Consider the following 72,089-nt stretch of genomic DNA (forward strand, 5'->3'; position numbering starts at 1 on the left):
CTTGTACCTCATTTGATGTGTGGATTATGTTTTGGGTATTCCAATTTGCTAGGTTAATAACAACTTATTAGTGAGTGCATACCATGATTCATCTTTTGAGACTGGGTTACCTCACTTAGTATGATGTTCTCCAGCTCCATCCATTTGCCTAAGAATTTCATGAATTCATTGTTTCTAATGGCTGAATAGCACTCCATTGTGTATATATACCACATTTTTTTTGCATCCATTCTTCTGTTGAGGGATACCTGAATTCTTTCCAGCTTCTGGATATTATAAATAGGGCTGCTATGAACATAGTGGAGCATGTATCCTTTTTTTTTTTTTGGTATTCTTTTTTTTTTATTCGATATAATTTATTTACATTTCAAATGATTTCCCTATTCTTGCCCCCCCCCACTCCCCGAAAGTCCCGTAAGCCCCCTTCTCTTCCCCTGTCCTCCCACCCACCCCTTCCCACTTCCCCGTTCTGGTTTTGCCGAATACTGTTTCACTGAGTCTTTCCAGAACCAGGGGCCACTCCTCCTTTCTTCTTGTACCTCATTTGATGTGTGGATTATGTTTTGGGTATTCCAGTTTTCTAGGTTAATATCCACTTATTAGTGAGTGCATACCATGATTCACCTTTTGAGTCTGGGTTACCTCACTTAGTATGATATTCTCTAGCTCTATCCATTTGCCTAAGAATTTCATGAATTCATTGTTTCTAATGGCTGAATAGTACTCCATTGTGTAGATATACCACATTTTTTGCATCCACTCTTCTGTTGAGGGATACCTGGGTTCTTTCCAGCATCTGGCAATTATAAATAGGGCTGCTATGAACATAGTAGAACATGTATCCTTATTACATGGTGGGGAGTCTTCTGGGTATATGCCCAGGAGTGGTATAGCGGGATCTTCTGGAAGTGAGGTGCCCAGTTTTCGGAGGAACCGCCAGACTGATTTCCAGAGTCGTTGTACCAATTTGCAACCCCACCAGCAGTGGAGGAGTGTTCCTCTTTCTCCACACCCTCTCCAACACCTGCTGTCTCCTGAATTTTTAATCTTAGCCATTCTGACTGGTGTAAGATGAAATCTTAGGGAGAAACCCACAAACTTAATTTGTCTGACACAACAGTCAAAATAGACTCCACCGCACTTTGGGTTTTGGACAATTGTAGGCTGAACCCAAGTATCTATGAAGATTCCCAGGAATTCCATTGTGTGTGTAAGAAATACTTCGGATCTTAATGGTCCTTGAGGCTAATTCCAGAAGAGCTGTATGGTCATGTTATATCTCTAACAAAACAACCAACCAATGGGTTTCCTCATAAACTCAACATTTCCAGGGAATAAGATTACGGATCTCTCGAGGCAGGTATGTCACCAAGTTATGAAAACTGAGGATCGAAGCGAATGCAACTGTGATTGCTGAGTAGGCACACTTTGGATCTTGTCACGCAGCACCTTGTAACTCAGAGAAGGCAGATTTGCTAATTCTTCTGGTGGGATTTCTTCAATGACGTTTACTCCAAGGTATAAACTCTGCAAGTTCTCCATCTCTGCCAGGATGCTCTGCAGCTAATTGCTACCCAGCCCAGGCTGAAGGTCTGAAGCACATGCAACTCCAGCATCAAGGCAGGCAGCTCCTGGAAGCTGTTGCCACTGAGGTTGAGCACCTGGAGGCTGCAGCAGAGCAGCGACTGGGCCAGGCAGGCCCTTGGGCTGCGAGCCTGGGCCTCCCAGCAGGTTGTTCCTGGCCAGCAGCTTGCATGGGCCTCTCAGTGTCAGCAGCTCAGGTCCCAGCGCTGCAAGCTCATTGCCACTCAGGTCCAGGAGCCAAAGGTGGAAGCCACAGCCCAGCGCGCCTGTGGCAGCGACCAGCAGCAGCCAAAGCAGCTCCTCCTGCAAGCCACGCCACTCCTCAGTCATGCATCCAGCTCAGACTCCAGGGCTTCCGCCCCACACGCTGTGGATGGACCAGTTGAGTTTGGCCTCCCTGAGCCCTGTCTCCTCCATCCAGCGGGATCCTAGGAAGCCTGATGAGGCAGTGCATCCCGGAACCTGAAGGGTTTGTTCCACCCCATCAGAAGTGGTACAGCACGGCCCTGCCCAGTCTCTCACCCCTGATGCCAGCCGAGTCAAGTCTCAACCTTCTTCTTTACTCTTTGTCTAATATCCACTTACAAGTAAGAATATACAGTTGTAGATTTGGTTTATTGCTAATATTATCTTAATGGGGTTCCCAAATTATAGGAGAATTTGCAGGTCTAAGTGTGAGGCACTGTCCTTCCTCCCAGATTGTGCTAAATGCTAAATAAATTTGCTGGTAGCAAATGACTGGGAAGGGAGACAGAGGTGGGACTTTAGATTTCTCAGACAGTAGATCACTGAAAGAAGGAAGTTTTAGAATTACCATGCTTGGGAAGCAGAGGATGGAAAGGTCTCCCATTCTCATGGATTGATAGGTTTAATACAATGAAATGGTTATCTTACTAAAAGAAATCTACTGAATCAATGCAATCCCCATCAAAATAGCAACACAATAATTTATTGACATGGACAGAGCAATTCTCAGTTTCACATGGAAAAACAAAAAACCAGGATGAACGAAACAATTCTGAACAAGACTTCTGGAAGAATCACCATCCCTGACCTCAAGCTGTACTACAGAGCAACAGTGATATAAATTGCGTGATAGTGGACACGGACAGTCAGGTTAATCAACCGAATAGAATCAAAGACCCAGAATTAAACCCACACACCTGTGGACACTTGTCTTTTGATAAAGAAGCCAAAACCATACAACCAAAATTATAGCATCTTCAAATCAGACTGGCACTTAGCACCTCATTTTAAAACAGCAGTGGATTAAGTAAGGGATTGCTTGCTAGAACCCTTCCCCTCATGTCCAGATGCCTCTTGCTTGTTTGGCTAGGGGGAGATTTGGAGCAATAAACGTCTATTGAACCAGAAGAAGAGAGGCAAATTTGCAGAAAATCTTTTTACATAAGTAAACATGGATAAACTCACATAAAATTATATATGGATTCATGCTTACACCTTCATATATCTCCATTAAAACCAGTTGGGCCAAACTACATCCTTATCTCATAATTACACACACACACACACACACACACACACACACACACACACACACATCTATACTTACAAATGCATTTAGAGCAAAAGATCAAACACCAGTGCAGAATGAATGAGTTCATTCTGGATGAAAAATGAGCTCCAATCTTTATTGCATAGGGAAAGAAAAGCTTCTTCAAGTTTGTTGCTAAATGAATTTAACCCAAGTTCATAGCAGAAAGCTTTGTCCTCTTTAGTAAGACTAAGCTTGCCTTGCTATTAAGAAAAGACCTGTTCTGTCCTGTGGTAAGGAGGGTCCTACCTGCTCCTTCCACTCTGTAGTTTCTTCTTTTGCCTCTTTCTCTCTGCATTGTGCATATTGCTGTTATTTTATAAAGTTGCCTTATATTTAAGATATTAAACTCTGCATTCTCCTTCTAATCTTGGTCCCTCCTCCTGCTCTGATGTAACAATGCTCTTACTTTCAATGTGTTTGTTACTTTTTATTTCACTCACTTTTTTATTAGATATTTTCTTTATTCACATTTCAAATGTTATCCCCTTTCCTCATTTCCCCTCCAAAAACCCCTATCCCATCCCTCCTCCACCTGCTTACTACCCCACCCACACCCGCTTCCCTATCCTGGCGTTCCCTGTCACTGGGACGTGGAGCCTTCACAGGACCCAGGGCCTCTCCTCTCATTGAGGTCTGACAGGGCCATCCCCTTCAACATATGTGGCTGGAGCCATGGGTTCCTCCATGTGTTCTCTTTGTTTGGTGGTTTAGTCCCTGGGAGTTCTGGGGGTGCTGGTTGGTTCATATTTTTGCTCCTCCTACGAGGCTGCAAGATCCTTCTGCTCCCTGGGTCCTTTCTCTAGCTCCTCCATTGGGGACCCTCTGCTTAGTTCATTAGTTGGCTGTGAGTATGCACTTCTGTATTTGTCAGGCACCAACAGAGCCTCTCAGGAGACAGCCATATCATCTTCCTCTCAGGAAGCACTTGCTGACATCCACAATAGTGTCTGGGTTTGGTGACTGTATGAGGGATGGATCCCCAGGGGGGGGCAGTATCTGGATGGCCTTCCCTTCAGGCTCTGCTCCACATTTTGTCTCTGTATCTGCTCCTGTGGGTATTTAGTTCCCTCTTCTAAGAAGTACTGAAGTCTTCCTTCTTCTTGAGCTTCATTTGCTCTATGAATTCTATCTTGGGTGTTCCAAGCTTCTGGGCTAATATCCACTTTTTAGTGAGTGCATGCCTTGTGTGCTCTTTTGTGACTGGGTTACCTCACTCAGGATGATATTTTCTAGTTCCACCCATTTGCATAAGAATTCAATGAATTTGTTGTTTTTAATAACTGAGTAGTACTCCCTTAAGCCAATATCATCTAAAAATAGTGATATTCTGATATCTTCCATTCCAATTTATTTGCCTTTACCTTCTTTTGTTGTCTAATTGCTTTTGCTAGGTCTTTGAGTACTATATTGAACAGGTAGGGAGAGAATGGACAGCCTTGTCTAGTTCTTGATTTTAGAGGGGTTGCTTCAAGTTTCTCTCCATTTAGTTTGATGTTGGCTACTGCTTTGCTGTGTATTTCTTTTCTATTATCAGGTATGGTCCTTGAATTTATGATCTTTGCAAGACTTTTATCATAAAGGGTATTGAATTTTGTCAAATACTTTCTCTGCATCTAATGAAATGGTCATGTGATTTTTTTCTTTGACTTTTTTTTATATAGTGGATTATGTGTATCATGAAGGGGTGATGGATTTTGTCAAATACTTTCTCAGTATCTAATGAAGTGATAATGTGTTTTTTTTTCCTTTGAGTTCCTTCATATAGTGGATTACATTGATAGATTTCTGTATATTGAACCATCCCTGTATCCCTGTGACGAAGCCTACTTGATCATGGTGGATGACTGCTTTGATGTTTACTTGGATTCTATAAGGAAAACTCCAACACAAGGAAGGTACCTTCACCAATAAGAAAAGAAGATAAGAGTTATCTCAGAACAAAATAATCAAAAGGAGAGAATCACATGCATATAATGCCATCTACAACAACAAACATAACAGGAACTAAAATATTCCATCATTAGTATTTCTCAACATCAACAGGCTCAATTCCCCAATAAACAGACATATGCTAACAGACTGGACATGCAAAAAGGATCTAGCATTTTGCTGCATATCAGAAACACACCCCCAATGACAAAGGTAAACATTACCTCAGAGTTAAAGGCTTGAAGCAAGTCTTCCAAGCAAACAGTCCCAAAAAACTAGCAGGAGTTGTCATTCTAATAGCTAATAGACTTTCAACCAAAAATTTTCAAGGGAGATGGCAAACGACACTTCATATTAATCAAAGGAAAAATCAACCAAGAGAAAGTCTCAATTCTGAACATCTGTGCCACAAATGTAAGGGTATCCACATTCATAAGGGGTGACGTTAATGAAGCTGAAAACACACCTTGAATCATACACAGTAATAGTGGAAGACCTCAACACCCCACTCTCACCAAAGAACAGGTCATTGAAACAGAAACTAAACAGAGACACAGTGATACTAATAGAGGTTATGACTCAAATGCATCTAACAAATATATAGAGAACATTTTACACTAAAACAAAAGAATATACCTTCTTCTCCATACCTTATATTATCTTTTCTAAAATTAGCCATATAATCGGTTGCATAACAAGCTTCAACAGGTACAAGAAGATTGAAATAATCCTGTGCATTTTATGAGATTATCACAGATTAAGGCTAGATTTCAAAAACAACACAAAACTCCCAGAAAACCCATGTACTTATGGAAATTGAACAACTCTCTATTAATGATAACTTCATCAGGGAAGAATTAAAGAAAGAAATGAATAACATTTTAGAATTCAATGAAAATGAAGGCACAACAACCAAAACTTATGAGACAGTGAAAGCAGGGCAAAGAGGAAAATTCATAGCACTTAGGGCCCTAGTAAAGAAACTGGAGAGATCTTACACTAACACACTAACACACTAACAGCACACCTGAAAGCCCCACAACATAAAGAAACAAACACACCCAAGAGGAGGAGAGGGTAAGAAATTGTCAAGCTCAGAACCAAAATCAAAAAAGTAGAAACAAAGAGAATAATACAAATAAAGAAACCAAAAGCTGTTCCTTTAAAAAAATCAACATTATAGATAAACCCCCTAGCCAAACTAACTAAAGGGCCCAGAGACAGAATCTAAATGAACAAAATCAGAAATTAAAAAGGGGACATAACGACAGAAGCCGAAAAATGAAAAACAAATTCATATCTTTGTACAAAAGCCTATACTCAACAAAACTGGAAAATCTAAATGAAATGGATGATTTCCTAGACAGATACCATGTACCAAAATAAAATTGGGATCAGGTACACCATCAAATGACATATCATCTAAGGAAATTGAAAAATTAAACTTCCCGAGTCTGGAGGCCTCTGGCAGTAGCCCTCAGATCTCTCCGCTTACAGATCCAGATCAGCCTGGGCGGCAACACCTCATCTCCAGGTCCTGTAAGAGGCAAGAGCGGCTTCCAGGCCCCCAGCAGGGAGAAGTCGGTGTGCTCCAGTGAATCCAGCATGCCCCAGCGGGAGCCTTCAGGTGTCTGCTTCAGGATCTGAACAGCCTGGGCATCAGCACCCTGTCTCCAGGCAGTGCAGGAGGTAAGCTGTTCACCAGAGGCCACCTGGGAAGGGGCAGCATGCACTGGTGAGTCCAGCATTGACAAGACCAACTAACACCAGTGAGAACTAGATGGCAAAAGGCAAACGCAGGAACGCCAATAACAGAAATCAAGGCAATATGGCAACATCTGAACCCAATTCTCCTTTACCAGCATGGCCTGGATACCCCATCACACCAGTAAAACAAGATTTGGATTTAAAATCACTGGTCATGATGCTGGTACAGGAACACATGAAGGACAAACTTAAAGAAATTCAGAAGAAAATGGATCAAAAGTTAGAAGCCTTTGTAAGGGAAACACAAAAATCATTGAAAGAAATCCAGGAGAATACAAAAGCCAATAATGAGGAAACACAAAAAAACACTTAAAGAAATACAGGAGAACTTTGGTCAAGAGGCTGAGGTCATGAAAGAGGAAACAAAAAAATCTCTTAAGGAATTACAGGAAAGCACAAACAAGCAACTGAAGGAGCTAAGCAAAACCATCCAGGATCTAAAATCAGAAGTAGAAACAACTAAGAAAACTCAAAGGGAGACAACTTTGGAGATACAAAACCTTGGGAAGAAATCAGTGGACATAGATGCAAATATCAACAACATAATACAAGAGATAGAAGAAAGAATCTAAGATGCTGAAGATACCATAGAAACCATGGACTCAACAGTTAAAGTAAATGCAAAAAGCAAAAAGCTTGTAACCCAAAATATCCAGGAAATCCAGGACACAATGAGAAGAACAAACCTAAGGATTATAGGCATAGATGAGAGTGAAGATTTACAACTTAAAGGGCCAGAAAATATCTTCAATAAAATTATGGAAGAAAACTTCCCTAACCTAAAGAGAGAGATGCCCATGAATATACAAGAAGCCTACAGAACTCCAAACAGACTGGACCATAACAGAAATACTTCCTGTCACATAATAATCAAAACATCATATGTACTAAACAAAGAAAGAGTATTAAAGGCAGTAAGAGAAAAATGCCAAGTAACATATAAAGGAAGACCTATCAGAATCACAGCAGACTTTTCATCTGAGACTATGAAGGCTAGAAGATCCTGGGCAGATCTCATGCAGACCCTAAGAGAACACAAATGCCAGCCAAAATTACTATATCCAGCAAAACTCTCAATCACCATAGATGGAGAAACTAAGATATTCCATGACAAAACCAAGCTTACCCAATATCTATCCACAAACCCAGCCCTACAAAGGATAATAGGAGGAAAACACCAATACAAGGAGGGAAACTTCACCCTGGAAAAAGCAAGATAGTAACCTTTCATCAAACCCAAAAGAGGTTAATCAATCAAATTTAAAAAAAAAAAACGTCAAAAATGACAAGAAGTAACAATCACTATTCCTTAATGTCTCCTAACATCAATGGACTCAATGCCCCCAATAAAAAGACATAGACTAACTGACTGGATACGTAAACAGGACCCTACATTTTGCTGCTTATAGGAAACACACCTAAGGGTCAAAGACAAGCACTACCTTAGAGTAAAAGGCTGAAAGACAATTTTACAAGCAAATGGTCTCAGGAAACAAGCTGGAGTAGCCATTTTAATATCAGATAAAATTGACTTTCAACCCAAAGTCATCAAAAGAGACTCTGAGGAACTCTTCTTGCTGATCAAAGGAAAAATACAACAAGAAAAACCCTCAATCCTGAACATCTATGCTCCAAATGCAAGGACACCCTCTTTCCTAAAAGAAACTTTATTAAAGCTCAAAGCACACATTGCACCTAACACAGTAATTGTGGGCGACTTCAACACTGCACTTTCCTCAATGGACCGATCAGGAAAACAGAAACTAAACAGGGACACAATGAAACTAATTGAAGCTTTGGACCAACTAGATTTAACAGATATAAATAGAACATTCTATCCTATTCTAAAAGCAAAAGAATATTCCTTTTTCTCAGCACCTCATGGTACCTTCTCCAAAATTGACCGTATAATTGGTCACAAGACAGACCTCAACAAATATAAGAAGATAGAACTAATCCCATGCCTCCTATCAGATCACTATGGAGTAAAAGTGGCCTTCAATAGGAACAAAAACAACAGAAAACCCACATACACATGGAAACTGAACAATATTCTACTCAATGATACCTTGGTCAAGGAAGAAATAAAGAAAGAAATTAAAGACTTTTTAGAACTCAATGAAAATGAAAACACAACATACCCAAATCTATGGGACACAATGAAAGCAGTGCTAAGAGGAAAACTCATAGCCCTGAGTGCCTCCAAAAAGAAAATGGAGAGAGCATACATTACCAGCTTAATGACACACCTGAAAGCCCAGGAACAAAAAGTAGCTATTTCACCCAGGAGGAGTAGAAGGCAGGAAATCATCAAACTCAGGGCCGAAATCAATCAAGTAGAAACAAAGAGAACCATACAAAGAATCAACAAAACCAGGAGCTGGTTCTTTGAGAAAATCAACAAGATAGATAAACCCTTAGCCAGAATGACCAAAGGGCACAGAGAAAGTATCCAAATTAACAAACTTAGAAATAAAAAGGGAGATATAACAACGGAAACTGAGGAAATCCAAAAAAATCATCAGATCCTACTACAAGAGCCTGTACTCAACACAACTGGAGAATCTGGAGGAAATGGACAATTTCCTTGACAGATACCAAATACCAAAATTAAATCAGGACCAAATAGATCATCTAAACAGTCCCATAATGCCTAAAGAAATAGAAGGAATCATAGAAAGACTTCCAACCAAAAAAAGCACAGGACCAGATGGTTTCAGTGTAGAATTCTATCAGACCTTCAAAGAAGACTTAAAACCAATACTCTTCAAACTATTCCAAAAAATAGAAACAGAAGGAAAACTACCCAATTCCTTCTACGAAGCCACAATTACGCTGATACCAAAACCACACAATGATCCAACAAAGAAAGAAAACTTCAGACCAATTTCCCTTATGAACATCGATGCAAAAATAGTCAATAAAATTCTTGCCAACCGAATCCAAGAACACATCAAACCGATCATCCACCATGATCAAGTAGGCTTTATCCTGGGAATGCAGGATTGGTTCAATATACGGAAATCCATCAATGCAATCCACTACATAAACAAACTCAAAGAAAAAAACACATGGGGCGGCGGCGGCGGCGGCGGTAGCAGTGGCTGCTCCAGCTGAAGGGCCATCAGCGGTGGAACCAAGGCGACACAGGGTCCAGTTAGGCCCTGCGCCCACGACCACTGACCTTCGCTGACCAGCCAGGCGGCAAGCAACTGCGGTTCTGCGGAGCCTTTCGCTGCACGGAAGCCACTTCAGAACTCGGCTTCCCGCCAGTCAGGAGAGACTCACCTCCATCTTGATCCCGGGCTCCAGAGATCGGTCAGACTGAGGTACACAAACATAATCCTAGGCCCAACACCGCAGGGGTCTGAGCCAGACGGGCGTTGGCCTGCACCCAGGCCCTGGGCTGTTCGAGTGGCCATTGGGGCGCCAACCCAGCCAGGAGTATTTTTTGCCCCGGCCGGCACACGCGCCGCCATTTTGCCTACAGGAGCCAAAGTGCTCGGGAGGGCAGAGACTGCTAACAAGCGTAGCCTGAGGCTAAGAAAACGGGGGTCTAGGCCCCAAAAGGCACAGGACTGACCCCAAGAACTGGGCGGCTTGGTGGGCCATCTGTGTGTCAACCCGCCCAGGAGGTTATTAGCACAACAGACTCTCCCGGTGCTTTCGGGGAGCGCGGACGCGCACGCCCGCCATCCGGGTCACCTGGCGGACCCAAATAACAGTCATAGCCCTAGGGGAACTTTGCTCGGACCTTGGCCTCCCAGGCGTTTGCCTGGACTCAGGGCCCGGGCGACAAGGCTAACCTAGTGTGCGCCAGCACGGTTGGGGAAATTGGCTGCCCAGCGGAGTGAGCGGAGCACAGGGGAGGTCACAGCAACATTCACCTTCGGAGCTCCCTGGGGGTGCACACGGGTTCCACCTGGTCCACAGACACAATCTGGGGCAAGACCTCAGGCAGAAGCCCCCAGCTCAACTCTCTCCGCTTCAGATCAGCCTGGATGGCCGCCACATCTCCAGGTCCCTCAAGAGGCTAGTGGGGGCTTCCGGGCGGCCAGCTGGGAGAAGTCGGTGTGCTCCAATAAATCCTGCGGGCCCCAGCGGGAGCCTTCAGGTGCCTGCTTCGGGATCTGAACAGCCTGGACAACAGCACCCTGTCTACAGGCAGTGCAGAGTGTAAGCTGTGCACCAGAGGCCAACGGGGAAGGGGCAGCTTGCACTGGTGAGTCCAGCACTCACAAGACCAAGTAACACCAGTGAGAGCTAGATGGCAAAAGGCAAACGCAGGAACGTCACTAACAGAAATCAAGGCAATATGGCAACATCTGAACCAAATTCTCCTCTACCAGCAAGTCCTGGATACCCCATCACACCAGTAAAACAAGATTTGGAGTTAAAATCACTGGTCATGATGCTGGTACAGGAACACATGAAGGACATTCAGGAGAAAATGGATCAAAAGTTAGAAGCCCTTGCAAGGGAAACACAAAAATCATTGAAAGACTCAAGGAGAATACAAAAGCCAACAAGGAGGAAATGCAAAAAACACTTAAAGAAATAGAGGAGAACTTTGGTCAACAGGCTGAGGTCATGAAAGACGAAACACAAAAATCTCTTAAAGAAATACAGGAGAACTTTGGTCAACAGGCTGAGGTCATGAAAGAAAAAACACAAAAATCTCTTAAAGAATTACAGGAAAGCACAAACAAGCAAGTGAAGGAGCTAAGCAAAACCATCCAGGATCTAAAAACAGAAGTAGAAACAACTAAGAAAACTCAAAAGGAGACAACTTTGGAGATAGAAAGCCTTGGGAAGAAATCAGGGGACAGAGATGCAAATATCAACAACAGAATACAAGAAATAGAAGAAAGAATCTCAGATGCTGAAGATTCCATAGAAACCATGGACTCAACAGTTAAAGAAAATGCAAAATGCAAAAAGCTTGTAACCCAAAATATCCAGGAAATCCAGGACAAAATGAGAAGAACAAACCTAAGGATTATAGGCATAGATGAGAGTGAAGATTTACAACTTAAAGGGCCAGCAAATATCTTCAATAAAATTATGGAAGAAAACTTCCCTAACCTAAAGAGAGAGATGCCCATGAATATACAAGAAGCCTACAGAACTCCAAATAGACTGGACCAGAACAGAAATACTTCCCGTCACATAATAATCAAAACACCAAATGTTCTAAACAAAGAAAGAATATTAAAGGCAGTAAGAGAAAAAGGCCAAGTAACATATAAAGGAAGACCTATCAGAATCACAGCAGACTTTTCACCTGAGACTATGAAGGCTAGAAGGTCCTGGGCAGATCTCATGCAGACTCTAAGAGAACACAAATGCCAACCAAAACTACTATATCCAGCAAAACTCTCAATCACCATAGATGGAGAAACTAAGATATTTCACGACAAAACCAAGTTCACCCAATATCTATCCACAAACCCAGCCCTAAAAAGGATAATAGGAGGACAACACCAATACAAGGAGGGAAACTTCACCCTGAAAAAAGCAAGATAGTAACCTTTCATCAAACCCAAAAGAAGCTAAGCAATCAAATTTAAAAAATAACGTCAAAAATGATAGGAAGTAACAATCACTATTCCTTAATATCTCTTAACATCAATGGACTCAATGCCCCAATAAAAAGACACAGACTAACTGACTGGATACGTAAACAGGACCCTACATTTTGCTGCTTACAGGAAACACACCTCAGGGTCAAAGACAAACACTACCTTAGAGTTAAAGGCTGGAAGACAATTTTACAAGCAAATGGTCTCAGGAAACAAGCTGGAGTAGCCATTTTAATATCAGATAAAATTGACTTTCAACCCAAAGTCATCAAAAGAGACTCTGAGGGACACTTCTTGCTGGTCAAAGGAAAAATACAACAAGAAGAACTCTCAATCCTGAACGTCTATGCTCCAAATGCAAGGGCACCCTCTTTCATAAAAGAAACTTTATTAAAACTCAAAGCACACATTGCACCTAACACAGTAATTGTGGGTGACTTCAACACTGCACTTTCCTCAATGGACCAATCAGGAAAACAGAAACTAAACAAGGACACAATGAAACTAATTGAAGCTTTGGACCAATTAGATTTAACTGATATATATATATAGAACATTCTATCCTAAAACAAAAGAATATGCCTTTTTTTCAGCACCTCATGGTACCTTCTCCAAAATCGACCATATAATTGGTCACAAGACAGACCTCAACAAATATAAGAAGATAGAACTAATCCCATGCCTCCTATCTGATCACTATGGAATAAAAGTGGTCTTCAATAGCAACAGAAACAACAGAAAACCCACATACACATGGAAATTGAACAATACTCTACTCAATGACACCTTGGTCAAGGAAGAAATAAAGAAAGAAATTAAAGACTTTTTAGAACACAATGAAAATGAAAACACAACATACCCAAATCTATGGGACACAATGAAAGCAGTGCTAAGAGGAAAACTCATAGCCCTGAGTGCCTCCAAAAAGAAAATGGAGAGAGCATACATTACCAACTTAATGACACACCTGAAAGCCCTAGAACAAAAAGAAGCTATTTCACCCAGGAGGAGTAGAAGGCAGGAAATCATCAAACTCAGGGCCGAAATCAATCAAGTAGAAACAAAGAGAACCATACAAAAAATCAACAAAACCAGGAGCTGGTTCTTTGAGAAAATCAACAAGATAGATAAACCCTTAGCCAGACTGACCAAAGGGCACAGAGAAAGTATCCAAATTAACAAACTTAGAAATGAAAAGGGAGACATAACAACGGAAACTGAGGAAATCCAAAAAATCATCAGATCCTACTACAAGAGCCTGTACTCAACACAACTGGAGAATCTGGAGGAAATGGACAATTTCCTTGACAGATACTAAATACCAAAATTAAATCAGGACCAACTAGACCATCTAAACAGTCCCATAAAGCCTAAAGAAATAGAAGGAGTCATAGAAAGTCTTCCAACCAAAAAAAGCACAGGACCAGATGGTTTCAGTGCAGAATTCTACCAGACCTTCAAAGAAGAGTTAACACCAATACTCTTCAAACTATTCCACAAAATAGAAACAGAAGGAACACTACCCAATTCCTTCTACGAAGCCACAATTACGCTGATACCAAAGCCACACAAAGATCCAAGAAAGAAAGAGAACTTCAGACCAATTTCCCTTATGAACATCGATGCATAAATACTCAATAAAATTCTTGCCAACCGAATCCAAGAAAACATCAAAACGATCATCCACCATGATCAAGTAGGCTTTATCCCGGGAATGCAGGGTTGGTTCAATATACGGAAATCCATCAATACAATCCACTACATAAACAAACTCAAAGAACAAAACCACATGGTCATTTCATTGGATGCTGAAAAAGCATTTGACAAAATTCAGCATCCTTTCATGCTTAAAGTCTTGGAGAGAACAGGAATTCAAGGCCCATACCTAAACATAGTAAAAGCAATATACAGCAAACCCGTAGCCAGCATCAAACTAAACGGAGAGAAACTTGAAGCAATCCCACTGAAATCAGGGACCAGACAAGGCTGCCCCCTTTCTCCTTATCTTTTCAATATTGTACTTGAGGTACTAGCTCGGGCAATTCGACAACATAAGGAGGTCAAAGGGATACAAATTGGAAAGGAGGAAGTCAAACTATCATTGTTTGCAGACGACATGATCGTCTACCTAAGTGACCCAAAGAACTCCACTAGAGAGCTCCTACAGCTGATAAAAAACTTCAGCAAAGTGGCAGGTTACAAAATCAACTCAAGCAAATCAGTGGCCTTCCTATACTCAAAGGATAAGCAGGCTGAGAAAGAAATTAGGGAAATGACCCCCTTCACAATAGCCACAAACAGTATAAAGTATCTTGGGGTGACTCTTACCAAACATGCGAAAGATCTGTATGACAAGAACTTCAAGACTCTGAAGAAGGAAATGGACGAAGACCTCAAAAAATGGGAAAACCTCCCATGCTCATGGATCGGTAGAATCAATATAGTTAAAATGGCCATTTTGCCTAAAGCACTATACAGATTCAATGCAATACTCATCAAAATCCCAACTCAATTCTTCACAGAGTTAGAAAGAGCAATTATCAAATTCATCTGGAACAACAAAAAACCCAGGATAGCTAAAACTATTCTCAGCAACAAAAGAAAATCTGGGGCAATCAGTATCCCTGACCTCAAGCAATACTACAGAGCAATAGTGTTAAAAACTGCATGGTATTGGCACAGTGACAGGCAGGAGGATCAATGGAACAGGATTGAAGATCCAGAAATGAACCCACACACCTATGGCCACTTGATCCTCGACAAAGAGGCTGAAAACATCCAATGGAAAAAAGATAGCCTTTTCAACAAATGGTGATGGTTCAACTGGAGGTCAGCATGCAGAAGAATGAGAATTGATCCATCCTTGTCTCCTTGTACTAAGCTCAAATCCAAATGGATCAAGGACCTCCACATAAAGCCAGACACTTTGAAGCTAATAGAAAAGAAACTGGGGAAGACCCTTGAGGACATGGGTACAGGGAGAAAGTTTCTGAACAGAACAACAATAGCGTATGCTCTAAGAGCAAGAATTGACAAATGGGACCTCATAAGGTTACAGAGTTTCTGTAAGGCAAAGGACACCATCAAGAGGACAGATCGGCAACCAACAAATTGGGAAAAGATCTTCACCAATCCTACATCAGATAGAGGGCTAATATCCAATATATATAAAGAACTCAAGAAGTTAGACTCCAGAAAACCGAACAACCCTATTAAAAAATGGGGTACAGAGTTAAACAAAGAATTCTCACCTGAAGAACTTCGGATGGCGGAGAAGCATCTTAAAAAATGCTCAACTTCATTAGTCATTGGGGAAATGCAAATCAAAACAACCCTAAGATTTCATCTTACACCAGTCAGAATGGCTAAGATTAAAAATTCAGGAGACAGCAGGTGTTGGAGAGGGTACGGAGAAAGAGGAACACTCCTCCACTGCTGGTGGGGTTGCAAATTGGTACAACCACTCTGGAAATCAGTCTGGCGGTTCCTCCGAAAACTGGGCACCTCACTTCCAGAAGATCCTGCTATACCACTCCTGGGCATATACCCAGAGGATTCCCCACCATGTAATAAGGATACATGCTGTACTATGTTCATAGCAGCCCTATTTATAATTGCCAGATGCTGGAAAGAACCCAGGTATCCCTCAACAGAAGAGTGGATACAAAAAATGTGGTATATCTACACAATGGAGTACTATTCAGCCATTAGAAACAATGAATTCATGAAATTCTTCGGCAAATGGATGGAGCTAGAGAACATCATACTAAGTGAGGTAACCCAGACTCAAAAGGTGAATCATGGTATGCACTCACTAATAAGTGGTTATTAACCTAGAAAACTGGAATACCCAAAACATAAACACACATCAAATGAGATACAAGAAGAAAGCAGGAGTGGTCCCTGGTTCTGGAAAGACTCAGTGAAACAGTATTTGGCAAAACCCGAACGGGGAACTGAGAAGGGGTGGGACGTAGGACAGGGGAAGAGAAGGGGGCTTACGGGATTTTCGGGGAGTGGGGGGGCTAGAAAAGGGGAAATCATTTGAAATGTAAATAAATTATATCGAATAAAAAAAAACACATGGTCATTTCATTGGATGCTGAAAAAGCATTTGACAAAATTCAGCATCCTTTCATGCTTAAAGTCTTGGAAAGAACAGGAATTCAAGGCCCATACCTAAACAGAGTAAAAGCAATATACAGCAAACCGGTAGCCAGCATTAAACTAAATGGAGAGAAACTTGAAGCAATCCCACTAAAATCAGGGACTAGACAGGGCTGCCCCCTTTCTCCTTATCTTTTCAATATTGTACTTGAGGTTCTAGCTCGGACAATTTGACAACATAAAGAGGTCAAAGGGATACAAATTGGAAAGGAAGAAGTCAAACTATCATTATTTGCAGATGACATGATAGTCTACCTAAGTGACCCAAAAAACTCCACTAGAGAACTCCTACAGCTGAAAAACAACTTCAGCAAAGTGGCAGGTTATAAACTCAACTCAAGCAAATCAGTGGCCTTCCGATACTCAAAGGATATGCAGGCTGAGAAAGAAATTAGGGAAATGACCCCCTTCACAATAGCCACAAACAGTATAAAGTATCTTGGGGTGACTTACCAAACATGTGAAAGATCTGTATGACAAGAACTTCAAGACTCTGAAGAAGGAAATCGAAGAAGACCTCAAAAAATGGGAAAACCTCCCATGTTCATGGATCAGTAGTATCAATATAGTTAAAATGGCCATTTTGCCAAAAGCAATATACAGATTCAATGCAATACCCATCAAAATCCCAACTCAATTCTTCACAGAGTTAGAAAGAGCAATTATCAAATTCATCTGGAATAACAAAAAAACCAGGATAGCTAAAACTATTCTCAGCAACAAAAGAAATTCTGGGGGAATCAGTATCCCTGACCTCAAGCAATACTACAGAGCAATAGTGTTAAAAACTGCATGGTATTGGTACAGTGACAGGCAGGAGGATCAATGGAACAGGATTGAAGATCCAGAAATGAACCCACACACCTATGGCCACTTGATTCTCAACAAAGAGGCTGAAAACATCCAATGGAAAAAAGATAGCCTTTTCAACAAATAGTGCTGGTTCAACTGGAGGTCAGCATGCAGAAGAATGAGAATTGATCCATCCTTGTCTCCTTGTACTAAGCTCAAATCCAAATGGATCAAGGACCTCCACATAAAGCCAGACACTCTGAAGCTAATAGAAAAGAAACTGGGGAAGACCCTTGAGGACATGGGTACAGGGAGAAAGTTTCTGAACAGAACACCAATAGCGTATGCTCTAAGAGCAAGAATTGACAAATGGGACCTCATAAAATTACAAAGTTTCTGTAAGGCAAAGGACACCATCAAGAGGACAAATCGGCAACCAACAAATTGGGAAAAGATCTTCACCAATCCTACATTAGATAGAGGGCTAATATCCAATATATATAAAGAACTCAAGAAGTTAGACTCCAGAAAACCAAACAACCCTATTAAAAAATGGGGTACAGAGTTAAACAGGGAATTCTCACCTGAAGAACTTCGGATGGCGGAGAAGCATCTTAAAAAATGCTCAACTTCATTAGTCATTAGGGAAATGCAAATCAAAAGAACCCTGAGATTCCACCTTACACCAGTCAGAATGGCAAAGGTTAAAAATTCAGGAGACAGCAGGTGTTGGAGAGGGTGTGGAGAAAGAGGAACACTCCTCCACTGCTGGTGGGGTTGCAAATTGGTACAACCACTCTGGAAATCAGTCTGGCGGTTCCTCCGAAAACTGGGCACCTCACTTCCAGAAGATCCTGCTATACCACTCCTGGGCATATACCCAGAGGATTCCCCACCATTTAATAAGGATACATGCTCTACTATGTTCATAGCAGCCCTATTTATAATTGCCACATGCTGGAAAGAACCCAGGTATCCCTCAACAGAAGAGTGGATGCAAAAGATATGGTATATCTACACAATGGAGTACTATTCAGCCATTAGAAACAATGAATTCATGAAATTCTTAGGCAAATGGATGGCGCTAGAGAACATCATACTAAGTGAGGTAACCCAGACTCAAAAGGTGAATCATGGTATGCACTCACTAATAAGTGGATATTAACCTAGAAAACTGGAATACCCAAAACATAATCCACACATCAAATGAGGTACAAGAAGAAAGGAAGAGTGGCCCCCTGTTCTGGAAAGACTCAGTGAAGCAGTATTGGGCAAAACCAGAACGGGGAAGTGGGAAGGGGTTGGTGGGAGGACAGGGGGAGAGAAGGGGGCTTGCAGGACTTTTGGGAGTGGGGGGCTAGAAAAGGGGAAATCACTTGAAATGTAAATAAATTATATCGAATAAAAAAATTAAAAAAAAGAAAAGGGGAAATTATTTGAAATGTAAATAAAAAATATATCAAATAAAAAAAAAACTTAAAAAAAGTTAAATTTCCCAACCAAACACCGCTCAGGGCCCAGATGGCTTTAGTGTAGAATTCTACCACACTTTCAAAGAAGAGATAAAAATAATACTCCTGAAATTATTTCTTAAGGCAAACGCAGAAAAAAACACAACCTTGTTCATTTTATGATTCCATAATTACTCTGATACCTAAACCACACAGAGACCCAACAAAGAAAGACAACTTCAGTCCAAGTTCCCTTATGAATGTCAATGAAAAAATACTCAATATAATTCTAGGAAACTGAATACAAGAACACAGGGATGAAAGGTTGATTCAATATGTGAAAATACATTAACCTAATCAAGTATATAAACAATCTAAATGAAAAAAAAATCACATGATCATCTCATTAGATGCTGAAAAAACATTTGGCAAAATCAACACAACCTCATTTTAAAATAATGGAGAGAACCGGAATTCAAGGCACATACCTAAACAAAATAAATGTAACATATAGCAAACCAACAGCCAATATCAAATTAATGGAGAGAAATTAGAAGAAATTCCACCATAATCAGGAAAAGGACAATGATGCCAACTCTCCCCATATCTCTTTAATATAGTAATTGAAGGTGTAGCCTGAGAACTACAACAACAAAAGGGAATCAAAGGGATACAAATTGGCAAGAATTCAAGGTATCACTATTTGCAAATGATATGATAGTATATGTAAACATCCACAAAACTTCTACCTGAGAACTAGTACAACTTATAACCAACTTTAGCAAAGTGTCCAGATACAAAATTAACTCCAAAAAATCAGTATCCTTCCTTTAGACAAATGATCAACGGGCTGAAAAAGAAATAATCAAAATAATGCCCTTCACAATCGTCACAAATTATATAAAATATCTTCATGTAACTCTAACCAAACAAGTGAAAGATCTGTATGTCCCGAACTTCTAGTCTTTCATGAAGGAAATCTAAAAAGACCTCAGAAAATGGAGTCATCCCCCATGCTCATGGATTGATAGTTTAAACATAGTAAAAATGGCCATCCTACCAAAAGTATTGTAAAGGTTCATTTCAATCCACATCAAAATTCAAACAAAATTCATCAAAGACATGGAAATAGCAATTCTAAATTTCATATGGAAAAACAAACCTGCCAGGATAGCAAAAACAATTCTTAACAATAAAAGAATGTGTGGGGCAATCACTACCCATGATCTAAAACTATACTACAGATCAACAGTGATAAAAACTGCATGGTATTGGTACATCACAGACAGGTTGATCAATGAAACAGAATGGAAAACTAAGAAATATAACTACACCCTTATGCACACTTCATCTTTGACAAAGAAGTAAAAAATATACAATGGATAAAGGAAAGCATCTTTAATAAATTGTGCTGGTCTAACTGGCAGTTGGTATGTAGAAAGATGAATGTACATACATATTTGTCACATTGCACAAAGCTCAACTACAAGTGGATCAAGGACCTCAAAATAAAACTAGATACACAGAATCTAATATAAGAGAAAGTAGAAAAGATCCTCAAACGCATAGTCACAGAACAAAATTTCCTAAACAGAACTCCAATGGTTCAGATTCTAAGATCAAGAATTGATAAATGGGACCTAACGAAACTGAAAAACCTCTGCAAGTCAAAGTACATAGTCAATAGGAAAAATCAGAAACCTACAAATTGGGGAAAACAATCTTCACTAACTCCAAATCTGATAGAGGGCTAATATCCAAAATATATAAAGAACTCAAGAAGCTAACTTCCAACAAAAACAAACAACACAATAAAAAAAATCGGGTATAGAACTAAAGAGAATTTACAACAGAGGAATTTTGAATGACAGATAAACACTTAAACAAAAGTTCAAATTCCTTAGTGATCAGGTAAATGCAATTCTTAATGGCCTTGCAATTCTACCTTACACCATTCACAAAGGCTAGGACAAAAACTCAGTGGACAGTACTTGTTGGTGAGGATTTGGAGAGAGGAACACTCCTGGTTGCTGGTGGGCTTGCAAACTGAAAGAACTACTCTGGAAATCAATCTCGAGGTTCCTCAGAAAATTGGAAATAGATGTACCTGAAGACACAGCTATCCTACTCCTGGGCATACACCCTAAAGGTACCTGACTATGCCACAGGGCACGGGCGTCACTGTGTTCATAGTGCCCTTATTTCTGATAGCCAGAAGCTGGAACCAACACAGATGTCCTACACCAACAGAATAGAAACAGAAAATACGGTTCATTTACACAATGGAATACTCTTCAGCTATAAGAATGAGGGCATCATGAGTTTTGCAAGCAAATGAATGGAACAGGGAAATATCACATTGAGTGAGGTATCTCATACCCAAAAAGACATGAATGGCATGTACTCACTAATAAGCAGATATTAGCCAAAAATATACAGAATTCCCAGGATACAATCCAGAGAACTCAAGTTTAAGAAGCCAAAGGGCCCAAGTGAAGATGCTTCATTTTCATTTTTATTTTTTTCTTTCTTTTTTATTTTTTTCTTTTCTTTTCTTTTATTATTATTATTATTATTATTATTATTATTATTATTTGGTTTTTTGAGACAGGGTGTCTCTGTGTAGCCATGGCTGTCCTGGAACTCACTTTGTAGACCAGGCTGGCCTCGAACTAAAAAATCTGCCTGCCTTTGCCTCCGAAGTGCTGGGATTACAGGCGTGCACCACCACCACCTGACTTAAGATGCTTCATTTTCAGTCAGGAGGGAGAAGAAAGCAGAGGACAGAGGGACAAAGTGAACTGCGTGGAAGAGATGTGGGTGGTCAGGGAAAAGGGAAACATGATCAGATATTGTGGGGGTGGGAGGATCCGGAGTGAAGCCAGAGGGCCAGCATAATGAATGGAAATATGCAATCTCAGGAGTTAGGAAGTTGGGAGACCCTCTAGAACATACCAGAGACCTGAGTGGTGAGCGAGTCTCAAGACACAAAGGAAAGGACCTTAGATGAAATGTCCAAAATGTGGGAAGAGGGAAGTTTTAGAATCTACCTCTTGGGGGGCTGGAGAGATGGCTCAGTGGTTAAGAGCACTGACTGTTCTTCTGACAGTCCTGAGTTCAAATCCCAGTAACCACATGGTGGCTCACAACCATCCATAATGAGATCCAACGTCCTCTTCTGGTGTGTCTGAAGACAGCTAGAGTGAACTTACATATAATAAATAAGTAAATCTTAAAAAAAAAAGACTCCAGAATTTCTTTTCTTGCTGAGAATAGTTTTAGCTATCCTGTGTTTTTTGTTATTCCAGATAATTTGAGAATTGCTCTTTCTAACTCTGTGAAGAATTGAGTTGGGATTTTGATGGGTATTGCATTGAATCTGTAGACTGCTTTTGGCAGAATGGCCATTTTAACTATATTGATCCTGCCGATCCATGAGCATGGGAGGTTTTCCCATTTTTTGAGGTCTTCTTCCATTTCCTTCTTCAGAGTCTTGAAGTTCTTGTCATACAGATCTTTCACATGTTTGGTAAGAGTCACCCCAAGATACTTTATACTGTTTGTGGCTATTGTGAAGGGGGTCATTTCCCTAATTTCTTTCTCAGCCTGCGTATCCTTTGAGTATAGGAAGGCCACTGATTTGCTGGGGTTGATTTTATAACCTCCTACTTTGCTGAAGTTGTTTATCAGCTGTAGGAGTTCTCTAGTGGTGTTTTTTCAGTCACTTAGGTAGACTATCATGTCATCTGCAAATAATGATAGTTTGACTTCTTCCTTTCCAATTTGTATCCCTTTGACCCCCATATGTTGTCTAATTGCCCGAGCTAGTACCTAAAGTACAATATTCAAAAGATAAGGAGAAAGGGGGCAGCCCTGTCAGGTCCCTGATTTTAGTGGGATTGCTTCAAGTTTCTCTACATTTAGCTTGATGCTGGCTACCAATTTGCTGTATATTGCTTTTACTCTGTTTAGGTATGGGCCTTGAATTCACGTTCTTTCCAAGACTTTAAGCATGAAAGGATGCTGAATTTTGTCAAATGCTTTTTCAGCATCCAATGAAATGACCATGTGGTTTTTTCTTTGAGTTTGTTTATGTAGTGGATTGCATTGATGGATTTCCGTATATTGAACCAACCCTGCATCCCTGGGATAAAGCCTATTTGATCATGGTGGATGATCGTTTTGATGTGTTCTTGGATTCGGTTGGCAAGAATTTTATTGAGTATTTTTGCATCGAAGTTCATAAGGGAGATTGGTCTGAAGTTTTCTTTCTTTGTTGGATCTTTGTGTGGTTTTGGTATCAGTGTAATTGTGGCTTCGTAGAAGGAATTGGGTAGGGTTCCTTCTGTTTCTATTTTGTGGAATAGTTTGAAGAGTATTGGTGTTAGGACTTCTTTGAAGGTCTGATAGAATTCTGCACTGAAACCATCTGGTCCTGTGTTTTTTTTATTTGGAAGACTTTCTATGACCCCTTCTATTTTAGGGGTTATGGGACTGTTTAGATGATCTATTTGGTCCTGATTTACTTTTGGTCTTTGGTATCTGCTAGGAAATTGTCTATTTCCTCCAAATTATCCATTTGTGTTGAGTATAGGCTTTTGTAGTAGGATCTGATGATTTTTTGGATTTCCTCAGTTTCTGTTGTAATATCTCTCTTTTCATTTCTAATTTTGTTAATTTGGATACTTTCTCTGTGCTCTTTGGTCAGTCTGGCTAAGGCTTTATCTATCTTGTTGATTTTCTCAAAGAACAAGCTCCTGGACTCGTTGATTCTTTGTATGGTTCTCTTTGTTTCCACTTGATTGATTTAAGCCAAAAAAAAAAGACTCTACCTCCGTTAGAAATACAGGGATCAAGTGGAGGCATAGGGTTGCTGTCCCACAGTGAAAAATGCTGACCCAGGATTGTTCCTGTCTGAAAGAACTGCAGGCACAAGAATGGAGAAGTGATTGAGAGAAAGAAGGTCCCATGACAAGTCCAAATTGGACTCCATCTGAAGGGGAGGCTCCAAGGCTGACACTATTCTTGATCCTAAGATGCAGCTGAATTAGGGAAAGGCTGGAATAATTGAAGAGGAGTGCGAGCCATAGGAAGACCAGTTGTCTCAATAAACCCGGATCCTCCAGATCTCTCAGACAATGAACTGCCAAGCAGGCATCATACACTAGCTGGCCCAAGGCCCCTCACACACACACACACACACACACACACACACACACAGACTCACTGAAATGTCCTCACTGAGAGTAGACGCACCTATCACTTGAGAGACTTGAGGTCCCAGGACATGTGTAGGCCTGGTGGTGTGTGGTGGGGGGTGGGGTGTTGGAGGTTGGGCCATTCCCTTGGAGACTGTGGTGGAGGAATGGGGTGAGGAAAGGTCAGAGGGCAAAGAGGGAAAGGGATAGAGACTGAACTGTAAAAATAAATTGGGGATTAGTAATAATACTGATAATAATAAATAAAAAATATGAAGTACCATTGGTAGCTTTACCACTAGAACAAATAATCACAAAGAGACTTGCTAAGTACAATTTCTAATTATATCATAAAACAGATATGAGACTGAGTCTCAAACTTTCTAGTACATCTGTTAAATATCATGAAACTCTACAGTCCATAAAGACCCTTAACTGTAAATATCTGTGTTTACAATTAAAATAATTAATATAAAAGAATTCTTTTAGTCTCCTTTCCTTAGGTTGATTTGCCTTGTCCTAGTTCAGTGAGATGGGCTTTTTTTCTTATAGGATTTGCTAGTATGTTTTGTTTTTATCTTACGGAATCCTATTCTTTTCTAATGAGAAACAGAAATGGACTAGATCCAGAAGGGATGAGAGTAGAGAGAAACTGGGAAGATTAGAGTGAGATAAAACTGTAATCAGGATATTTTGTGTAAGAAAATAATCAATTTTTAACAAAAGGGATAAGTTGCCCATGGTTGGTGAATATGTGAGTTGGTAATAAATCTTTAAACTGAATTAAAGTACAGTAAATAAATGAGTCCATGGTTATTATAGCTATTAATAGCAGTCATTGGTTCAGAGAGAATATAAAATATTCCCCTAAAAGATTTAGACTGCCAAAGCTGCTGATGGTTATCTAGACAAGTAGCTTTTAGTTGAAGACAGATAATTTTGGCTTCAAGCAAGATTGTATCAGTAGAAAAGGAAAAACATAGGAGAGGAAGCAGAGAGGAAGGAGTGAAGGAAGGAAAGAAGGAAGAAGGAGGGAAGAAAACGAGAGTATGCTGGAGTTAGTTTATTTTTTCTTGAAAGAAAAGAAAGATGCCTTTGAAGTTCTGAAATTACTATAAATTCAGTGAGAGCAGTGATTCTCAACCCTTGAGTCATGTTCCTTCTGTGTTCACAGGACTCTCCACAAGAGTCACCAAATACCTTTGAATTAGGAGATAATTATTTAATGATTCATAATGGTAGCAGAATTATTATGATGAATTATCCATGAAAATAATATTGTTATTGGAGTAACCATAATATTTGGGACTATATTAAAGGGTCACAGAGTTATAGAGCTTGTGAACCACAGATTTAAGATGGTCAAGCAAATTTTAATTCATGTTAGGAGCAAACCATTACCTTTGTGAGTTTTGGGCAAGTGGTCTGCTAACTTAGTCTGAAAAGTGGGGGTTACATGCCCACATTTTGAATAGATTTTAAAAGTAAAGAATTCTAGGTGCTAAAAATTATGCATAATTTTTAGAGCACATTGTTTGTTTGCAAAGACTCAGGATTTAATCCACTGTTATCCTTATATGGTGTCAAGAAATAATTTTAGATTTTGAGATACACAAAATTTTCAAAATGTGTTGGGAAGTGTTTAAAGGACATTTTTCATAATTTTGGATAAGAAGGTAGAGAATAATGGTTAGAGTGATGTCACAATTAACTTATGGTTCCAGAGGAACAAGAATTTTATTGGTCAATATAATCATGTTACACATTGCACATAATGTGAAGCAGTGTCAGGGATTCGCCCACATGATGCTGACCTCAGACTCAGAGAACTAATTCTTATTTAGCAGGAGAAACATGAAGAATGGGTCACATTTAGCTATGCCATGGTTTCTGCTGATTGCTGTTTAAGGACTTCAGTTGAAATAAGAACAGTACTGAAAGAATTGAAAATGTGAAAATTTATGAGGAATATTGTGGTATGAAGTTTTATGTGACAGTCAAACTGTGTGAAATTCATGACATGTGAAACTGTTAGAAATCAATGCCACCAGAAAGACATTGCATAGTCAGCACTGGGAGAAACGAAAAGGTCCTTTAAGGAAAAAACACCACTGGTTGAAGTAATTAATATGATTTAGAAATAAGAATTTAGAGAAAAAGCCCCAGGACCATCACATGATTTGATGAATAGAGTGTCCTTATTGCAAAAAGTGACAGATTTCAAGAGGAAAAATTAATATTTTATGTCAGTGTAAACAATGAAAGCTCATGCAATCATATCTCAATGTTATGATTGTTTTCAAAAGGGTTTTCTAAAGTTATATTAAAAATGTTTACTTATTTTAGGGACTGAAAATGCACTAGTCCAACTTCAGAAAACCGATTCCTTACTTCATCATGGGGTTCCAGGGAATTATGCTCAGAATATAATATCTGGTGAGAAGAAGCCATACCCACAAAGCCATCACAGGAAAAACATGTGACCTAATATGTGATGGTCAGATCACTAGAGATCCAGTGAAATTCAGTTTAGATGAAGAATCCTGTGAACTATGTTTTAAGTAAATATTTGCCCCTGTGGTGTCTTTCATCCCTGTTACGAGGAAGTGTGTTTAATTCTGGCCTAAACAAAACAATGTAGCACTTAGGGACAAAGATTACAATTAGAATGCTTGCACTGGAAGCCAGGATAGAGAACATTTCCATAGCTACCCTGACCTTCCCAGTGGTGCTGTGGTAGACAGGGAGGAACGTGACCCATACACTGCAGAACACAAGCATGCTGAAAGCCATGGACTTGGATTCATTAAATGTGTCAGGAAGGTTCCTGGACAAGAAAGCCATGAGGTAACTACCCAAGGCCATGACTCCCAGGTAGGCCAGAGCACAGTGGAAGGCAACAGCTGAGCCCTTGTTGCAAAGAATGATGATGTGTCCCTGTTCAGAGTGAGCATCCATGTCAATAAAGGGAGGGGATGTTCCCAGCCATATGCCAGAGAGAAGTACTTGTATCAGAGTGCAAGCTGGAATGACACACTTAGGGACCTGTGATATCTGCAACCATCTGATCTTTCTTCCTGGAGCTGTAATCTTGAAGGCCATAACTACAGTGATGGTTTTGGCCAACGCAGTGGATAGAGTCACTGTGAACAGAAGTCCAAACATGTTCTGTTGCAGGATACATGTGGCTGTGTTTGGAAGACCAAGGAAGAACAATGAACAGAGGAAACAAAGCTTCAGAGTGAAGAGCAGGATGTAACTGAGAGATCTGTTCTTGGCCTTGACTATTGGAGTGTCTCTGTGGTTTACAAAGACCCCAGTAACAAGAGATGTGAGTGCAGACAATCCCAGGGACACGAGTGTGAGTCCCTTCTCCAAGGGATCATCATAGGCCAGAAGGGTGACAGTTTTCTCCAGGCAGTGTGTCTTCTCTGCATTTTCATAATGAGTTTCTGGACAGTGCACACACTGATCCATACCTGGTGGAAATGAAGTTGATCATGAATGCACAGTCAAGTTTCCCTTTACCCTACTACATTTTATGCTTCAAACTCATTGGATTGTTATTACAACCATGTCCCCTTGTCACTTTTGGTATGGAGATATGAGTATTCTAAAGTAAATAATTACACAAGTTAAGGTTTATACTTCTTTCCAAAAACCCGATGAAGAGTATCCTTTTCTGGAGAAAAGGATACATTATATATACTTATATACATTATAAGTATATCACTGAGGAAACTATGCAGGAACTGGAGGGAGGATAAGGAGGTAAGAACTGAATGTGAGTCCATTGGGGTGTGGTGCTGCCTGCCCTGCCTCTGCTATATTCCCTGACCTGCTTTGTTATGTAGCATGTGATCACCTCCTCAGAGGTGCACCAACCCAGTGAGGCAGCGCAGCCCACAGCAACCACTAAATATGAGTATGTACAACGGATTTTCAATTGTGGTTTTTCTTTTATTACATAAATCTTGATTGTGTCAAAATGACAATGAAAAAAACCCATAAAATCTCATACCGAGAGCCTATTTATTTTAGTTGTATATTGAAGTATTCTTATTTTTAGCTTTTTACCTTTCTTTTATTTATATTTTGTAATACAGTTGAAGCACATATTTTCAAACTAGAAAATACCAAATTACATTGCAATAACTAATTCTACTTTTATACCAGTTCTCAAAAATATTTCTAAATTTCCAATAGAAGATGCGAATTCAATTTTGAAATAGACATTTTTCATTGAATTTCTTATGTAAAATGATTTTTTAGTCTGGGATATATGACACAAATTCATTTTTATTTATAAATTTTTTTCAGTTTGAAAATATTTTCTTCTCATGTGATGTTGGTTGGAAACTACTAAATATGTCTTCAAACCATTCCTTATCTTTCCCCAGCCCCTTTCATTTTTGATGGAAGGAAGTTCTCACAGGTATTATAGTGAATATATGGATGTTTGAGAAAAGTTAGTAGGCCTTTTCTCTTTTAACTACTACTGGGTTCTGTGATGGAATTAAGGGTAGAGTAGGGGATGTAAGTTCCTTTTAATATTGAGATAATTTCGTGGCTATTAGTTTACTGTTTTGGAAAACTTTTTGAAACATTTCCAGGAAAAGAACTACTTAATAGTTAAATTTATGTTTTCTTTGTTCCTCCAGAATAGATTTTAAGAACTAAATCTTTGTGAATAAAACTCAGATGAGAAAAATAAATGCTCCTAATATTATTTAATCACATATTTCTTGTCACAAATAACTTTCCGTATTTTTGTAAAGGCTTTATTTCAAAAACTATTTTAGTTTCATTTTCCCTTAAAAGATACAGAAAGACTACATTTACTTCTTTTTACACTCAGTTCTGTATTTGTGTATCTTTCTTATGCTTTCTTGAACTCTCCTGCCAAATAGTTAACATTTTCTCAATGTGACTATTCATGCTAATGTAACACTTTTACATAAATCTGTTCTGCTGTGTTGTTAGATTATATTTGTTGCTGTGTTATACTAGCTTTTAATATTGTATCTTATAAACAATATTCATTAATTTATGGCAACTGATCTATAAGACAAAATTTATTTCGTATAAGGCGTATGGTTTGTCTTGAAATATATGTTTATTATATTTCCCTGTATTCAAATTCCTTTGATCAGTAATTTCTTTAACTTTTGAGTGTTCAACCTATATTTAGCTGTATTTTTCTTTGGAGATGGCTTAGAGATTAAGAGCACCGACTGCTCTTCCAAAGGTCATGAGTTCAAATCCCAGCAATCATATGGTGGCTCACAACCATCTGTAATGAGATCTGATGCCCTCTTCTGGAGTATCTGAAGACAGCTACAGTGTACTTATATCTAATAAATAAATAAATCTTAAAAAATGTAGCTGTATTATTAATCAATGCAATCTGATACTTTGATGTAGGTCTAAACCTTTATTCTATTCCATCCCTCCAAATGTACATATCTCTAAAGTGTCTGAACTTCAGTCTGTAATAAAGGAAGCATTTTGGGGAGACAGTTGAAGTGGTCCTTCTACAACCACATTAAATTCATAAGTGAAATTTATATGTCTTCAATCTGCATACAGGAACTATAACCGAATTAACAGGCAATTAGGTAGTCTATATGTAGCAGAGAAATACCTTATATAAAATATTTTACAGTCAAATAATGGAAATTAATAGATGAGGAAATATAATTATCCAGAAATCTGCACCAGACTTCTATTTTCCCACTACATCTCTGCCCAGGTTCATCAAGCCTGTTGATCCAGAACCAAAACATTTAGATTTCTTTCCTTCTCTAATCGTCCCTGCCCAAAGAACTTTGTCAGGCATGGCTCTGAGGAGATCGTCCCTGCCAGATATAAAATTTTCTGCCAAGTCTCTTGCCATCTTTTTAAGACCTGCTATTCCAGAACCATATAGCCCCAAAATATACACCAGGGGACTATCACACCAAGATCACGGTCGTTAGCCATCATCCCAATATATATCATAACAGGAACATGCAGTGACTAAAACATCTAGATGGCTGTAGGAGTTCTCTAGTGGAGTTTTTTGGGTCACTTAGGTAGACTATCATGTCATCTGCAAATAATGATCGTTTGACTTCTTCCTTTCCAATTTGTATCCCTTTGACCTCCTTATGTTGTCGAATTATTTATTGTTTTTTTTTTATTGTTTTATTATTTAAAAAAAAACATCTAGATGGCTAAAGGCATGAAACTAACTCAAACAACAAAATTCAAGAATATTATGACACCAACAGGGCAAACTTACTCTACAACAGCAAGCCCTGCAAATCTTAACACAACTGAACCACGGTGCCCTTAAATCCAGTCTTATGCAGATGATAGAGGCCGTTAAAAAGGAAAGGAATAAAATGCTTAAAAAGAAAAGGAAAACACAATCAGACAAATATAGAACTTTACAGAGGAAACAAATAAATCTCTTAAAGTAATAGCAGAAACTACAGTTAACCAGGGAAATAAGTAAAGCTGTTCAGGAAATGAAAGTGGAAATAGAAGCCAGAATGAAAATACAAACTGAGAGTAAACGGCAGATGGAAAACCTAAAGAAGCTTACAGAACAAAAAATGCAAGTATCACCAATAAGATGAAAGGATGTAGGAGAGCATCTCAGGCATACAAAAATAGAAACTGGCACATCAGTAAAAGAAAATGTTAACGCTAAAATATCCCTGAAACAAAACAACCAAGAAATCTGGAATACAAAGAAAATAAGTAACCTTAGAATGATCGGACTAGTAGAAGGTAAAGAGTCCCAGATCCCAGGGTGAGAAAGTATTTTCAACAAAATTATATTAGAAAAAATCACAATGTAAAGAGAGAAATACCTATAAACATAAAAGATGCTTGTGTAACACAAAATAGAGTGGGCCAGAAAAGTCCTCCCTCAACAAAATAATGAAAATCCAGAATGTAGAGGACTAAGAAAGACTAAGCACTGAGGGAAAAGACCAGGTATCATTCCATGGCAGACCTGTTAGAATTGTGCATTTTCAATAGATTCTCTAAAAACTGAAGGGCCTGGACAGATATTTTAAAACCTATGAAAACATCACACATGCCAACCTAGAGTCCTATAACCAGCAAAACTGTCAATCACAATAGATGGAGTAAACAACCATAATTCAAGACAAGTCTGGATTTAAACAATATCTATCCAAAAATCCATTCCTAAAACAAAATGCTAGAAGGAAAACTCCAACAGAAAGATGATAGCTAATTTGAAGGAAACACAAGAAATAGATAATTCCATACAAGGAAAATCAATTTAAACACACACAAACCCATATACACACAACACCAACATCAAATGATAGGGATAAACAAACCCTGATCATTAATATTTCTCACCATCTGTGGATTCAATTTCTCAATAAATGACACAGACTAACAGAACAAGTACAAAAACAGGAACTCTCTGTACTGGCTGGTTTTGTGTGTCAACCTGACACAGGTTGGACTTACCACAGAGACAGGTGCTTCATTTGGGAAAATGGCTCCATGAGATCCAGCTGTGGGGCATTTTCTCATTTAGTGATTACAGGGAAGGGCCCCTTGTCAGTGTTGCCATCCCTGGGCTGGTAGTCTTGCTTTCCATAAGAAAGCAGACCGAGAAAGCCAGGGATGCTAGCCCAAAAGTAACATCCCTCCATGACCTCTGCATCAGCTCCTGCTTCCTGACCTGCTTGAGTTCCAGTCCTGACTTCCTTTAGTGATGGACAACAGTGTGGAAGTGTAAGCTGAATAAACCCTTTCCTCCCCAACTTCCTTCGTGGTCATGATGTTTGTGCAGGAATAGAAACCCTGACTAAGATGCTTTCATTTTGCTGTATAAAACAAACATCTCAGCAATACCAATAGACATTACCTTAGAGTAAGTTCTCAAAAAAAATTCCAGGACAAAAAGCCCTAGAAGTAAGCTGAAATAATCATTCTTATACTTATTAAAATAAACTTCCAATTAAAATGAATAAAAGGAGATGGGAATCGATAATTCATACTCAGCAAAGGAAAAATCTACTAAGATGATATTTCAATTCTCAACATGCATGCCTCCAGTTCAAAGGCATGAACATTTGTAAACGAAACATTGATAAAGCTTGAACTACATGTCAAACTCTGATCATTACTAGTGGTTAATTTCAACACCCTGTTTTCACCAATTGACATGTTATTTAGTCAGAAACTAAACAGAGAAATAACAAAACTTACAGACATTATGAATCAAATGAACTTAAAAGGCATCTAGAGAATATTTCACACAAACACAAAAGAATATACTGTCTTCTCAGCACCTAATGGATTCTTCCCCCCAATATTTACCAGATAATCAGTCACAAAGCATCCTTCATGGATACAAGAAAATTGAAACATCATTTTTTCTGTTATGAGAGAACCTTGGAGGAAATTTGGACTTCAACAACAGAAATACCATGAAACCTAAACACTCATGAAAACTGAAGAACTCATTACTCAATGATCTCTGGATTAGGGGAGAAATAAAGAAATTTTTAGATTTCAATAAAAACAAAGCACAGCAAACCCAAATTCTTGGGAAACAGTAAAAATAGTGCTAAGAGGAAGGATCACTGCACTGAGTGTCTTTATAAAGAATTTAATTTGAAAATTCTCAAAAGAGTAATTTAAACATATATGTGAGAGCTCTAGAAAAAGGAAATACCAGGAATAGGAGGCAAGAAGAGGAAATAATCAAATCAGGGCTGAAATCAATCAGTTAGAGCAAAAGGAATAAAATTAATCAATGAAGACAAGAACTAGTTCATCGAGAAAATCAATAAGATAGACAAAATCTCACCATATTAACTACATAGCAATCGTATCAAAATAAATAAAACCCACACTTGAGAATTCTTTGTTTAGCTCTGTACCCCATTGTTAATAGGTTTCTTTTGTTCTCTGGAATCTAACTTCTTAAATTCTTTGTGTACATTGGATATTAGACCTCTACCGGATATCCGGTTGGTAAAGATCTTTTCTCAATTTGTTGGTTGCCATTGTGTTTGTTCTACTGACAGTGTCCTTTGTCTTACAGAAACTTTGTAATTTTATGAAGTCCCATTTGCCAATTCTTTATCTTAGAGCATAAGTCATTGGTGCTCTGTTCAGGAAATTTTCCCCTGTGTCCATGTGCTCGAGGCTCTTCCACACTTCCTCTTCTATTAGTTTCAGTGGATCTGGTTTTATGTGGAGGTCCTTGATCCAATTGAACTTGAGCTTTGTACAAGGAGAAAATAAAGGATCAATTTGCATTCTTCTGCAAGCTGATCACCAGTTAAACCATAACCATTTGATGAAATGATAATCTTTTTCTCACTGGATGGTTTTACCTACTTTGTCAAACATCAAGTGACCATAGGTGTGTTGTTTCATTTCTGGGTCTTCAATTCCATTGCACTGATCTACCAGTCTGTCACTGTACCAGTTTACCATTCACTTTTTAAACACTGTTGCTCTGTAGTACAGTTTGAGGTCCAGGATGCTGGATTCCCACAGAAGTTCTTTTATTTTTGAGAATCGTTTTTACTATCCTGGGTTTTTTGTTATGCCAGATGAATTTGAGAATTGCTCTTTCTAACTCTGAAAAATTGAGTTGGAATTTGGATGGGGACAGCATTTAATCTGTATATTGCTTTTGACAAGATGGTCATTTTTACTATATTAATCCTGCCAATCCACAAGCATGGGAGATCTTTCCATCTTCTGAGGTCTTCTTCAATTTCTTTCTTCAGTGACTTGAAGTTCTTGTCATACAGATCTTTGACTTGTTTGGTTAGAGTCACATCAAGATACTTTATATTGTTGGTGATTACTGTGTAGGATGTTATTTTTGTAATTTCTTTCTCTTACTGAGAAACACCTAAAGAAATGTTCAAGATCCTTAATTATCAGGGAAATGCAAATCAAAACAACCCTGAATTTCTGCCTCACCCCAGTAAGAATGGCTAAGATCAAAAACTCAAGTGACAGCAGGTGCTGGCAAGGATGTGAAGAAAGAGGAACACCCCCCACACACTGCTGGTGGGACTGCAAGCTGGTACAGCCACTCTGAAGTCAGTTTGATGTTTCCTCAGAAAATTGGACATAGTATTACCTGATGACCCAGCTTTACCACTGCTGGGCATATACCCAGATGATTCTCCAACATGTAATAAGGACACATGCTACACTATGTTCATAGCAGCCAGAAGCTGGGAAGAACCTACATGTTCCTCAACACTGGAATGGATACAGAAAATGTGGTACATTTACACAATAGAATACACTATTCAGCTATTAAAAACAATGAATTTATTAATTTTGAAATTCTTAGGGAAATGAATGGAAGCAGAAGATATCATCCCAAGTGAGATAACCCAATCACAAAAGAACACACATGGTATGTGCTCACTGATAAGTGGATATTAGCCTAGAAGTTCAGAATACCTAAGTTACAATTCCCAGACCAAACAAAGCTCAAGAAGAAGGAACACCAAAGTATGAATACTTTGGTCCTTCTTAGAAGGGGGCACAAAATGCCCATGGGAGGAGATAAAGAGACCAAGTGTGAGCAGAGCCTGAATGAAAGACCTTCCAGAGAGAGATGCCCCACAGAGAGATCAATCCCATATATAGTCACCAAATCCAATCACTATTGTGGATGCCAACAAGCACTTGCTAACAGTAGCCTGAAATAACTGTCTCTTGAGTGGCTCTGCCAGTACCTGACAAATACAGAGGTGGATGATCTCAGAAAACCACTGAAGTGATCATAAGGTCCCCAATGGAGGACCTAGAGAAAGGACCCAAGGAGCTGAAGGCACTTGTAGTCCCATAGAAGCAACAACAATATGAACCAACCAGAACCCCCCCAGAGCTCCCAGGGACTAAACCACCAACCAAAGAGTACACATGGAGGAACCCATGGTTCCCGCTTCGTATGTAGCAGAGGATGGCCTTGTTGGACATCAAAGGGAGGAGAATCCCTTGGTCCTGAGAAGATTTGATGCCTCAGTATAGGGGAATGCCAGGACAAGGAAGCATGAGTGTGTAGGTTGGTGAGCTGGGGGAGGGGCGATGGAATAGGGCGTTTTCAGAGGGGAAAAGAGGAAAGGGGATAACATTTGAAATGTAAGTAAAGAAAATATCTGATCAAACATAAATAAATATATATAAATAAATAAAATCAGAAATGAAAAGGGAGGCAAAAACACAGACAAGAAAAAAAAAGTGTTAGCTTACTTCAAAGCTTATACTCCACAAAACTGGAAAAGCTTAATGAACTGGCTGAATTTCTAAACAAATTCCATACTTACTAAAGTTAAATCAAGATCAGGTATCCTATATAAATATCTGTAAAACCCTAAAAAAAAAAAAAAAAGAGAAGCAGTCATGAAATGTCTCTTGATTAAAAATACCCTAGAAAATTGGAATACCCAAAACATAATCCACACATCAAATGATGTGCAAGAAGAATGTAGAAGTGGCCCCTAGTTCTGGAAAGACTCAGTGTAGCAGTATAGGGCAAAACCAGAACAGGGAAGTGGGAAGGGGTGTATGGGAGAACAGGGGGAGGGAAGAGGGCCTATGGGACTTTTGGGTAGTGGGGGAACAGAAAAGGGGAAATCATTTGAAATGTAAATAAAAAATATATCAAATTAAAAAAAAAATACCCAGGGCCAGGTGGTTTTACTTCAGAATTCTCCCAGACTTTTAAAGGAGAGCTAAAACCAATGCTTCACGGATTACTCCACCAAATAGAAGCAGGAGCACTGCCAAACTCATCTTATGAATCCACGGTCAAACTGATACACAAATTTCACAGACTCAACAAACAAAAATAATTTCAGACCTATTTCACTTATGCATATTGATGCAGAAATACTAAAAACAATCTATAAAAATCAAAACTCACAAACCAATTCCAAGAACACATCAAAAATGTCATAAACCATAACTCAGTAGGATTCATCCCTGAGATCCAAAGATGGTTCAATACATGAAAATCCTTCTGCCTGATTCACCATATAAAAAAACTGAAGAAAAAAAAACATATTGATCATCTCATTAAATGCTGAAGGAAACATTATGAAAATGTGATACCAATTCATTCACAAAAAGGAACCTCCTATCTTGACAGAGCACTGGAAATCCCAAAAAGCAGCAGAAAGTGTCAGATGCAGATATTTGTACCCAACCAATAGACAGAAGCAGCTGACCCCTGTTGTTGAAATAGTGAAGGTTGAAAGAAGCTAAGGAGAAGAGCGATCCTGTAGGAGGACCAGCAGTCTCAATTAATCTGGACTTATGTGATCTTTCGATCACTGGACCACCAAACAGGCAGCATATACCAGCTCCCAGCACACATACAGTAGAGGACTGATGGGTCAGTGTTATGAGATGATGCACCTAACCATTAAGAGACTGGAGACCTCAGGGAGTTTAGAGGTCAGGCAGGGTGGGGGTCTGGACCTCCATGTGGAGACAGAGGGTGTGAAGGAAGTATGAGATGTTGAACAGTTGGTGAGTAGATGGGGGTGAATAAAATATGGAGTGTAAAAAATTAATTAAAATAAAGAAAATGTGACATTAATTCATTTTTTAAGTGTTTGAAAAATCAGGGATATATGTCAAAGATCTAAATTTTACACAAACAACATACAGAAAGCCAGTAGCTAATATCAAATTAAATGGACAGAAACTTAGTTAATTCCACTAAGATCAGTGACAAGACAATGTTGCCCACTCTCACTAATCTATTCAATACAGAGGTTGAAGTTGTAGCCGGAACAGTCAGAGAACTAAGACAGATCAAGTGGCTACAAATTGGAAAGAAAGAAGTCAAAGTATTGCTTTTGACCGATGATATGATAGTAAACATAAATAATTCCAAAAATTTCTACCAGAGAACACGTACAACTGATGAACACTCGGGGAGTAGGGGACCAGAAAAGGGGAAATCATTTGAAATGTAAATAAAAAATGTATCGAATAAAATTAATAAAATTAATAAAAAAGAAAAAAGAAATAATAATTAAAGAAATATTAAAAATCAGAAAAAAGTGGCTGAATACAAAATTAACATTAAAAATGCCATATTCCTTCTTTACACAAATGATAAATGAGCTGAGAAAGAAATTAGGGAAACAGATTACTTTACAATATTTACAAATAATATAAATATCTTCATGTAATTCTAGCCATGCAACTGAAAACCTATAAGAAATTATCTTGAAATCACTGAAGAAAACATTGAGAAAGATATCAGAATATCCAAAGATCTCTCATGTCCTTGAAATCGAAATTAACATAATGTAAATGATTACCAAACCAAAAGTAACCTACATATTCAATCCAATTTCCATAAAAATTTCAATGCAATTCTTTACAGACCTTGAAATAGTAATCTTAACTTTATATGGAAAAACAAAATCCTAGCATCACTAAGGGAATCCTGAAGTATAACAGAACTTTTGGAGGTAACCCCATCCTTGACCTTAAGTAATAGTAATAAAATCTGCATGATACTAGTCTAGGAACAAACATATTGATCAATGGAATCAATCCTCAAAGCCACATACCTACAGACACTTAAATTTCTGACAAAAACCCAAAATCATACAATAGGGAAAAAAGAAAGCATCTAAATAATAGTGGTGAGCTAATAGGATGTCTGATGTAGAGGAAAGAAAATAGATGTATATCTATCACCCTGAACAAAACTTCAAGTGAAGTTGATCAAAGACGTTAGCATAAAGATTCCAGAGAACCAGGTAATGCTATTAAAAATGGAATACAGAGCTAATAAAAGACTTTCCAAATAAGGAATCTCAAGTGGCTGAGAAGCTCCTAGTGAATTGTTCAACATTCTTAGTCATCAGGGAAATGTAAATCAAAATGACCCTCAGATTCCACCACACACCCTTTAGAATAACTAAAATCAAACTCTCAGGTGACAGCAAATGCTGGTAAGGATGTGGAGAAAGAGACAAACTCTTCTATTGCTGGTGGGAATGGAAGCTGGTACAACCACTATTGAAATCAGTCTGTTAGTTTCTCAGAAAATTGTAAATAGTACTACCTGAGGATCCAGTTACACCACTCCTGGGCATATATCCAAAAGACGCTCCAATATGATCATATCAGCCTTTTTTATAATAGCCAGAACTTGAAACAACCCAGATGTCCATCAATGAAAGAATGGATACAATACTTACCATGCAAATACGCAATGGAGTACTACTTAGCTATTAGAAATGGCAACTTTGAATTTTGCATTCAAATGGGTGGAAGTAGAAAATACCATCCTCACTGAAAATGTCGAGCAGCAAAAGAACACAGAAACATATGTGCTACTCTCTCATAGTGATGTGGCTATTAGGCAAAAGGCTTGTAATACCCACCATACAATGGACAAACTATGAAGATCAAGCTGAAAGAAGACCATATTGTGGATCCTTCCGTCCTACTTAGAAGATGGAAGAAAATAATAATGGGAGCTAGACGGAGAAAATTGGTTGACAGAGCAGAGGATGAGGGGAAAAGAGGGGCAGGATACAATTCACAGACTAAATGAAGCTCAAGATGAAGGAAGAACAAATTATGGATACTCTAGTCCTTCTTAGTAGGGGGAACTAAATACCCACAGGAGGAGATACAGAGAAAAAGTGTAGATCAGAGACTGAGGGAGAGATAAACCAGAGACTGCCCCACCTAGGGATCCATTTCATATACATTTACAAAACCTGGACACTATTGTGGATGCCAACAAGTGCTTGCTGATAGGAGCCTGATATAGCTGTCACCTGGGAGGCTCTGCCAGTGATTGACAAATATAGAGGTGGATGCTCTCAGCCAACCATTGAACTGAGCACAATGGACGAGCTAGAGAAGAGACCCAAGGAGCTGAAGGGTTGCAGCGCCATAGGAAGAACAACAATATGAACCACCCAGCTCCCCCAGAGCTCCCAGGGACTAAACCATCAACCATAGAGTACACAGGGATGGACCCATAGCTCCAGATACATATGAAGCAGAGGATGGCCTTGTTGAACATCAAAGGGAGGAGAGGCCCTTGGTCCTGAGAAAGCTAGATGCCCCAGTATAGGGGAACCCCAAGACAGTGAAGTGAGAGTCCATGGAATGGTGAGCAGGGGGAGGGGCGATGAGTTAGGGGATTTTCGGGGGGAAATCAGGAATGGGGATGACATTTGAAATGTAAATAAAGAATATAACTAATAACAATTAAAGTGCTTGCTCAGAGGAGCCAGATACAGATGTCTACTGACAGAGTCTGAGAAATACAGATGGGGATGCTCACAGCCAACCGCTGGACTCTGCACAAGAATCCCAATGGAGGAGTTAGATGAAGGCCTGCAGGAGCTGAAGGGGTTGCAACTCCATAGGAAGAACAGTATCAACCAACCAGAACACATGGAGGGACCCATGGGTACAGCTGCATATGCACCAGAAGATTATCTTATCTGGCATCATTGGGAGGGGAGCCCTTTAGTCCTGGGGAGGGTGGATGACCCAGTGGTGGAGAATGCTAGGGCTCTGAAGTAGGAAGGTGTTGTGTGAGTGGGGGTGGCATCATCATAGAAGCAGGAGGGATAGGATTGGGTGTTTGCTGAGGGCAAAACAGGAAGGGAGATAATATTTGAAATGTAAACAAATAAAACAAACAATAAAAAATTTTAAAGAAAGAGCATAGACTTAAAGATTTAGTTGCGAATCTGAAGTAATGTAATTGCCACGTAGTTCTCTTGTCTAATTTTTTCCATTACTTAGTTTTGTCAGTGTGCCATAGAGAGGATGCAAAATCCTCTGAAAGACTTGTACTTCACCTGTCTCATTGGAAATCTCATTGTCTGGGCAAGGACTGAAGTCAAAGCAACAGGTAGGCCTTCCCTCCAGGACAACTTTTCTGAATCCAGGGCTGCAGCTCTCACTGCAGACAGACCGAGGAATCTGAAAAATATTTAATACAAGATACAAAATGCTTAGTTCTTAATCAATGCCCAAGTACATATTTTATAATAAAAGGTGTATTAGTTAAAATTTATATTTAAAAACGTACAAACTTGCTGTTTTACCCCACTTGGCTATTGAATGAAAAGTGGAAATGAAGTTTGGCCAGCAACAGCCATCGCTTTCCTCCTGCTGAATGTGGACAGAATCTGCCCAGTTTCCTCAAATCACTGCTGTCCTGATTCCCGGCCATGATGAACTTCACCCTCCAACTGTGATGTTCTGAAGAGAATCCTACTTTCCTCGCATTGATTTTGTTGCCATTTTTCCAAGATGAGACTTAAAAATTAAAGGACATCCTCTCAGTTTGTTGTGTGTCTGCAAAAGGCTTAAAAGCAAAGGCCCCCTGAAAACTGACTGTGACTGCCTTTCTAGTTGTCTTAGTTGTGGTTTCTATTGTGATCAAACACCGTGCCAATAGTAAACTGAGGACAGACATGTTTCTCATCAATGGAAATAAGGACAGGAGTTAAAGCAGGAAACTGGAAAATTAATAGAAATGGAGAACGTGCAGTATTTCTGTTTACTATCCTGCTAATCATGGGTTTCTCACCCATGATTCTTAAACAACTAAGGACCACCTGACACCACTCCATTTTATGTGTCATTGTGATTATTTTTTCACAAATTGTTTTATTAAGTTCACATACAGGATGCTGCCTCTCCTGGTCCACACCCTAACACTCCTCCCCCTGCCCTGCTGTGCTGAGAGGGTGTGGGCCCCCTGGATTTACTGCCACTCTGCCACATCATGTCTCTACAGGATTAGCTTCATACTCTCCCACTCTGGCCAAGGAAGGCAGCTAAGTTGTGGAGTGAGTCCCACAGATAGCTTAAGGACAGCCCCCACTTCAGCTTTTTAGAACAAACATGGAGTTTGAGCTGCACATCTACTACATATTTTGAGGGTGTTGAGAATATGTCTAACTCATGTATGGTCTTTGATTGGTGGATTATTTTGTCAGAGCCCCCATGGGTTGAGGTTCCTAGACTCTTGGTCTTCCTGTGCAGTTCCTAAACTATTCTGGGCCTCAATCCTTCCATAAGAGACCCTTAGCTCTGTCCAGTGTTAGGCTGTGGATCTCTTCATCTGTGTCTGTCTGCTGCTGGGTGAAGCATCTTGGAGGACACTTGTGCTAGGTCTTTTTCTGCAAGCATAACAAAATATCATTAACTGTTTCAGGGATTGAGTATTGCCCCAGGATGGATCTCAAATTGGGCCATTATTGGTTGGCCATTCTATCAATCTCTCTTCCATCCTTGCATTTCTTTTAAATAGGACATATTTGGGGTCAAAATTTTTGTGTCTGTGTTGTTGTCCTTATCCCCCCAAGGCAGGACCAGCATGGCTATAGGAGTTGTTTGTCCTCTTCATGTACTATATCTCCACAGCTATTTTTCTCAGCTATGGTCACATGAATTTTCTACTGGTACCCTTCCTGAAGCCATGTTTCTGACACTTCCATGTGATTCCCTCAAACCCTCCACTGATGGCAGCTACAGATTGCCTTTCATTTTTCTAACTCTCCCAACACCTGATACTGAGACCACCATTCCCTACCACCTTCCCTTTCACACCCAGTTCCTCCCTAACTCTACCCATTATGACTGATTCAAACCACTTCTAAGTGAGATTCAAGTATCCTAGCTTCAGTATCCTGCTTTGTTTAGCTTCACTGGATCTGTGGACTGAATCAGGGCTATCATGTACTTTATGACTAATGTCCTCTCAAGAGTGAGCAAATACAGTGCATGCCTTTTGGGTCTGGGTTACCTCATTGAGGAGGATATTTTCTAGTTCCATCCGTTTTCCTTGAAAATTTATAATGGCCGAGTGTTTTAATAGCTGAATAGTAGACCACTATGTGAATGAACCACATTTTCTGAATCTATTTTTCCATTGAGGCCTAACTGGGTTGTTTCCAGTTTCTGGCTATTATGTAAGGATGCTATAAAGATAGGAGAGCAAGGCCTTTCTGATATGGTAGAGCAGTTTTGGGTATATGCCCAGAAGCAGTATATATATATATATATATATATATATATACATATACATATCTTCATGTAGTACTATTTTCAGTTTTCTGAGAAAATGACAGATTGCTTTCCTGTGTGATTGTACAAGTTTGCAATCCCACCAGAAACAGAGGAGTCCTGCCCTTTCTCTATATCCTTACTACCATATGCTATCTCTTGAGCATTTCTTTTTATCTTAGCCATTTTGATTGGTGTAAGATGATTTCTCAGGGTAATTTTCACTTGCATTTCCCTGATGACTATGGTTGTTGAACATTTCTGTAACTGCTTCTAAGACATTCAAGGCTCCTCTTTTGAGATTTCTCTATTTAGTTCTTTACCACATTTTAAAAATTTTGTTATTAGCTTTTCAAATTAAGGAATCTAATTTCTTGAGTTACTTATTATTTAGAATATTAGGCTTCCACTGAAAGTAAAGTTAATGAAGTTCTTTTCACAGTCTATCACCTGCCATTTTTGTCCTATTGATAATGTCCTTTGCCTTATGGAAGCGTTTCAGGTTCAGTTATCAATGGTTTCATAATCTGTCCAGGAAATTGTCTTCTCTGCCAATGGGTTCAAAGCTATTTCCCACTTTCTCTTCTATTAGACTCTGTGTATCTTGATATTATGTTAAGGTTTTTGATGCACTTGGTCTTGGGTGTCTTCAGAGTGATAAATATTGATCTATTTGCATTCTTCTACAAGCATATATTCAGTAGGAGAGACATCATTTGTTGAAGATGCTTTCTTTTTTTCCATTGTAAGGTTCAGCTTCTGTCAAAATCAAGTGTCCATAATGTACTACAGGGAACTGATTTCATTCCCCCAATCAACTACTTTCATTTTAAAAGAAACCATAAAGGTTTTATACCATTGCTCAGTATTACATTTTGAGGGCAAGGATGGTGATTTCTCCAGAAGTTCTTTTTTTGTTCAGGCTCATTTAGCTATCCTTAGTTTTTGTTTTTCCATATGAAATTGAGAATTACTCTTTGCAGGTCTGTAAATAATTGTGTGAGAATTTTCATAGGAATTACACTGTATGTGTAGATTCCTTTATTAAATTTGTAAAATTTAGGTAACACTCTAAATTTCCAATTTTCACTAGGTTAATCAAATTCATCCATGATGATGAAAGAGGTTTCCATCTTCTCACATCTTCTTCAATTTATTTCTTCAAGGACTTGAATTTGTTTTCAAACACGTCTTTGATTTCCTTGGTTAGAGTTACACCAAAATAGTTTACATTATTTGTGGTTATTATTGGTAAGGGTGTTTTTTCACTAATTTCTTTCTAATCCCATTTTTTAATAAATTAGGGAAATATCTCCCATATTAATGGTCCCTCATACATACACCATGTTTTATGATAATACTTGACAGGTTTTCCTTGATGAAAGAAGTTCAGAAATACTATCTATATTAAGATTCCTCTTCTCAGAGAAGTTCAACTTATGTTATTTTGAAAAAAATGTACCTTGGACTCTAGAAGTTAATGTAAACAGCTTGATATCTCTTTTGTTACAATGATGTCAGAAAGTAGTAATTGATTACCTTTCTTTAAAGGTCTAAATGATTAGATAATTTAAAAATACTTAAAACACATCCACAAGAATGAGCGATCAGTAAAACTCTTAATAATAATAGTTATGAGTGTATTGATGGGGTAATTATTAACAACCAAGATTTACTACGTCAAGAAGCATATAAAATTTACTTAGAAACACACCTCTGTAAATCCTATGGGCCAGTTAATCATGTATTCAGATATCATCAGCTGTTCCCCCTTGGAAGCACTGGGAACAAATGTACCCACTTTCACCAATAGTGAAAGACCTGATGGAAAGTCCCAAACGTTGTTAATATCATACTCTGGATCAGCCTTCCTTTTCCAGTCCAGAACCACAGGGTCACCAACAGAGTTTTTGACTTGAATATTCTTCAGAAAAGGGTGAAGCTAAAAGATATGAGAAATCATATGATGAAGTTGAAGTTATGGATTTATAATTTAATTATGAATAAGGAATTATTTCCTGACAATAGTGTATGATGTTAACACTATTTTAATTCATTTTCTATGGGATTGAACACAACAAAAGAAAGCTTAGGAGAAAATAAATATACTTTTTTTCTTAAATGTCAGTTTGCATAGAATATGCCAGGCCAAGAAGAGCCAAATGATCAAAGATAATACAGCAAACAAGTCACAACTTTTTATCCCTTTTCAAAAGATTGAAACTACTTCATTTCTATCACTATTATCTAATAGAATAAAATATAATTCCAAGAATCTATAAAATGCTACAAAAGAGCCTATTACTTTGCCATGGTTTAAAGAAACTATCTTATTACTATTCCAAGTACTACCAAATGTTCAAGGACTATGGAGTGAACAGATCTCAACTTCTTTGAAAAACTAGGTATATCCTTATATTTCCTGACATTTTCACAGCCTCAATGTTTAAGATGAGGTTACTTGAGTTTGGTGGATAATCAGGAGTGGGCTGATTTAGAGCACATACTTATTCTAATGGCATACAGGAATTTTGTATATATTTTGTGTAAAATGAACTTGAAAACCTGGATTTTTTCTTTTTTCTTTTTTCTTTTTGTTCTGGTTTATTTGCAAGACTCAGAACATGCATTTCAAACAATCAAATGTTTTATAAACTTAGCAACATAGAATACAATGTCATTTTTCAAACTAGAAAGCATAGCCTAACATGAATTGGTAGCCATGATTTACATGTATGTTGACGTCTATGAAACCCAGAGGTACACATTTGTCCTGTATGCTTCACTGACTTAAAGAGTGCTTATTGTTCCTATGAATAAAAAGTCACACAAAATTTCCCTAGATTCAAAGACCGAACGCCCCCAAGTCGCCTGACACAAGCCTCTCAAGACAGCTTAACAGGGTAACTCCAGCATAACCACCAGCTTGGCCCTTGGATTTGGATTGCAGACACAGTCACATTGACAACTATGACTACCCATCACAATTAACTGAATGTCATGCTATGAAACAATAAATTATTCTTATTTATCTAAAGTGGGGTGTCCTCTAAACAACATTTTCATTGCCTTTACCCTCTAATCACCTTTTCTTGGCAATTCCTTTTCTACTTTCTAAATCTACTCTAGAATTTGGATCTATATTTCCTTTTTTATAGTTTTTGTATGCTTTTCAATGTAATTATTCAGTTCCATCCTGATTGCAGTTCCTCTTTTTAGACTAATCAATCTCACCACCCAACCCCCATCAACTTCTCTGAGATGGTGTAGCATCCCCTGGGTATTCACAACTCTAAGACATGAAGATTCTTTAGGGATCGGCACATTAATGAAAATCTTGGTTTTTCTACTGAGAAATTATGAAGACAAATATCTCTGCTATTTCTTTTTTTGTTTGCTTGAGAGGGGGGTTGGTTCTTTTTTAAGACAGGGTTTCTCTGTGTAGTCCTGGCTGTCCTGGAACTCACTCTGTAGACCAGCCTGGCCTCGAACTCAGAAATCTGCCTACTTCTGCCTCCCAAGTGCTGGGATTACAGGCGTGTGCCACCCTGCCCAGCTATCTCTGCTATTTCTACAAAAAGAAGAATTAGTCTGTTGAACAGAATCTTCTACAGGCCACCCATCATATACATAGACATTGAACTATATTGATATCTAAGCACTGAAATATGCACTATGTCTTATAGGTTATTGAATGGAAAAATAATATAGCATTACTAGTTTGAGAGCTTTTCAGGCATCTGTGTCATGTTGGTGAATTTACAATACAAAGAAAGTCACATTACCTGCCAGGGGAATGACAGAGTCCTATCAATATTTGCCTGTGGTTGAACTTGTATTTGATTGAGATTCTTCTCATGGAGACTGTGGGCCACTGCATACACAGCATTGTACACATTGTAACTCTCTTCAGTCATGACCATTTCAAAAAGACTCCTTGGCAACAATCCCAAAGAGGCATTGGGCAGACAGTTTTCAATGATTTTACATTCAGAATGCAATCTTGAGCAGTTGAAAAAAATCCTCCACAAGCTATGAAGAAGAGTATCTTCTGGGTACTTAGCAGGATTGGCTTCCTGCAGAAATTTTGTGAAACCAACAATCTCCCCATGATGGGGTGAAAAAGTGAGAGCCCCATGGGATAAATGTAACATTGTATATGGTTGAATAGTTGGGATAATCCATTTTTTATTCATAACCCAGATTTTATTCATCATGTACTTTCTATAGATGTTTATTATTACAGTTAATAGGAAATCAGTGGGTCCATAAATTACAATCACATTTGCTGATGACTCTAGAGTATGCATCTGATCATATGTTAGCGCATGAAATATTGATTCTCCCACATATGATACTGTTTCCACAAAAGCTATGCAGGCTTTGTTCTTTTCCATCTCCGTTCTAAAATCTGATGCAAACTGAGAACCTTTGTGGTCATCTGTGATGAGCAGTCCCACCCAGGTCCAGCTGAAATGAAGCATCAAAGAGGCAATACCACAGAACAGAGCTGTGTCTTTGGGGGCTACATGGTACAGAGATGTAAACTGATTTGTGTCAATCTCTGCATGATCAAAAGGCCCAACAGTAAGCTGAAAGGAAATCAGTATTTTAAAAAGGAGAACAATAAATGCCATTTAAATAATCTTAGTCTTAAAAACCCAATTTAAGTTATAAAGTTGATACTCTGCTCAATAGTTCTTAATGTCACATCTCACCTCCTGAGTGTTTCCAGAAAAATTATTAAAAGTATCAAAGTTTTAAATTGCCTTGTGTACTGTTCATCCTTCTTACTCTACATCAAAGGAAACGAAGAACAGACTGTGTCCGTATTTGTCTTTGTATTTCCTCTTTAATGCCAATTAATCAAAATTTCTCCTTTTCATTTTGCAAACAGCTAATTCTGAGGAACAAACAGCTTGCTTCCCACCACTCACATCATGTGCACTCACCTGAGGAAATTTGTAAAGATCCAACAATGTCCCAATGATTCCAGATGATTTCCATGATATTCCAGTAAGTGTAGCAGCAGATTTGTACATTTTTCTACAATTGCAATTAGGGATAAATATGCTCAAACCTGTGAGCCAATAGAATACACTCTTCAGAATGTTCCTTTCAATGTCAGGGACATTATATATCTCAAGTCCCAGAGACATGTTTGGTAAAACATGAGGGTTCAAGTTGATTTCATTGATTGCAAATAACATGGCCAAAACAAGTTGGTAGTTTTGTATATCCGTCCTGCATAGAAGTATCACAGCATTCGTATTGGGAACTCATAACTATTATACCTATAACTTTAGAGCAATGGCTTTTATATTCTGAAAGCTTGTGTTTCCTTAGAACACACAGTCCTTCAACAAATTCTTCATCTCAAATGATATACTGAAGAGCAAAACTTGTTAATTATATATCCAAGAGAGTTTGCTTTCTCTGACTTCCAGGTGTGGAAATATAACATAATTCCATCGTAGAATGAAATATATTTCATCACAAATTATCCACTCTTCTTATCTTCCAGTATGCCAAACTATGTAAAATAGTTTATTTTTCATGAAGCCACCAGATTCATGTGATATACTATTATGAAAGAGCTCACTTTCTGATTTCAGTCTATCTGTGGCAAGATTTGGCTTTTGAACAAACTGTTTATTTTTGGTTTACCCTGGAAAATAGTTGGATGCAACCTTTTCTGTGTGGGCCAGAGATTAAATACCTTTTGCAAGATGGAATGGCTAGAAAGGGAATCATATTGTGTAAACCCTTAGAGCCACTAGGTACCTCATTTGCATGGGAAACTATGTTTTGTGGTATGTGATCACATGTCTTATGTCCTTATGTGGAAAATATGGCAAATATCCAATTCAGGAATGTAGTAGGGAGGTAGGAGATGCCTACAATCTCTGGTGGGTGCCTGGGAACCAGGGTGCCGGGGTCTCAGACATACTCAAGTTTACTAGGTTTCTGGCTTTGTCTACTATCCCAGACTCATCTCCTTAAGAAAACTAGGAGCTGGGTGGTGGTGGCGCACGCCTGTAATCCCAGCACTTTGGGAGGAAGGGGCAGGCGGATTTCGGAGTTCGAGGCCAGCCTAGTCTACAGGGTGAGTTCCAGGACAGCCAGGGAACTCTGTCTCAGGGAAAAGAGAAACCCTGTCTCAAAAAAAACCAAATCCAAAAATCAAAAAGAAGAAAGAAAGAAAGAAAGAAAGAAAGAAAGAAAGAAAGAAAGAAAGAAAGAAAGAAAGAAAGAAAGAAAGAAAGAATTAAAGAACACTAGGAAGAGGATCAAGATTGGTGGCAAGTTTCTATGCTGGGGCACATTGTGTGATGTTTTGTCACTATTATTGGATTGCTGAGTTCTAATCTTTCAGGGAGTAAAGCGCTAGCTTAGTTGTCAGTTCTTGGTTTTGCTATTTCTACAGACTATGACTGGCTTGATATTTTGTGAACATACATCCTTCCTCACTTGCCTTTTGGATTTAAGATATATCTGACTACCAATAGCTGGGAAGAAAGTGAATAGCAAAACTTCCAGGAGATATAGGGATACTTCAAAGCATAAATCAAAGGTGGGAGTCTTGCTAGCAGGACACTGTGGTTTCTGGATGGACCTGAAGATGAGCAGAGAAGTAGAGTTGACCACATCCAGGACATAGTGGCAGGTATTACAGTGGAGAGTTTCAAAGTTTTCTGGTAATCTGCACACCTAAAACTCCTATGCCTTAAAATATTGAAAAGCATCTGTCATTATCTATACCACTGGTGGGTGCATGAGTCTACTACATACAACCTTATTAAACATGCAGAAGCAGGCCTATCTGTAAATTCCAAATGAGTCTGTCTATATCTTGCTTCCATACAACCCTGGATATACATTAATTCTATATCAAAGAAAATGAAAAAGTAGAAAAATTCCACTGTGAAGTCACAAATATTGTTAAAAGTACCTAAGTTATCACTTCTTGACCTTTTAGCTAAGTTAGATGCTCTCCACTAAATGATTCTAAAATACAGGAGAAAGAAAGGAGTCAACATAGTAGGACTTCACTGCTAAAGAGGACAGTCAGGTCTGAAGATCAGAATAACATATGAACGCCTAGCCTCAAGTGATTCGGTGATTTCTGCTTTTCCTCACTGATGAACACTCATGGAAGCCCACATAAGCTCTGAAGCTGCAACATGGACAGGATATTTTCCCTGCCCAAAAACAACATCTAGTTTCACTTCTGGTTTCTATCCCAGAGCTGAACCTGTGCACCAGCTCTCTATACCAAAATACTGCCAATAGAGAGTTAGTCTCCAAGTAGTGATGACAAACCTATGAGCACAGATAAGACTACCAATCTGCTCTGAGGGACCTAACCAGAGCCCTCAGATCACAGGAACCAAGGAGAAGTCTGAGATAGGATCCCTTGGGTTTCTGTCTGTGCCCGGAGTTGACCCTAGGCCACAGAGAGAATTCCTCCCAGAGAGAACTGATATCGAAGGAGTGCTGACAAGCAGACTTGCAGAAGGGACAAGCCACAATAAGGGACAGGAATACCAACTAACACCAGAGATAACTAGATGGCAAGAGCCAAGGGAAAGAACATAAACAACAGAAACCAAGGCTACTTGTCATCAGCAGAACCCAGATATCCCATCACAGCAAGTCCTGGATACGCCAACAAACCAGAAAATCAAGGTTCTCAATTAAAATCAAATCTCATGCTAATGATAGAAGACTGTAAGGACATAAATAACTCCCTTTAAAAGTGCAGGAGAATAACAGGAAAACAGGTAGAAAGTGTTAAAGAGGAAACACAAAAATACCTTAAAGAGGAGATCGGCGGCGGCGGCGGCGGCAGCGGCAGCAGTGGCTGCTCCAGCTGAAGGGCCATCAGCAGTGGAACCAAGGCGTCACAGGGACCAGTTAGGCCCTGCGCCCACGACCACTGACCTTCGCTGACCAGCCGGGCAGCAAGCAGCTGCAGTTGTGCGGCGCCTTTCCTGCACGGAGGCCACTTCAGAACTCGGCCTCCCACCAGTCAGGAGAGGAGCATCCATCTTGGATCCGTACTCCAGGAATCGGACAGACTGAGGTACACAAACATAATCCGAGGCCAACACCGCGGTGGTCTGAGCCCGACGGGCGTTGGCCTGCACCCAGGCCCTGGGCGGGTCGGGGGGCCATCGGGGTGCCAACCCAACCAGGAGGTTTTTTGCCCAGGCCTGCGAGCGCGCCGCCGCCATTTTGCCTGCAGGACGACAGAGAGCTCAGGCGGGCAGACCTGTAACAGGCATAGCCTAAGGCTAACAAAGCGGGGGTCCAGGCCCCAAAAGGCACAGGACTGACCCCAAGAACTGGGCGGCTTGGTGGGCCATCTGTGAGTCAACCCGCCCAGGTGATTGTTAGCAAAGCAGACTCTCCCGGCGCTTTCAGGGAGCGCGGGCACACACGCCCGCCATCCTAGTCACCTGGCAAACCCAATTATCAGTCATAGCCCCAGGGGAACTTTGCTCGGACCTTGGCCTCCCAGGCTTTTGCCTGGACTCAGGGACTGGGCGGCCAGGCTAACCTTGTGTGCGACAGCCCGGTTGGCAGATCGGCTGCCCAGCTGAGTGAGCGGAACACAGGGGAGGTCACAGTAGCATACACGGTCGGCACTCCCTGGGAGTACACACGGGCTCCATCTGCTCCACAGACACAATCTGGGGCAAGGCCTCAGGCAGAAGCCCCTAGCTCTACTCTCTCCGCTTCCGGATCCAGATCAGTCTGGGCGGCAGCATTACATCTCCAAGTCCTGCAAGTGGCTAGCTGGGCTTCCGGGCGGCCAGCTGGGAGAAGTCAGTGTGCTCCAGTGAATCCAGCGGGCCCCAGCGGGAGCCTTCGGGTGCCTGCTTTGGGATCAGAACAGCCTGGGCAGCAGCACACTGTCTACAAGCAGTGCAGGAGGTAAGCTGTGCACCAGAGGCCAACTGGGAAGGGGCAGCTTGCACTGGTGAGTACAGCACTGACAAGATAAACTAACACCAGTGAGATCTAGATGGCAAAAGGCAAACGCAGGAACGTCACTAACAGAAATCAAGGCAATATGGCAACATCTGAACCCAATTCTCCTCTACCAACATGTCCTGGATACCCCATCACACCAGTAAAACAAGATTTGGATTTAAAATCACTGGTCATGATGCTGGTACAGGAACACATGAAGGTCATACATAAAGAAATTCAGGAGAAAATGGATCAAAAGTTAGAAGCCCTTGCAAGGGAAACACAAAAATCATTGAAAGAAATCCAGGAGAATACAAAAGCCAACAAGGAGGAAATGCAAAAAACACTTAAAGAAATACAGGAGAACTTTGCTCAACAAGCTGAGGTCATGAAAGACGAAACACAAAAATCTCTTAAAGAAATACAGGAGAACTTTGGTCAACAGGCTGAGCTCATGAAAGAGGAAACACAAAAATCTCTTAAAGAATTACAGGAAAACACAAACATGCAAGTGAAGGAGCTAAGCAAAACCATCCAGGATCTAAAATCAGAAGTAGAAACAACTAAGAAAACTCAAAGGGAGACAACTTTGGAGATAGAAAGCCTTGGGAAGAAATCAGGGGACAGAGATACAAATATCAACAACAGAATACAAGAGATAGAAGAAAGAATCTCAGATGCTGAAGATTCCATAGAAACCATGGACTCAACAGTTAAAGAAAATGCAAAATGCAAAAAGCTTGTAACCCAAAATATCCAGGAAATCCAGGACACAATGAGAAGACCAAACCTAAGGATTATAGGCATAGATGAAAGTGAAGATTTACAACTTAAAGGGCCAGCAAATATCTTCAATAAAATTATGGAAGAAAACTTCCCTAACCTAAAGAGAGAGATGCCCATGAATATACAAGAAGCCTACAGAACTCCAAACAGACTGGACCAGAACAGAAATACTTCCCGTCACATAATAATCAAAACACCAAATGTTCTAAACAAAGAAAGAATACTAAAGGCAGTAAGAGAAAAAGGCCAAGTAACATATAAAGGAAGACCTATCAGAATCACAGCAGACTTTTCACCTGAGACTATGAAGGCTAGAAGGTCCTGGGCAGATCTCATGCAGACTCTAAGAGAACACAAATGCCAACCAAAACTACTATATCCAGCAAAACTCTCAATCACCATAGATGGAGAAACTAAGATATTTCATGACAAAACCAAGTTTACCCAATATCTATCCACAAACCCGGCCCTAAAAAGGATAATAGGAGGACAACACCAATACAAGGAGGGAAACTTCACCCTGGAAAAAGCAAGATAGTAACCTTTCATCAAACCCAAAAGAAGTTAAGCATTCAAATTTAAAAAATAACGTCAAAAATGATAGGAAGTAACAATCACTATTCCTTAATATCTCTTAACATCAATGGACTTAATGCCCCAATAAAAAGACACAGACTAACTGAATGGATACGTAAACAGGACCCTACATTTTGCTGCTTACAGGAAACACACCTCAGGGTCAAAGACAAACACTACCTTAGAGTAAAAGGCTGGAAGACAATTTTACAAGCAAATGGTCTCAGGAAACAAGCTGGAGTAGCCATTTTAATATCAGATAAAATTGACTTTCAACCCAAAGTCATCAAAAGAGACCCTGAGGGACACTTCTTGCTGGTCAAAGGAAAAATACAAAAAGAAGAACTGTCAATCCTGAACATCTATGCCCCAAATGCAAGGGCACCCTCTTTCGTAAAAGAAACTTTATTAAAACTCAAAGCACACATTGCACCTAACACAATAATTGTGGGTGACTTCAACACTGCACTTTCCTCAATGGACCGATCAGGAAAACAGAAACTAAACAGGGACACAATGAAACTAATTGAAGCTTTGGACCAATTAGATTTAACAGATATATATAGAACAATCTATCCTAAAACAAAAGAATATACCTTTTTCTCAGCACCCCATGGTACCTTCTCCAAAATCGACCATATAATTGGTCACAAGACAGACCTCAACAAATATAAGAAGATCGAACTAATCCCATGCCTCCTATCTGATCACTATGGAGTAAAAGTGGTCTTCAATAGCAACAGAAACAACAGAAAGCCCACATACACGTGGAAACTGAACAATACTCTACTCAATGATACCTTGGTCAAGGAAGAAATAAAGAAAGAAATTAAAGACTTTTTAGAACACAATGAAAATGAAAACACAACATACCCAAATCTATGGGACACAATGAAAGCAGTGCTAAGAGGAAAACTCATAGCCCTGAGTGCCTCCAAAAAGAAAATGGAGAGAGCATACATTACCAGCTTAATGACACACCTGAAAGCCCTGGAACAAAAAGAAGCTATTTCGCCCAGGAGGAGTAGAAGGCAGGAAATCATCAAACTCAGGGCCGAAATCAATCAAGTAGAAACAAAGAGAACCATACAAAAAATCAACAATACCAAGAGCTGGTTCTTTGAGAAAATCAACAAGATAGATAAACCCTTAGCCAGAATGACCAAAGGGCACAGAGAAAGTATCCAAATTAACAAACTTAGAAATGAAAAGGGAGATATAACAACGGAAACTGAGGAAATCCAAAAAATAATCAGATCCTACTACAAGAGCCTATACTCAACACAACTGGAGAATCTGGAGGAAATGGACAATTTCCTTGACAGATACCAAATACCAAAATTAAATCAGGACCAACTAGACCATCTAAACAGTCCCATAATGCCTAAAGAAATAGAAGGAGTCATAGAAAGTCTTCCAACCAAAAAAAGCACAGGACCAGATGGCTTCAGTGCAGAATTCTACCAGACCTTCAAAGAAGAGTTAACACCAATACTCTTCAAACTATTCCACAAAATAGAAACAGAAGGAACACTACCCAATTCCTTCTACGAAGCCACAATTACGCTGATACCAAAGCCACACAAAGATCCAACAAAGAAAGAGAACTTCAGACCAATTTCCCTTATGAACATCGATGCAAAAATACTCAATAAAATTCTTGCCAACCGAATCCAAGAACACATCAAAACGATCATCCACCATGATCAAGTAGGCTTTATCCCGGGAATGCAGGGTTGGTTCAATATACGGAAATCCATCAATACAATCCACTACATAAACAAACTCAAAGAACAAAACCACATGGTCATTTCATTGGATGCTGAAAAAGCATTTGACAAAATTCAGCATCCCTTCATGCTTAAAGTCTTGGAGAGAACAGGAATTCAAGGCCCATACCTAAACATAGTAAAAGCAATATACAGCAAACCGGTAGCCAGCATCAAACTAAATGGAGAGAAACTTGAAGCAATCCCACTGAAATCAGGGACCAGACAAGGCTGCCCCCTTTCTCCTTATCTTTTCAATATTGTACTTGAGGTACTAGCTCGGGCAATTCGACAACATAAGGAGGTCAAAGGGATAAAAATTGGAAAGGAAGAAGTCAAACTATCATTATTTGCAGACGACATGATCGTCTACCTAAGTGACCCAAAGAACTCCACTAGAGAGCTCCTACAGCTGATAAACAACTTCAGCAAAGTGGCAGGTTATAAAGTCAACTCAAGCAAATCAGTGGCCTTCCTATACTCAAAGGATAAGCAGGCTGAGAAAGAAATTAGGGAAATGACCCCCTTCACAATAGCCACAAACAGTATAAAGTATCTTGGGGTGACTCTTACCAAACATGTGAAAGATCTGTATGACAAGAACTTCAAGACTCTGAAGAAGGAAATGGAAGAAGACCTCAAAAAATGGGAAAACCTCCCATGCTCATGGATCGGTAGAATCAATATAGTTAAAATGGCCATTTTGCCTAAAGCACTATACAGATTCAATGCAATACCCATCAAAATCCCAACTCAATTCTTCACAGAGTTAGAAAGAGCAATTATCAAATTCATCTGGAACAACAAAAAACCCAGGATAGCTAAAACTATTCTCAGCAACAAAAGGAAATCTGGGGGAATCAGTATCCCTGACCTCAAGCAATACTACAGAGCAATAGTGTTAAAAACTGCATGGTATTGGTACAGTGACAGGCAGGAGGATCAATGGAACAGGATTGAAGATCCAGAAATGAACCCACACACCTATGGCCACTTGATCCTCGACAAAGAGGCTGAAAACATCCAATGGAAAAAAGATAGCCTTTTCAACAAATGGTGCTGGTTCAACTGGAGGTCAGCATGCAGAAGAATGCGAATTGATCCATCCTTGTCTCCTTGTACTAAGCTCAAATCCAAATGGATCAAGGACCTCCACATAAAGCCAGACACTCTGAAGCTAATAGAAAAGAAATTGGGGAAGACCCTTGAGGACATCGGTACAGGGAGAAAGTTTCTGAACAGAACACCAATAGCGTATGCTCTAAGAGCAAGAATTGACAAATGGGACCTCATAAAATTACAAAGTTTCTGTAAGGCAAAGGACACCATCAAGAGGACAAATCGGCAACCAACAAATTGGGAAAAGATCTTCACCAATCCTACATCAGATAGAGGGCTAATATCCAATATATATAAAGAACTCAAGAAGTTAGACTCCAGAAAACCAAACAACCCTATTAAAAAATGGGGTACAGAGTTAAACAAAGAATTCTCACCTGAAGAACTTCGGATGGCGGAGAAGCATCTTAAAAAATGCTCAACTTCATTAGTCATTAGGGAAATGCAAATCAAAACAACCCTAAGATTTCATCTTACACCAGTCAGAATGGCTAAGATTAAAAATTCAGGAGACAGCAGGTGTTGGAGAGGGTGTGGAGAAAGAGGAACACTCCTCCACTGCTGGTGGGATTGCAAATTGGTACAACCACTCTGGAAATCAGTCTGGCGGTTCCTCCGAAAACTGGGCACCTTACTTCCAGAAGATCCTGCTATACCACTCCTGGGCATATACCCAGAAGACTCCCCACCATGTAATAAGGATACATGTTCTACTATGTTCATAGCAGCCCTATTTGTAATTGCCAGATGCTGGAAAGAACCCAGGTATCCCTCAACAGAAGAGTGGATGCAAAAAATGTGGTATATCTACACAATGGAGTACTATTCAGCCATTAGAAACAATGAATTCATGAAATTCTTAGGCAAATGGATGGAGCTAGAGAATATCATACTAAGTGAGGTAACCCAGACTCAAAAGGTGAATCATGGTATGCACTCACTAATAAGTGGATATTAACCTAGAAAGCTGGAATACCCAAAATATAATCCACACATCAAATGAGGTACAAGAAGAAAGGAGGAGTGACCCCTGGTTCTGGAAAGACTCAGTGAAACAGTATTCGGCAAAACCAGAACGGGGAAGTGGGAAGGGGTGGGTGGGAGGACAGGGGAAGAGAAGGGGGCTTGCGGGACTTTCGGGGAGTGGGGGGGCTAGAAGAGGGGAAATCATTTGAAATGTAAATAAATTATATCGAATAATAAAAAAAAAATGTTAAAAAAAATATGTAAACAGAAACAAAAATTCATATCCAATTAAAAAAAAATACCTTAAAGAATTACAGGAAAACACAACCAAATAGGTTAAGGAACTGAACAAAACCATCCATGATTAAAAATGGAAATAGAAACAACAAAGGAAACAAAGGGAGACAACACTGAAGCTAGAAAAAGTAGGAAAGAGATCAGGACTCATAGATGCAAGCACCACCAACAGAATACAAAAGATAGAAGAGAGAATCTATGGTGCAGAAGACACCATAGAAAATATTGACACAACATTCAAAGAAACCACAAAATGAAAAAAGTTCCTAACTTAAAACATCCTGGGTATCCAAGACACAATGAGAAGACTAAACCTAAGGATAATAGGTATAGAATAGAACTAAGATTCCCAACAGAGAGGGTGAGTAAATATCTTCAATAAAATTATAGAAGAAAACTTCCATAACCTAAAGAAAGAGATGCCCACAAATATATAAGAAGCCTACAGAACTCCAAACAGACTGAACCGGAACAGAAATTCCTCCCATTACATAATAGTCAAAACACAAAATGCACAAAACAAATAAAGAATATTAAAAGCAGTAAGTTTAAAAGGTCAGGTAACATATAAAGGCAGACCTATCAGGATTACAACAGACTTCTCAACAGAAACTATGAGAGCTAGAAGATCCTCAGCAGATATCATACAAACCCTAAGAGAAGACAAATGCCAGCCCAGGCTACTATCTTTCTACAAATTCAGCCCTACAAAAGATAACAGATGGAAAATTCCAACAGGAGGAGGGAAACTACACCCTAGAAACAGAAGAAAGTAATCTTTCAAGGAACCCCAAAGAAGATACCCAAAAGAAAAGAACATAATTTCATCTCTAACAACAAAAATAACAGGAAACAACAATCACTATTTCCTCACATCTCTTAATATCAATAGACTCAATTCCCCAATAAAAAGATATACACTAACAGAATGGATATGTGAACAGGATACAGCATTTTGCTGTATACAGGAAGCAAACCTCACACACAAAAACAGAAACTACCTCAGGGTAAAGGGCTGGAAAACAATTTTCAAAGTAAATGGTCTCAGGAAAGAAGCTGGAGTAGCGATTCCAATATTGAATAAAATCTACTTAGAACCAAAAGTTTTCAAAAAAAAGATAAGGAAGGATACTTCATACTCATCAGATGAAAAATCTGCCAAGGAAAGCTCTCAATTCTGAACATCTGTGCTACAAATGCAAGGGCATCCACATTCATGATAGAAATTTTATTAAAGCTCAAAGCAAACAGTGAACCTCACAATAATAGTGGGGCACTTTAATACTTCAATCTAACCATTGGACATATCATGGATACAGAAACTAAAGAAAGAGACACAGTGAAACTTACAAAAGTTATGAAACAAATGGATTTAACTGATAACTACAGATGATTTAACCCTAAAGCAAAATAATAAAACTTTTTCTCACCATGTTACCTTCTCAAAAATCTACCATATAATTTGGACACAAAATAAACATCAACAGATCCAAGAATTTTGAGTTAATCCGATGTATTCTACCAGACCACCACAGAATGAGGCTGATCTTCGATAACTACAAAAACAGGAAGCCCGTGTACACATGGAAGTTGAACATCAATCTCCTCAATGGTAACTAGGTCAGGGAAGAAATAAAGAAGGAAATGAAAGACTTTTAGAATTCAATGAAAAATCCCAACACAATTAATTCTTCACAGAGTTAGAAAGAGCAATTATCCAATTCATCTGGAACAACAAAAAACCCAGGATAGCTAAAACTATTCTCAGCCACAAAAGAAAGTCTGGGGGAATCAGTATCCCTGACCTCAAGCAATACTACAGAGCAATAGAGTTAAAAACTGCATGGTATTGGTACAGTGACAGGCAGGAGGATCAAGGGAACAGGATTGAAGATCCAGAAATGAACCCACACACTTATGGCCACTTGATCCTCGACAAAGAGGCTGAAAACATCCAATGGAAAAAAGATAGCCTTTTCAATAAATGGTACTGGTTCAACTGGAGGTCAGCATGCAGAAGAATGCGAATTGATCCATCCTGTCTCCTTGTACTAAGCTCAACTCCAAATGGATCAAGGACCTCCACATAAAGCCAGACACTCTGAAGCTAATAGAAAAGAAACTGGGGAAGACCCTTGAGGACATCGGTACAGGGAGAAAGTTTCTGAACAGAACACCAATAGCGTATGCTCTAAGAGCAAGAATTGACAAATGGGACCTCATAAAATTACAAAGTTTCTGTAAGGCAAAGGACACCATCAAGAGGACAAATCGGCAACCAACAAATTGGGAAAAGATCTTCACCAATCCTACATCAGATAGAGGGCTAATATCCAATATATATAGGGACTCAAGAAGTTAGACTCCAGAAAACCGAACAACCCTATTAAAAAATGGGGTACAGAGTTAAACAAAGAATTCTCACCTGAAGAACTTCGGATGGCGGAGAAGCATCTTAAAAAATGCTCAACTTCTTTAGTCATTAAGGAAATGCAAATCAAAACAACCCTGAGATTTCATCTTACACCAGTCAGAATGGCAAAGGTTAAAAATTCAGGAGACAACAGGTGTTGGAGAGGGTGTGGAGAAAGAGGAACACTCCTCCACTGCTGGTGGGGTTGCAAATTGTTACAACCAATCTGGAAATCAGTCTGGCGGTTCCTCTGAAAACTGGGCACCTCACTTCCAGAAGATCCTGCTATACCACTCCTGGGCATATACCCAGAGGATTCCCCACCATGTAATAAGGATACATGCTCTACTATGTTCATAGCAGCCCTATTTATAATTGCCAGATGCTGGAAAGAACCCAGGTATCCCTCAACAGAAGAGTGGATGCAAAAAATGTGGTATATATGCACAATGGAGTACTATTCAGCCATTAGAAACAATTAATTCATGAAATTCTTAGGCAAATGGATGGAGCTAGAGAACATCATACTAAGTGAGGTAACCCTGACTCAAAAGGTGAATCATGGTATGCACACACTAATAAGTGGATATTAACCTCGAAAACTGGAATACCCAAAACATAATCCACACATCAAATGAGGTACAAGAAGAAAGGAGGAGTGGCCCCTGGTTCTGGAAAGACTCAGTGAAACAGTATTCAGCAAAACCAGAACGGGGAAGTGGGAAGGGGTGGGTGGGAGGACAGGGGAAGAGAAGTGGGCTTGCGGGACTTTCGGGGAGTGGGGGGACTAGAAAAGGGGAAAACATTTGAAATGTAAATAAATTATATCGAATAAAAAAATAAAAAAAAAATAAAAAAAAAGAAAAGAAAAAAAATATGAAGTACCATTGGTAGCTTTACCACTAGAACAAAAAATCACAAAGAGACTTGCTAAGTACAATTTCTAATTATATCATAAAACAGATATGAGACTGAGTCTCAACCTTTCTAGGACATCTGTTAAATATCATGAAACTCTACAGTCCATAAAGACCCTTAACTGTAAATATCTGTGTTTACAATTAAAATAATTAATATAAAAGAATTCTTTTAGTCTCCTTTCCTTAGGTTGATTTGCCTTGTCCTAGTTCAGTGAGATGGGCTTTTTTTCTTATAGGATTTGCTAGTATGTTTTGTTTTTATCTTACGGAATCCTATTCTTTTCTAATGAGAAACAGAAATGGACTAGATCCAGAAGGGATGAGAGTAGAGAGAAACTGGGAAGATTAAAGTGAGATAAAACGGTAATCAGGATATTTTGTTTAAGAAAAGAATCAATTTTTAACAAAAGGGATAAGTTGCCCATGGTTGGTGAATATGTGAGTTGGTAATAAATCTTTAAACTGAATTAAAGTACAGTAAATAAATGAGTCCATGGTTATTATAGCTATTAATAGCAGTCTTTGGTTCAGAGAGAATAAAAATTATTCCCCTAAAAGATTTAGACTGCCAAAGCTGCTGATGGTTATCTAGACAAGTAGCTTTTAGTTGAAGACAGATAATTTTGGCTTCAAGGAAGATTTTATCAGTACAAAAGGAAAAACATAAGGAGAAGAAGCAGAGAGGAAGGAGTGAAGGAAGAAAAGAAGGAAGAAGGAGGGAAGAAAACGAGAGTATACTGGAGTTAGTTTATTTTTTCTTGAAAGAAAAGAAAGATGCCTTTGAAGTTCTGAAATTACTATAAATTCAGTGAGAGCAGTGATTCTCAACCCTTGAGTCATGTCCTGTCTGTGTTCACAGGACTCTTCACAAGAGTCACCAAATACCTTTGAATCAGGAGATAATTATTTAATGATTCATAATGATAGCAGAATTATTGTAATGAATTATCCATGAAAATAATATTATTATTGGAGCATCCAGAATATTTGGGAATATATTAAAGGGTCCCAGAGTTATAGAGCTTGTGAACTACAGATTTAAGATGGTCAAGCAAATTTTAATTCATGTTAGGAGCAAACCATTACCTTTGTGAGTTTTGGGCAAGTGGTCTGCTAACTTAGTCTGAAAATGGGGGTTACATGCCCACATTTTGAATAGATTTTAAAAGTAAAGAATTCTACGTGCTAAAAATTATGCATAATTTTTAGAGCACATTGTTTGTTTGCAAGGACTCAGGATTTAATCAACTGTTATCCTTTTATGGTGTCAAGAAATAATTTTAGATTTTGAGATACACAAAATTTTCAAAATGGGTTGGGAAGTGTTTAAAGGACACTTTTCATAATTTTGGATAAGAAGGTAGAGAATAATGGTTAGAGTGATGTCACAATTAACTTATGGTTCTAGAGGAACAAGAATTTTATTGGTCAATATAATCATGTTACACATTGTACATAATGTGAAGCAGTGTCAAGGATTCGCCCACATGATGCTGACCTCAGACTCAGAGAACTAATTGCTTATTTAGCAGGACAGACATCAAGATGGTTCACATTTAGCTATGCCATGGTTTCTGCTGATTGCTGTTTCAGGACTTCAGTTGAAATGAGAACAGTATTGAAAGATTTGAAAATGTGAAAATTTATGAGGAATGTTGTGGTATGAAGTTTTATGTGGCAGACAAACTGTGTGAAATTCCTGACATCTGAAACTGTTAGAAATCAATGCCACCAGAAAGACATTGCATAGTCAGCACTGGGAGAAATGAAAAGGTCCTTAAAGGAAAAAACACCACAGGTTGAAGTAATTAAGATGATTTAGAAATAAGAATTTAGAGAAAAAGCCCCAGGACCATCACATGATTTGGTGAATAGAGTGTCCTTACTGCAAAATGTGAGAGATTTCAATAGGAAAAATTAATAATTTAAGTCAGTGGAAACAATAAGAGCTCATGGAATCATATCTCAATGTTATGATTGTTTTCAAAAGGGTTTCCTAAAGTTATATTACAAATGTTTACTTATTTTGGGGACTGGAAATGCACTAGTCCAACTTCAGAAAATCGATTCCTTACTTCATCATGGGGTTCCAGGGAATTAAGCTCAGAATATAAGGTTTGGTGAGAAGAAGCCATACCCACAAACCATCACAGGAAAAAACATGTGATGGTCAGAACGGTAGAGATCCAGTGAAATTCAGTTTAGATGAAGAATCATGTGAACTATGTTTTAAGTAAATATTTGCCCCGGTGGTGTCTTTCATCCCTGTTACGAGGAAGTGTGTTTAATTCTGGCCTAAACAAAACAATGTAGCACTTAGGGACAAAGATTACAATTAGAATGCTTGCACTGGAAGCCAGGATAGAGAACATTTCCATAGCTACCCTGACCTTCCCAGTGGTGCTGTGGTAGACAGGGAGGAACGTGACCCATACACTGCAGAACATAAGCATGCTGAAAGCCATGGACTTGGATTCATTAAATGTGTCAGGAAGGTTCCTGGACAAGAAAGCCATGAGGTAACTACCCAAGGCCATGACTCCCAGGTAGGCCAGAGCACAGTGGAAGGCAACAGCTGAGCCCTTGTTGCAAAGAATGATGATGTGTCCCTGTTCAGAGTGAGCATCCATGTCAATAAATGGAGGGGATGTACCCAGCCATATGCCAGAGAGAAGTACTTGTATCAGAGTGCAAGCTGGAATGACACACTTAGGGACCTGTGATATCTGCAACCATCTGATCTTTCTTCCTGGAGCTGTAATCTTGAAGGCCATAACTACAGTGATGGTTTTGGCCAACACAGTGGATAGAGTCACGGTGAACAGAAGTCCAAACACGTTCTGTTGCAGGATACATGTGGCTGTGTGTGGAAGACCAAGGAAGAGCAATGGACAGAGGAAACAGAGGGTCAGAGTGATGAGCAGGATGTAACTGAGAGATTTGTTATTGGCCTTGACTATTGGAGTGTCTCTGTGGTTTACAAAGACCCCAATAACAAGAGCTGTGAGAGTAGAAAATCCAAAGGACACGAATGTGAGTCCCTTCCCCAAGGGATCATCATAGGCCAGAAAGATGACAGTTTTCTCCAGGCAGTGTGTCTTCTCTGCATTTGCATAATGAGTTTCTGGACAGTGCACACACTGATCCATACCTGGTGGAAATGAAGTTGATCATGAATGCACAGTCAAGTTTCCCTTTACCCTACTACATTTTATGCTTCAAACTCATTGGATTGTTATTACAACCATGTCCCCTTGTCACTTTTGGTATGGAGATATGAGTATTCTAAAGTAAATAATTACACAAGTTAAGGTTTATACTTCTTTCCAAAAACCCGATGAAGAGTATCCTTTTCTGGAGAAAAGGGTATTTTTCACATTATACATTATAAATATATCACTGAGGAAACCATGCAGGAACTGGAGGGAGGATAAGGAGGTAAGAACTGAAGCTGAGTCCACTGGGGTGTGGTGCTGCCTGCCCTGCCTCTACTATTTTCCCTGACCTGCTTTGTTATGTAGCTTGTGATCACCTCCTCAGAGGTGCACCAACCCAGTGAGGCAGCGCAGCCAACAGCAACCACTAAACATGAGTATGTACAACGGATTTTCAATTGTGGTTTTTCTTTTATTACATAAATCCTGATTGTGTCAAAATGACAATGAAAAAAACCCATAAAATCTCATACCGAGAGCCTATTTATTTTAGTTGTATATTGAAGTATTCTTATTTTTAGCTTTTTACCTTTCTTTTATTTATATTTTGTAATACAGTTGAAGCACATATTTTCAAACTAGAAAATACCAAATTACATTGCAATAACTAATTCTACTTTTATACCAGTTCTCAAAAATATTTCTAAATTTCCAATAGAAGATGCGAATTCAATTTTGAAATAGACATTTTTCATTGAATTTCTTATGTAAAATGATTTTTTAGTCTTGGATATATGACACAAATTCATTTTTATTTATAAATTTTTTTCAGTTTGAAAATATTTTCTTCTCATGTGATGTTGGTTGGAAACTACTAAATATGTCTTCAAACCATTCCTTATCTTTCCCCAGCCCCTTTCATTTTTGATGGAAGAAAGTTCTCACAGGTATTATAGTGAATATATGGATGTTTGAGAAAAGTTAATAGGCCTTTTCTCTTTTAAGTACTACTGGGTTCTGTGATGAAATTAAGGGTAGAGTAGGGGATTTAAGTTCCTTTTAATATTGAGATAATTTCGTGGCTATTAGTTTACTGTTTTGGAAAACTTTTTGAAACATTTCCAGGAAAAGAACTACTTAATAGTTAAATTTATGTTTTCTTTGTTCCTCCAGAATAGATTTTTTTTTCAGATTTATTTATTTATTTATTTATTTTTTAATTTTTTTATTCGATATAATTTATTTACATTTCAAATGATTTCCCCTTTTCTAGCCCCCCCACTCCCCGAAAGTCCCGTAAGCCCCCTTCTCTTCCCCTGTCCTCCCAGGGGAAGGGAGGACTTCATTAATTGTGGGTGACTTCAACACTGCACTTTCCTCAATGGACCGATCAGGAAAACAGAAACTAAACAGGGACACAATGAAACTAATTGAAGCTTTGGACCAATTAGATTTAACAGATATATATAGAACACTCTATCCTAAAACAAAAGAATATACCTTTTTCTCAGCACCTCATGGTACCTTCTCCAAAATCGACCATATAATTGGTCACAAGACAGACCTCAACAAATATAAGAAGATAGAACTAATCCCATGCCTCCTATCTGATCACTATGGAGTAAAAGTGGTCTTCAATAGCAACAGAAACAACAGAAAATCCACATACACGTGGAAACTTAACAATACTCTACTCAATGATACTCTGGTCAAGGAAGAAATAAAGAAAGAAATTAAAGACTTTTTAGAACACAATGAAAATGAAAACACAACATACCCAAATCTATGGGACACAATGAAAGCAGTGCTAAGAGGAAAACTCATAGCCCTGAGTGCCTCCAAAAAGAAAATGGAGAGAGCATACATTACCAGCTTAATGACACACCTGAAAGCCCTAGAACAAAAAGAAGCTACTTCACCCAGGAGGAGTAGAAGGCAGGAAATCATCAAACTCAGGGCCGAAATCAATCAAGTAGAAACAAAGAGAACCATACAAAAAATCAACAAAACCAGGAGCTGGTTCTTTGAGAAAATCAACAAGATAGATAAACCCTTAGCCAGACTGACCAAAGGGCACAGAGAAAGTATCCAAATTAACAAACTTAGAAATGAAAAGGGAGACATAACAACGGAAACCGAGGAAATCCAAAAAATCATCAGATCCTACTACAAGAGCCTGTACTCGACACAACTGGAGAATCTGGAGGAAATGGACAATTTCCTTGACAGATACCAAATACCAAAATTAAATCAGGACCAACTAGACCATCTGAACAGTCCCAGAAATAAAACCACACACTTATGGACACTTGATCTTTGACAAAGAAACTGAAAATATACAATGGAAAAAAGAAAGCATCTTCAATAAATGGTGCTGGTCTAATTGGCTGTCTGTATGTAGAAAAAAGAAAATAGGTCCATATTTGTCACCTTGTGCAAAGCTCAAGTCCAAGTGCGTCAAAGACCTCAACATAAGACCAGATACACTAAATATAATAGACAAGAAAGTGGGAAAGAGCCTTGAACCCACTGGCAAAGGGGAAAACTTCCTAAACAGAAGTTCAAGGGCTCATTCTGTACCATCAAGAATTGATAAATGGGATCTCATGAAACTGGAAAGCTCTGTAAGGCAAAGGACATAATCAATATGACAAATTGACAACCTACAGAATGGGAAAAAATCCTCACTAACACCACATCCAATAGAGGGCTAATATACAAATTTATTAAGAACTCAAGAAGCTAACACACACACACACACACACACACACACACACACACACACACAAACCCAAACCAAAAATATATAGAACTAAACCAAGATTTCACAACTAAGGAATCGAATGGCTGTGAAGCACCTAAAAAAAATGTTCAAAGTCCTTCCTGATCAGGGAAATGCAAATCAAAATGACCCTGAGATTCCACCTTACACCAACCAGAATGGCTAAGATCAAAACCTCAGGTGAAAACAATTTTTGGAGGGGATGTGGAAAAAGAGGAATACTCCTCTATTGCTGCTGGAATTGCAAATTGGTACAACCACTCTGGAAATCAATCTGGAGTTTCCTCAGAAAATTGGAAATAGATATTTCTGAAGACCGAGCTATACTACACTTGGAAATATATTCAAAAGATGTCCTACCATGCCACAGGGGTACGTGTTCCACTGTGTTCATAGCAGCCTTATTTGTGATATCCAGAAGCTGGAAACAACCTAGATATCCCACGACAGAAGAATAGATTCAGGAAATGTGGTTCATTTACACAATGGAATACTACTACTCAGCTGTTAATAACAAGGACATCATGAGCTTTGCAGGCAAATGGATAGATTTAGAAAATATCATCCTGAGTGAAGTAGCTCAGAACAGACCCCAAAGGAAATGTATGGTATATACTCAGTAATAAGTAGATATTAGCAAAAAAAAAAAAAAAAAAAAAAAAAAAAAAAAAAAAAAAAAACCCAACGAACCAAACAAACAAAAGACAGAATACCTGAGATACATTCCATAGAACTCAAAAAAGTCAACAGGCTGAAGTGCCAAGTGAGGACGCCTCAGTTTCACTTGCAAGAGAGAAGACAGCAATCACAAGTGAAGAGGGAGGGAGGGACCTGGGAAGGAAAGTAGACATGGCAGGGAAGAAGAGGGAGAGGGGAGAGAGGGGAACCTGATCTGACATTTGTGGAGGGAAAAGGATTGAAGCCCCGAGAGCCAGCAAAAAGAATGGAAATAGGCAACCTTAGATGATAGGTTGGGGGGGGACCCTCCAGAATGCCCCAGAGACCTGGGAATTGAGATACTCACAGGACTAAAAGGAAGGGACCCTAGATAAAATGCCTGACAGTAGGGAGAGGGAACTTATAGAGCCTACCTCCAGCAGGAAGACAGGACTTCAAATGAGTGAGAGGGGACCCATCCAGCAGTCATAATTCTGACCCATAATTGTTCCTGTCTGAAAGAATACAGGAATGGAAATGGAGAGGAGCCTGAGGAAAAGAAGGCCCAGCGACAGATTCAAAGTGGGATCTAGTGCAAGGGAAGGTCCCAAGGCCTGGCACAATTACTGATGCTATAGAGTGCTCACAAAAAGGGACCTAGCATGACAACACTCCGGGAGACCCAACAAGCACCTGAAAGAGACAGATGCAGATATTTGCACCCAACCAATGAACAGAAACAGCTGACCCCTGCTGTTGAATTAGGGAAGGCTGAATGAAGCTGAGGGCAACCTTGTAGGAGGACCAGCAGTCTCAATTAATCTGGACCCCCGGAATGTCTCAAACACTGGACCACCAAACAGACAGCATATGCCAGCTTATATGAGGTCCCTAGTACACATACAATAAAGGACTGTCAGGTCTGTGTTCAGTCAGAGGTGATACACCTAACTCTCAAGAGACTGGAGGCCCCAGGAAGTTTAGAGGTCAGGTGGGGTGGGGTTTAGCGATATCCACGTGGAGACAGGGGGAGGGGAAGTGGTATGGCATGTGGAACAGTTGGAGGGTAGACAGGGGTTGGCAGGGTGGAGAATAAAATATGGAGTGTATAAAAATAATTAATTTTAAAAACTATGTTAATAAAGAATAATAGGAAAAGAAAAGAGTGAAGATTCCAAACTCCAAGGACCAGAAAAATGTCTTAAGCAAAATCATAGAAGAAAATTTCCCCAACCTAAAGCGAGAGATGACCATAAATGTACAAAAAGCCAAATAGATTGGACAAGAAAAGAAAAGTCCTCTCATCACATAATAATCAACATACTAAATGTATACAACAAAGAAAATATTAAAAGTTGTAAGAGAAAAAGGCTAAGTAACATAAAATTGTAGACCTATTAGAATGACACCAGGCTTCTCAAAAGTCTACGAAAGCCAAAAGAGCCTGGATAGAGATCATGCAGACCTTAAGAGAACAAAAAACGTCAACTCAGGCTTCAGACGACTTCAAAACTCTCAATCATCATAGATGAAGAAACCAAAACATTCCATGACAAAAGCAAATTTAAGCAATATCTACCTACCAATCATCCATGATCAAAGCAATCATCCATCATGATCAAGTAGGCTTCATCACAGGGATGCAGGGATGGTTCAATATACAGAAATCTATCAATGTGTTCCACTATATAAAGGAACTCAAACGAAAAAAGAACACATTATCACTTCATTAGATGCTTAGAAATTATTTGAAAAAATCCATCACCCCTTCATTATACTCGTAATTCACTATATAAAAAAACTCAAAGAAAAAAATCACATGACCATTTCATTAGATGCAGAGAAAGTATTTGACAAAATCCAATACCCTTTATGATAAAAGTCTTGGAAAGATCAGAAATTCAAGGACCATACCTGATAATAGAAAAGCAATACACAGCAAAGCAGTAGCCAACATCAAATAAAATGGAGAGAAACTTGAAGCAACCCCTCTAACATCAAGAACTAGACATGGCTGTCCTTTCTCTCCCTACCTGTTCAATATAGTACTCAAACACGTAGCAAAAGCAATTAGACAACAAAAGAACGTAAAATGCAAACAAATTGGAATGGAAAAAATCAAAATATCACTATTAGTAGAAGATATTTGCCTAAGGGAGTACTACTCAGTTATTAAAAACAACAAATTCATGGAATTCTTAGGCAAATGGGTGGAACTAGAAAATATCATCCTGAGTGAGGTAACCCAGTCACAAAAGAACACACATGGCATGCACTCACTAAAAAGTGGATATTAGCCCAGAAGCTTGGAACACCCAAGATAGAATTCATAGACCAAATGAAGCTCAAGAAGAAGGAAGACTTCAGTACTTCTTAGAAGGGGGAACTAAATACCCACAGGAGGAGATACAGAGACAAAATGTGGAGCAGAGACTGAAGGGAAGGCCATCCAGATACTGCCCCACCTGGGGATCCATCCCTCATACAGTCATCAATCCCAGACACTATTGTGGAGGTCAGCAAGTGCTTCCTGAAAGGAAGATGATATGGCTGTCTCCTGAGAGGCCCTGTCGGTGCCTGACAAATACAGAAGTGGATACTCACAGCCACCTAATGAACTAAGCACAGGGTCCCCAATGGAGGAGCTAGAGAAAGGACCCAGGGAGCTGAAGGATCTTGCAACCTTGCAGGAGGAGCAGAAATATGAACCAACCAGCACCCCCAGAACTCCCAGGGACTAAACCACCAACCAAAGAGAACACATGGGGGAACCCATGGCTCCAGCCACATATGTTGAAGGGGATGGCCCTGTCAGACTTCAATGAGAGGAGAGGCCCTGGGTCCTGTGAAGGCTCCACGCTCCAGTGACGGGGAACGCCAGGATAGGGAAGTGGGTGTGGGTGGGGTAGTAAGCAGGTGGAGGAGGGATGGGATAGGGGTTTTTGGAGGGGAAATGAGGAGAGGGGATAACATTTGAAATGTGAATAAAGAAAATATCTAATAAAAAAGTGAGCGAAATAAAAAGTAACAAACACATTGAAAGTAAGAGCATTGTTACATCACAGCAGGAGGAGGGAGCAAGATTAAAAGGAGAATGCAGAGTTTAATATCTTAAATATAAGGCATCTTTATAAAATAAGAGCAATATGCACAATGCAGAGAGAAAGAGGCAAAAAGAAGAAACTACAGAGAGAGTGGAAGGGGCAGGTACGACCCTCCTTACCACAGGACAGAACATGTCTTTTCTTAATAGCAAGGCAAGCTTAGTTGTACTAAAGAGGACAAAGCGTTCTGCTATGGACTTGGGTTAAATTCATTTAGCAACAAACTTGAAGAAGCTTTTCTTTCTCTATGCAATAAAGATTGGAGCTCATTTTTCATCCAGAATGAATGAGTTCATTCGGCACTGGTGCTTGATCTTTTGCTCCAAATGCATTTGTAAGTATAGATGTGTGTGTGTGTGTGTGTAATTATGAGATAAGGATGTAGTTTGGCCCAACTGGTTTTAATGGAGATATATGAATGTGCAAGCATGAATCCATATATAATTTTATGTGAGTTTATCCATGTTTACTTATGTAAAAACATTCTTCTGCAAATTTGACTCTCTTCTTCTGGTTCAATAGAAGTGTATTGCTCCAAATCTCCCCCCTAGCCAAACAAGCAAGAGGCATCTGGACACGAGGGGAAGGGTTCCAGCAAGCAATCCCTTACTTAATCCACTGCTGTTTTAAAATGAGGTGCTAAATGCCAGTCTGATTTGAAGATGCTATAATTTTGGTTGTATGGTTTTGGCTTCTTTATCAAAAGACAAGTGTCCACTGGTGTGTGGGTTTAATTCTGGGTGTTTGATTCTATTCGGTTGATTAACCTGACTGTCCGTGTCCACTATCATGCAATTTATATCGCTATTGCTCTGCAGTACAGCTTGAGGTCAGTGATGGTGATTCTTCCAGAAGTCTTTTTCAGAATTGTTTCATTCATCCTGGTTTTTTGTTTTTCCATGTGAAACTGAGAATTGCTCTTTCCATGTCAGTAAATTATTGTGTTGCTATTTTGATGGGGATTGCATTGAATCAGTAGATTTATTTTTAGTAAGATGCCCATTTCACTGTATTATCCTATCAATCCATGAGAATGGGAGACCTTTCCATCCTCTGCTTTCCCAGCATGGCAATTCTAAAACTTCCTTCTTTCAGTGATCTACTGTCTGAGAAATCTAAAGTCCCACCTCTGTCTCCCTGTCCAGTCATTTGCTACCAGCAAATTAATTTAGCATTTACAACAATCTGGGAGGAAGGACAGTGTCTCACACTTAGACATGCAAAGTCTCCTATAATTTGGGAACCCCATTAAGATAATATTAGCAATAAACCAAATCTACAACTGTATATTCTTACTTGTAAGTGGATATTAGCCAAAGAATAAAGAAGAAGGTTGAGGCTTGACTCGGCTGGCATCAGAGGTGAGTGCCTGGGCAGGGCCATGCTGCACCACTTCTGATGGGGTGGAACCCTTCAGGTTCCAGGATGCACTGCCTCATCAGGCGTCTTAGGATCCCGCTGGATGGAGGAAACCGGGCTCGGGAGGCCAAACTCAACTGTTCCATCCACAGCGTGTGGGGCGGAGGCCCTGGAGTCTGAGCTGGAGGCACCACTGATGAGTGGCATGACTCACAGGAGGCGCTGCTGTGGCTGCTGCTGCCAGTTGCTGCCATGGGTGCACTGGGCGGTGGCTTCCTCCTCCTGCTCCTGGACATGAGTGGCAATGACCTCGCAGAGCTGGGACCTGAGCTGCTGACACTGAGCGGCCTGCACATGCTGCTGGCCACGAACAACCGGTTGGGCGGCCCAGGCTCGCTGCCCAAGGGCCTGCCTGGCCCATTTGCTGCTCTGCTGCAGCCTCCAGGTGCTCAACCTCAGCAGCAGCACCTTCCAGGAGTTGCCTGCCTAGCTGCTGGAGCTATCAGAGTCTACAGGGGTCAGAAGAGGGCACCAGATCCCCTTTAACTGGAGTTAGAAGGTGCTGCTGTGAGCTGCTGTGTGGGTGCTGGGATCTGAACCCTCATCCTCTGCAAGTGCACTGAGCGCTCCCAACCCCAGAGTCCATTCTCCAGTCCCTCATCACCTTAAAGGTTGAGGCAAGGACTCTCACTCAATCTGGAGCTGTGCAGTCCTGTTGGACTGGCCAGCAAGCTGCAGTCCTGGGTTAAGGAATGCACTGCCTCCTTTGATGTGATTATTAGGGTGGCTAAGGTCCTCTGCCTTGCACAGCAGCACCTTCATGGCTGACCGTCTCCCCAGCTCCTTAGGCAGCTTCTAGTTATTAGCTGTGCTATGCATGTGCACGCCTGGGATATTTTTTGTTGTTGCAAATCCGTGACTCTTGTCTGTGTCTGTTTGTGACTGTACTTAAGATCAAACCTGCAGCTTTGACTCGACACCGAGTCATAGGGACAGTGGATACTGAGGTCATTGTCTATTTCATGGCTCACATGAGGGAACTGAGGGTGGCCCTGTTAGAATGAGGTCTGTGGTCTGCATAGAGGT

General features: G+C 39.4%; 2 protein-coding genes and 1 pseudogene across 2 annotated transcripts in view; 1 reads left to right on the forward strand and 2 right to left on the reverse strand.

Annotated features, from left to right (window-relative positions):
* Nucleotides 1–1,914, reverse strand: part of LOC127670588 (leucine-rich repeat-containing protein 58-like) — a 9,441-nt pseudogene extending 7,527 nt beyond the window's left edge.
* A 24,664-nt stretch (nucleotides 1,915–26,578) lies between these two features.
* On the reverse strand, nucleotides 26,579–47,352 carry LOC127671105 (vomeronasal type-2 receptor 116-like). The gene is made up of 5 exons (XM_052165788.1): nucleotides 47,074–47,352; nucleotides 45,907–46,713; nucleotides 43,836–44,063; nucleotides 39,904–40,027; nucleotides 26,579–27,507 (listed from the first exon to the last, which is right to left on the reverse strand). The coding sequence occupies exons 1-5, from the start codon at nucleotides 47,329–47,331 to the stop codon at nucleotides 26,579–26,581; spliced, it is 2,346 nt and encodes a 781-aa protein (XP_052021748.1). The 5' UTR covers nucleotides 47,332–47,352.
* Nucleotides 47,353–71,255: 23,903 nt separating this feature from the next.
* The window catches only part of LOC127670589 (phospholipid phosphatase 2-like), a 3,404-nt gene continuing 2,570 nt past the window's right edge, over nucleotides 71,256–72,089 (forward strand). Inside the window, exons 1-2 of the mRNA XM_052165086.1 lie at nucleotides 71,256–71,520; nucleotides 71,970–72,057. Coding sequence (XP_052021046.1) covers nucleotides 71,256–71,520; nucleotides 71,970–72,057 — 353 coding nt within the window. The remainder of the gene's footprint in view (nucleotides 71,521–71,969; nucleotides 72,058–72,089) is intronic.

The sequence above is a fragment of the Apodemus sylvaticus genome, chromosome 20, assembly GCF_947179515.1.
Source record: "Apodemus sylvaticus chromosome 20, mApoSyl1.1, whole genome shotgun sequence".
Lineage (NCBI taxonomy): Eukaryota > Metazoa > Chordata > Mammalia > Rodentia > Muridae > Apodemus > Apodemus sylvaticus.

Excerpts from the sequence above, each read along its gene's own strand:
- LOC127671105 (XM_052165788.1), bottom strand. The coding sequence starts at position 47,331 with ATGTTATTTGCAATCAATGAAATCAACTTGAACCCTCATGTTTTACCA. Across the intron at positions 46,714-47,073 it reads ATCTTTACAAATTTCCTCAG|CTTACTGTTGGGCCTTTTGA; the intron begins GTGAGTGCACAT and ends ATTTCCTTTCAG. Across the intron at positions 27,508-39,903 it reads TGAGATTTCCAATGAGACAG|GTATGGATCAGTGTGTGCAC; the intron begins GTGAAGTACAAG and ends CATTTCCACCAG.